This window comes from Thalassophryne amazonica, chromosome 8 (assembly GCF_902500255.1).
Source record: "Thalassophryne amazonica chromosome 8, fThaAma1.1, whole genome shotgun sequence".
Taxonomy (NCBI): Eukaryota; Metazoa; Chordata; class Actinopteri; order Batrachoidiformes; family Batrachoididae; genus Thalassophryne; species Thalassophryne amazonica.
Genome location: NC_047110.1, coordinates 77,933,514 through 78,005,602, shown reverse-complemented (window position 1 = coordinate 78,005,602; position 72,089 = coordinate 77,933,514). Strand labels below are relative to the sequence as shown.

The window sequence follows — 72,089 nt, the reverse complement described above, 5'->3', positions numbered from 1 at the left end:
CGTAAGAGCACTGATCACCCGCACCCCACCTCTTTACCTCTTTACACCCCCCCACAATCTTTAGGAAAACACAGACTGGAACTATATTTGGCCTAATATCCTCTGCCTTGTCTGTTTTGTGTGGACAGCCCTATACATGTGCAAATCTGGCTGTGTTGTCTGAGCCCATTATCAAAGACTTTATGCTTGTAGCCTGATTGTGAAGTAATAGCAACTGACAAACGTTGAGTCTTCCAAAGAGACCAGGCTTTAGACCATAACTCGCCCTGTTGCTCCTCTCCAGTGCTGTTACTAGGCGGAGCACCGTCCCACCCAGGAGAAGGATTAAACTCATAATACTTGATTCATTTCTGTCATATTATACTGTGTTTGGAAAAAACAATGAAGTAAAACAAATTTGTGGTAATTACTTGTCTTTCCCAGGTACTATTGGCTACAACCAGCGAAACCGTATAGATACTCTGATGTACCTGCTGGTGTACCCTCAGAGGCCCATGGTCAAAACAAAAACCATTGAGCTTATTGACTTTGAGAAGCTGCCAGCTGGTCAGAATGCTACTGTTGCTGTGATGAGCTACAGCGGCTACGATATTGAGGATGCGCTAGTTCTCAACAAAGCCTCACTCGACAGAGGTGAGAACTGTGTGTCTCCAAAGAGCAGGAATAGAAGCATTTTGTCCTCCTTGTAATAGCTTCTGTATTTTTGTTTTAATAGTCATTGTATTTCTCAGCAGTTCACTGTGCAGACACTTCAAAACTGGTCCAGTTACTTTACCTGTTAATTTGGTTTCCTTCCAGGATTTGGCAGGTGTCTTGTCTATAAAAATGCCAAGTGTACCCTGAGGCGTTACACCAACCAGACGTTTGATAAAGTGATGGGACCCATGCTCGATGCTGCCACCCGAAAGCCTATCTGGAGGCACAGCATCCTTGATGCTGATGGAATCTGCTCACCAGGTACTATGCACATAGAGGTCTTCATATAGATCTGATCCACAACATTTTAGTTTATTTATAGAGTGCTAAATCATAACACCAGTTATTTCAAGGTCCTCCACACGAACAAGGTCTAGACCTCACCCATCCCTTGAGCAATTAGTGCCGTGGAGCGTGCGCTGGTGCCATGCTTTGCCGCACCCACAACACTATGGAACCATCTTGGCTCCTGGATGGCAACCATGCAGGCAGATTTACTGGTCCATTCCCACATAAGAAAGCACATAGGATAGAAAACTCCCATAACAGACTTGTGGATGATCCTAACCAAAGCCAAAAAGAAACTCTCAACACATCTGAGGACCATCACAACTTCAACAAAATTCACCAAAAGACTTTTAAAGTAGACCTGCATTGAAATAAATGTGGTCAGATTTCAGAAAGAAATATTTGATATGTATTTATAAGACCCTTGTGAATGCAGTAAAGTAAATCTGTAAGCCCAAATTTGTAATTCAGCGGAGAAATCTTCGTTTAAAAATGACAAATTTGCAGCTAAAATTTAGCCCTCTGTGAAAACACTTTGTACAGCCGTATCATTTCCATGACATCAGGGACAAGACGACGCGCTCCCGCCTTCAGTCCGATCCTGCATTGAAATTGATTTTATCTGTTAGTAATGTTACTTATACACGTCCTGGTTTCAACATCAAAAAGTAAGCTGCAATGAATGTGAGATACAGATCTGTGTGCTCAGATCAGCAACGACATCGACAGCGGGCGCCGTTCTTCCTCTCCCGCTCTCTGCCTCCGCTGCGCTTATTAAGTCTGCGGGCTCATTAACGAGCTCGTTAACCGCCGACGTGGGCCACTCACACCGCCCGTGTCTGCTTTGCAGCCGGTGTTGTGCTAGATTCAGTGCACAACACCGGCATCACCTGTCTGTCTTACTGAATGGAGCTGCAGCACACTTGGCACAAGTCCTGAGATTACGCTCGCTGTTTTAATGCGAAGCGGCCGGTACACCGCAAGGACAGACTTCTTGCAGCAAAATCCACAGCACCGCACGTCTCGGCAATCGGAGCCCCAGAGCTCCATGGACACTGAGAGAGGTTTATATATTTTTAATGACTGGGATTCTTTGCGGGTCTCTCCTCCATATCCCGCGATGGTACCGGAGGCGAAAGACAGTAGATTTTCATTGCGACACCACTCAAACGGGCGTATGAAAAAGTCCCCCAAAATAATTTTCAAACACAAATAAAAGAAATGTGTACTCACCAAACGTGCCGCAAGACAATATGAAGTTTTAAAAAAAAGTAGATCCTTCCTATAAGACAAGAAAAAGGTGCAGATGCAAACTGACGTAAATCCACAAATTACAGTTGGCACAATGCATGCTGGGAGAGGGTCTTGTCCGTGACGTCTCGGCAGCGTCCATGATTAGAGGGACAATTTGCGGAGGGCTAAATGTTAGCTGTAAATTTGTCATTTTCAAATGAAGATTTCTCCGTTGAATGACAGATCTGGGCTTGCAGATTTACTTTACTACATTCAGAAGGATCTCATGTGTAAATGTAAGTCATTTTTTGTTCAAAAAATTTGACTGCATTTTTTTCAATGCAGGTCTCCTTTAAAGAAACTCAACCTGCGTTGTATCTGGTCCAGTGACACTAACTCTCTGAGAGCAGGAACAATGGCAGCAGGACAAGAATCATTTTTAAAAACATTTTATGTGCACTCCAGTTTTCACTCATCGTCTCCACTTGGTGAACACATTTTTCTACCATTTTTTCTAGTGACTGTGATGTGCCATGTGGATTGTGGTACCTTAAGCTGGATCACCTAGTAACTGAGTGACTATCTGAACTGTAGGAGTTCCAGCATGCTCTGCTGTCTGACTGTACTTGCTGTAATAAATGCCGTTGAAGGTGGCAATACATGTATAATTTAGCTACATGAAAATAGTACATAGAAACAAAATTGCCACATCACTTCCATTCAGTGTCGCTTTTGTTGTGGACCTCTGCCAAGGGCATGGAGATTTATGTTTGATGAAAACATATATGTGACAGTTGGAGTGTGTGTAGGGCAGATTGATGGGAGAGGTATTACTGTAACTATAAACCATGACTTGATTTATAGTTCCAGATCCTACAGTGAATGCTGAAATTATTATTCACTTTTTCCACTTTTTATTTTACAGCCTGGAAGAAATTGGATGAAATTTTTTTTTTTTCCCCTCAAAATTCTACTCGCAACAGCCCATAATCAATTTATTTATTTATTTTTAGATTTTTGCAATTTTATACAAATAAAAATATAAGAAATCACATGCACATAAGTGTTCATGCAGATGTCTGTAATTTTTATCGTAGGTACACTTCAACTGTGAGAGGCAATCTAAAAATTAATAAGAAAAATAAGAATTCTGGCTGTCACAGACTTGTTAGTTTTTCTTTAAGAAGTCCTCCTATTCTGCACTCTTTACCTGTATTAATTGCACCTGTTTGAATTTGTTACCTGTAAAAAAGACAACTGTTCACATGCTCAATCACTCTCCAACCTATCCACCATGGCCAAGACCCAAGAGCTGTCTAAGGACACCAGGGACAAAATTGTAGATGTGCACAAGGCTGAGATGGACTACAACAGACAAACAGCTTGGTGAGAAGACAACAACTGTCGGTATAATTATTAGAAAATGGAAGAAACACAAGATGACTGTCAATCTTCCTCAGTCTGGGGCTTCATGGCGGATCTCGCCTCGTGGGGTAAGGAATGATTGAGAAAGTCCAGAACTACACGGGAGGAGGTCAATGACCTGAAGAGAGCTGGGACCACAAGATTACTTTAGTAACACCCTACACTGCAATGGTTTCAAATTCTGCAGGGCAGCAAGGTCCCCCTGCTCAAGCCAGCACATGTCCAAGGCCATTTGAGGTTCATCAGTGACCCATCTGGATGATCCAGAGGAGGCATGGGAGAAGATCATGTCAGCAGATGAGACCAAAATGGAGCTTTTTGGTATCAGCTCCACTCACCATGTTTGGAGGATGAGAACAATCCCAAGAAAACCATCCCATCCATGAAGCATTGGAGTGGACACATCATTTTTGGGGGTGCTTTTCTGCAAAGGGGACAGGACGACTGCACCGTATTGAAGGGAGGATGGATGGGGTCATGTACTGCGAGATTTTGGCAAACAACCTCCTTCCCTCAGTAAGAGCATTGAAGATGGATCATAGCTGGGTCTTCCAGCATGACATTGACCCCAAAGACACAGCCAGGGCAACTAAGGAGGGGCTCCGTAAGAAGCATTTCAAGGTCCTGAAGTGGCCTGGCCAGTCTCCAGACATGAACTCAATAGAGAATCTTTGGAGAGAGCTGAAACTCCAAACCTGAAAGATCTGGAGAAGATCTGTATGGAGGAATGGACCAAAATCCCTGCTGCAGTGTGCAAACTTGATCAAGAACTATAGGAAACGTCTGACCTCTGAAATTGCAATAAAAGGTTTCTGTACCAAATATTATGGTCTGTTTTTCTATTGTATCAAATACTTTCATGCAATAAAATGCAAAATTATTTAAAAATTGTATGTGATTTTCTGTTTTTTTTTTTTTTTTTTTTTTTTTTTTTTTTTAAGATTCTGTCTTACAGTTGAAGTGTACCTACAATAAAAATTACAGACCTCTCCATTCTTTGTAGGTGGGAAAACCTGCAAAATCGACAGTGAATCAAATACTTATTTGTCTCACTGTATAAGGTCCCACAGTTGTCAGAGCACAAACCAACCATGAAGTCAAAGGAATTGTCTGTAGACCTCTGAGACAAGATTGTCTCGAGGCACAAATCTGGGGAAGAGTACAGAAACATTCCTGCTGCTTTGAAAGTCCCAATGAGCACAGTGGCCTCCATCATCCGTAAATGGAAGAAGCTCTGATCTACCAGGACTCTTCCTACAGCTGGCTGCACGTCTAAACTGAGCGATCGGGGGAGAAGGGCCTTAGAGAGGTGACCAAGAACTCTGTCAGAGCTCCAGCATTCCTCTGTGGAGAGAGGAGAACCTTCCAGAAGGACAACCATCTCTACAGAAATCCACCAATCAGGCCTGTATGGTACAGTGGCCAGACAGAAGCCACTCCTTAGTGGCAGTCCACCTGAAGTTTGTCAAAAGGCACCTGAAGGACTCTCAGACCATGAGAAACAAAATTCTCTGGTCTGATGAGACAAAGATTGAACTCTCTGGCGTGAATGCCAGGCATCATGTTTGGAGGAAACCAGACTTCATCCCTACAGTGAAGCATGGTGGTGGCAGCATCATGCTGTGGGGATGTTTTTCAGCTGCAGGAACTGGGAGACTAGTCAGGATTGAGGGAAAGATGAATCGAGCAATGTACAGAGACATCCTGGATGAAAACCTGCTCCAGAGTGCTCTTGACCTCAGACTGGGGCGACGGTTCATCTTTCAGTAGGACAATGACCCTAAGCACACAGCCAAGATATCAAAGGAGTGGCTTCAGGACAACTCTGTGAATGTTCTTGAGTCGCCCAGTCAGAGCCCAGACCTGAGTCTGATTGAACATCTCTGGAAAGATCTGAAAATGGCTCTGTACCAACACTCCCCATCCAACCTGATGGCACTTGATAGGTGCTGCAAAGAGGAATGGACAAAAACTGCCCAGAGATAGGTGCACCAAGCTTGTGGCATCATTCAAGAAGACTTGAGGCTGTAATTGCTGCCAAAGGTGACTCAACAAAATATTGAGCAAAGGGTGTGAATACTTATGTACGCGTGATTTCTTAGTTTTTATTTTTAATAAATTTGCAAAAACTTCAAAAACTGTTTTCATGTTGTCATTATGAGGTGTTGTGAGTAGAGGTTTGAGGGGAAAAATTAATTAAATCCATCTGGGAATAAGGCTGCAACATAACATTATGTAAAAACTGAAGTGCTGTGAAAACTTTCCAGATGCACCTCACAACACTAAATGAAAGTTCTTTTTATATAGAATCAACTACATTATGAATTATGTTTACAGCTTTCTTGTATGCCTTCATACAAACTCCCATGTTGAAGGTTGTAATCACATACTGGTACTTTTAACCTACTTCATGTGTAGCTTCTTCTGCAACTCGCAGACATTCTTTGACAGTTTTGTATTCCGTAACAGGGTTATTTTTGTAATCTAGACATCCTAAACTTTCTAATGAATGATACCAAGAAGCATTTTTTTTAATAAAATTGGTCTTTTCAGATATTCATTCAGTTTTCTTTAAACTGTTAAAATGTAACAATTATATTTGCAACTTTTAAGTAATACATATTACTTGGGCTATTTTTAAAACTTGATGTGCACTACCTGCCAGCATCATGGATCTAAAATTATTGGAACAATGTAGACAAGCGTTTGTCTGTGCAGGCCTTCAGCGTGTGATAAATTAAATGTGATGTGTTCTTTGTCTAACAGGTGAGAGAGTGGAGAACAAACAGGTGTTGGTCAACAAGTCCATGCCAACTGTGACTCAGACACCACTGGAGGGCAGTACCCAGCCAGGCCAGCCCCAGTACAGAGAGGTGCCCATCAGGTGAATGCATATTGGCTCCTGTCACTACACCCCTCTAAACTCTTTGGTTTCCTGCTACATCTGTTTACGTTACCTCGCTGTGACGAGTGGTATTTTGTGTCTCGACCTAGAGTGTGTGACACTGTTGGCTTCTAGGTTGTTTTGAGGTCTTTCTTTTGATTTTATTCTCTCATTTGCTTTTTTTTTTTACAGCTATAAAGGGTCAACAGACTCCTACATTGAGAAAGTCATGATTTCATCCAACGCTGAAGACGCTTTCCTCATCAAGATCCTCCTGCGACAAACCAGGAGGCCTGAGATTGGAGACAAGTTCAGCAGTCGACACGGACAGAAAGGTTACAACTTCCAACCTGCATTAACACAAATTTTGGAACAGTTTTGAAAGATAGTACGTGTCTCTGAAAAGTAGTTTGTGTTGACAAACATTTGTTGAGTCAAGTCTGAGTATCTGTTGCTCTGTTGCTGCCCTCCCCATCCTTGTCTTTCAAGAGCTCTTTTCAATTAATTGGCTCTTTGTCCTGCTCTGCACTATGCAAATTTATTACACCCCAGCAGTATTCTGCAGCGACAAGGAAGAGTGTTTACAACCGCTTTTGTTTTGCAGCGCCTCCCCTATAGAGGGCTTGTATGATGTTTTAATCAAAAAGCGAGCTGGCGCCATGCATAATTTACTCTCTTCATTAAGGCCGTGGCCGCCGGGCGGTCAGTTGAGGATGGGACAATGTCTTGTCTCAAATGGAGAGAAAGAGGTCGCCGGGGGTTAGCCGGACATGTGGATAGAAAAGTCCCGATGTGCGACTGAAGGACAGGCTTTGGGCTTTTTGTTGTTGTTTTTCATAGCTGTTATGCATCACCTGTGAATTTTATTTTATTTTTTTCTCCAAGGTATTCATCTTGTGTCAAAAAATGGCACATGTTCTTGATGGTGAAGTGTTTTTGGATCGATTAGCAAACTGAGGCATTAAAATCTGTAATGGAGCTGTTTTTGATTTGCTGAATTTAGGCTGCAGTAACAGATTTACGCCTGAATTCTCCTCATAATCATGGGTTAGTGGAGCAGAATAAGTTAATTATTTACCGGTTTCACTCACACACAGTTGTAGTTGCTGGGGGGGGCTTGTCAGTAGTGCGAGTCCATTGTGCGAGCCGCCAGCGTGGAGCTCTATGAGCTGTGATGGAGGACTCTGGAGCCTGCTGTTGTGTTGCCTTTCTCTTCTGATTTCATGCTTCTTTTGTCATTCACTTTCACACAAAACAAACAACATCAAAGGTATTAGCTATGAGAACTTTCTCTCTTTCTCAGATTCCTACAATTCACCATGATTATTCCTTCTCTTCCACCTGTCTACTTTTAACCCTGTGATCGACTTTTTAAAACATTCTTTTCATGTTTTTACATCACTCCAGCATTCGTTGTTTCTCTTTTCACTTTCTTTCTGCTGTTGGACGACTTTCCGCTTGTTCCCAGTCAACATCCTGTTAAGACATCCTGTCAGGCACAAACACTCTGCTGGGTTAATAGTGAATTTTGCCCACGTGCACCGATTCATTTTCTCCTCTCCGGCTGATCCCCTCCACTTCCTCTAAGTTGAAATGAAAGTGGTGGATGTGTAATCCTGGTCTCTCTGTTAAGCTAAACACCTTTCTCCACTTCCTGCACTCCCTCTCTTCACCCCGTTTGCAAATGGCCCAACAATCTGTTTGCCCTGGGCAAGAAAGAGTGCTTCGGCCCCTTGGTAAACATTTGCACTCACACTTAAACCCCTGGCTACCACAGCGCTACTCGTATGAACCAAATGAAGATTCTGGTCTTCTGAGTGTTTTATGGGCATTTTAAATGCAGCGTGAATAAAATATTCCTCAGATTTCTTACGTTAAAGAAATAATGGTTGAAATCAGATTCAATTACATTGAAAAATTATGTATTTCTATAAAAGGATGCATCTGCATGCTTTTTGTGACATATTTGTGCATTAATTTACATTTGTGCAATTTTTTTTCTTATTTTTGTGACTGTCAGGTGTTTGTGGCCTCATCGTCCCTCAGGAGGACATGCCTTTTTGTGACTCGGGCATCTGCCCAGATATCATTATGAACCCTCATGGATATCCCTCCAGAATGACAGTAAGGCTTTAGGAATTTTTTTTCATGTGGATCACATGGAATTTAGTTTTGTTGAGGTTGTTATTTTAATTTGTTAAATCTACAGGGTTTTTTGTTTTTGTTTTCAAGTGCTATGCTACACCATGAGCAGTGTTGACCTTCATTCTTTGTTTCTTGATAGTTTTTGTTTGCTCTTCTGGGACAAAACCCTCATCGTTGGTATTCTCTTCTGGGAGTTATCATCGCTTTCCAGAACACACATCCATTAAAGAGGCTAAACGGCAATCTTACTGTTAACAAACACATTTGTTGCTGCGGAGACGGCTGCCAGTGAAGCTGCTTCTATACAAAGTGTGGCTGTTTTATCAAATGTGTACAGAACATTTTCGTACACACTGAGAAATGCTGGTGAACGACTAGAAACTTGGCATGGTTTCTGCCCTTTTTTTTATCTTTTACGCTGTAAAAGCGTAGATGATCTTTACTGCTGAAGTTGTCAGTCGTGAGCTGTGGTTGTCATGACAAAGGCTCAGAAATGTTTGGCTCGGGAGTAATTTTCTGTGGCCGACGAGTGAAATGAGAGTAGGTGTTCTCTTTTATGGGATTGTTGGGCGGGGGGGGTCCCCCCAAAGAGTGATGCACGATCTTTTATCTAAAGGACAGTACTACACAGGAATTGTATGCATGACATTTGATGAGGGTGCCTAAATAAAATTCTAAATATGAAATGGCTCAACTTTTTTTTTCTAAAATATGGTTAGTTTAAAAACTAATCCATTATTAACTTAGAAACCTGATTAATTAATTTAAAATGTATTTTTCTTAGGAACACAGACAATAAATAAATAAACTGAGAACACCTCAAAGAATTAAGTATTTTTAAAGGTGGAATGTGGACACATTTGACTTATTCATGTTTGCCTCTAAATGTTAGAGGCTCAGCAGCTTTTAATGATTTGCACCCACTGCTGTTACACATTGCATCAGTGTTTTTTCGCTGCACCTACATGAGTTTGTCTGATTGTGTAGGTGGGGAAGTTGATTGAGCTTCTGGCAGGGAAGGCAGGTGTCCTGGACGGGCGGTTTCACTACGGTACAGCATTCGGCGGCAGCAAAGTCAAGGATGTCTGTGAGGATCTTATCCGTTATGGCTACAACTACCAGGGAAAGGACTACGTCACCTCAGGGATCACTGGGTAATTAACTGAACCCGATTATTCCCATGAACCTCATCGTATGCCATATTTTTAAAAGGGGCACCCAGCAACTTTGGTTCTCATCTGCAACACCACACGGCAGCAGTGCAACTGCAAGAACAAGACAAAGGGGTAATATTTAAACAGTCATGAGTAGGGATGGGTATTGATAAGATTTTATCTATTGATGCCATTATCGATCCGATTCCTTATGGATTCCCTTATCGATACCTCATGAATTTTGTACTAAAAGTAAGCTTTACAGGTTTTCTATGTATTTCATTGAGTCTTAAAGTAAATAAATATGAAATTGGTCACTGTATCCTTGATCTCTGGACATAAATAAAAATAAACAAAACGGTGTTTCGCTTTGAAGGTATTAATTCCGACTGGACTCTATCGTTCTAACTTGGCTCGGCAGAGAGTAGCGCAACATTTGGAGCTGTGTGAACTGAACGGCGGAAGATTCTCGTTTCTTTCTCGCAACAAGACAGGAGTCCCGGTTAGTAACTTTAATCCGCACAAAAGTGACTCACGATTGACATATTCAGGGATGAAAGTGGTGAGAAAAAAAAAAAAAAAGTTGAAACCCAAGATTAATCCCCAACACCACCTGCATGAAAATGTTTCAATTCTAGAAGCTCTGAAATGCAAACTGGGACTATTCCAGACAATAAACTGGGGTGAGTGCAGCATCCATTTAGGTGAGGGAAAAAAAACAGCTTTCCTTATTCAGATTCATTCCAGTAGTATTCTGCTCTTACTAGGATGCAGCAGTTTTCTAGTTTGGCAGATAGTTCTGGAGGAAATCACTGAAGAAATGAACACATTGAAAATATGGTTTGACCAAAACAAACTGTCATTAAACTTAAATAAGACAGGGATGAAATGGAGGTGTAAGAGTCACTAGGTGTTCACAGGAAACACTTATTATTATTTATGTATGTTCATTGTTAGTTGGTTTTATATTTTCTGTTGTGTTTCTATTCAGGTTCTTTTTGTCTCTTTCTCTAAAATTGTATATAATGAATATATATTGTATATAATAATCATTAGATTATTAATATATAAACAAAAATAAATTTAAAAAATATTACAAATTGAAAACAAATGCACCCGAACGTGATAACAGCTGCAACTGTTTAATGCTAACTTTTAACATTGAAAATGTCATAGACATGCTAACACGTTAGCATCGCTCCCATTTTTAAGTTATAAAATACATCTATCAACTGTTTCAGAAGACCATAACAGGTCGGTTTAACATAAAAAAGGTAAATAATGCTCACAGACGTATGCTCTTTAGGGTTTTAGCGGGGGAATATTAAGCGAAAGAAAAAATAAACGAAGCAATAGATCGAAGCACTGCTTCAATCTGCGAACCACTGCTTCGATTGGTTCAAGGTTCAAAGCAAAGCCGCGCTGCAGAAAAGTTGATTACGGACCCGCTGCAGGGTCTGTAATCAGTGTAGAGAAATTATAATTTTCCTGACAAACACCCCCCACAATAACGGCCACTCTGAAGGACCGATAACAGAATCGTTAAGCAAAAAGCTTATTGATGTCGGTGGAGCGAATCATTTCTTAACGATACCCGAAAGGAACTGGTTCTCGATACCCATCCCTAGTCATGAGGGTGTTTTGGAAGTGCCATGACATTAAGCCAATCAGAGTGTCGTCTGTCAATCATTTTTAAGATTTGTGGGTGCTTGAACTTGGCAGTGGTGGACACAGTTCTGCTAACCACTAATTATCGAAGCTAATGTTTTCATTAGCGGATTAGCTTTCCAGATAACTTTGAAAACCGTCAGCAGACCAATTAGCTTCCGGTTTAGTTCCAATAACTTTTAGGCCGCTAACAAATTTTTGCGGGCATAGTGAAAAAAGCTTAACAGTTAAAAACATTTGTAAAGTCTGAAATCAAAGATTTTAGTGCCTGTCTTACATGTTTTGTAGCAGACAGACAGCCATGAATGGAAGAGCTTTGTCCTCTGCAGGCAGAGAAGAACTGACTACTAGAGCGAAAGAAAGGAAGAGGGAGGGAAGGGGAAAAAAAGATCATTTCTTTTCACACCATATAGACCTGCTGGTCATTTCACTGGAGTCTTGCACAGGCTGACAGTTTTGACTTACGGTTATAAGTTTAAACAAACTAATTCCGGACAAGTTATTGAAATTAACATCACATCAGCTATATGTTTTAGTTTTAAAGTAATGCACTAATTGTGAAGGTTTTAGCGTTTAGACACACATGCCGCATTGCATTATAGGTACACTAGTTTTCTGACGTCAGTGGTTGGCTGGTCGGTATAACACAGTTACTGAAATGTGTGGTGGGTTTTACAAATAAATCTGTATTTGTAAATGTCATTTTTTTCATTTGTAAAAAAAAAAAGGCAATTTGAAAACTGAAAATTCTGTTTGTCCTTCATCACTTTTAGCGACTGTGTGGCAAATGATCTTCACACTGCCATGAACACTGTTAATGACGTGAAGTTAATTTCAATAACTTGTCCAGAATTAGTTTGTTTAAAATTATAACCATAAGTCTAAACTGTCTGCCCGTGCAAGGCTCCAGTGAAATGACCAGCAAGTCTGTATGGTGTGAAGAGAAATGGTCTTTTTTTTCTCCTGTCTCCTTTCTCCTTTCTTTCTCATCACCAAGTCTCTTTTGCTGAGAGAAGGTTGATCTGAGACAGAAGCGCTAACTCGTTATTGCGTCAGTAGCTGCCGTGTACTGAAGTCAATACTGAAAGTTATCGGTTTAGCTTTTATCTGTAACTTCCGCAAAATTTTTTAGGGGTTTATTGGTTTAGCTTTATAAAATTTATCTTTTCAGTTAGCGGATTAATGGTTATCAAAGCTAACTTTTTTGTTAGCTGTGCCCACCACTGGAACTTGATGTAATAACATTTAGATGGCAGATTCATGACCTGACATAAGTGAGAGGTTTTCTGGTGAGGAATCTGATTTCTGTGTCCTGATGCTCCTGGTCTATCCGGTGGCCAGCACTGTCTTGGCGCTCCATGTCTGTGTACCCAGGGAGGAAGAAAAAAAGCATACTAATGTGGTACAAGCTAGTTACTTGTAGTTTGGCTCATATTTTTCCATGAGACTTTATTTTATTTGTTATCTTTAGCTTTTTGTTTTCAATCCAGTTTCCTTTATATGTTGGTGCATGAAGAGGACAAATATGAGCACTAGTGCGCATACAAAATGTACACACAAGTATGCCCATGTATGTAAGGCATATCCAGATATTGTGCCATTTAAATAAATAAATATAATACAATGCTAAAATACCCTCAGCTGTATAAACATAAAAATAGGAAACAGAATGTGACCTTTTGACCTATTAAAATAGGTCAAGGCTAGCCATCTTTGAACTTGTCCAAGGTCTTTGTCCCCAGAATGTTCCCTGTGAATTTGAAGACCTTGGCAGTAATAAGACTGGACCTATGCTGAGCACAGACAGACGGGCGCAAGGCCTTTGTAATACCCGATGGTCATGTTTTGGCTTCGGGTAAAAATGACAAACTCTGCATTTGCCTTTAGACCAGGTTTTGTTTTGTTGTTATGGAGCAATCACATTCTGCTCCCTCATGATACCAGTGCAGCAGGAATGCATCTGACCACACATCATTTTAAGATGACACACCCACAGGTGCACAGATGAGTGCAAATAAATGTGCTATGTAAACAACATGGGAGCTGGGCATGAAAATGACAATTGCATCTATTGGAAACAAGCATTGACACGTGCGCTGCTCTACACTGGGTGTAAGATTGGGCCCTAAGTTGTTAAGTACTTTTTCTGTTCATCAGCTAATTGGTTAATTGGTTTGTTTATAATGCGATTATCAGAAATGGAAAGTTGAATAAAGGGTTTATTTGCGTGTGTGTGTCATTTCCCACAGAGAACCACTGGAAGCTTACATCTACTTTGGGCCGGTGTATTATCAGAAACTGAAGCACATGGTCTTGGACAAAATGCACGCCAGAGCCAGAGGCCCCAGGGCTGTTCTTACCAGGTAAAGCCAAGAAAACTCAGTCATCTTGTTCTTGTGTTATTCTTACTCATTTTTCTTGACTTTTCATTAACTTTTTCACTTTTACATTTGAAAATTTGCATGTGTGATTAAACGTGCAGGAGGTTTTGTCATAAAACAGAAGGGAATATTTGGAAAAATAAGTTTTCCTAGCTTTGATTGTGTGTCAACAATGATCTGCCTCCTTTATTGTTTCACAGGAAAAACAACGTGAAGGAAAATTTTTGAGATGGCAGAAATATCTTATTTTTGAAACCATTCTTTCAGACTGTCATGACAGTTTGGTTATTACAGTGAAGCACAAACTTCACAAAATGGTACTTGTTTGTGTCTTGGCTGTCTGTATTTTATCAGTGTTCCATAAATGTTTCTGTTCTGTTGTCAGACAGCCAACCGAGGGCCGATCCAGAGATGGAGGTCTGCGTCTGGGTGAGATGGAGCGTGACTGTCTGATAGGATACGGTGCAAGTATGTTACTGCTGGAGCGCCTCATGATTTCCAGTGATGCCTTTGAGGTGGATGTGTGCGGACAGTGTGGCCTGCTGGGATATTCTGGGTGGTAAGTCAGTAGCAGAGGATCAATCTTAATGTTCTGTGGCACTTTCAGGGGTCCAGTTTTGAGTTGCCTGAAAGATACTGGTTAACATTGGCTAACCAGGCTAACTGGATAACATTCAAAGTGGCAGACGTTTTTGGTAGGGGTTAAAATGCGATCAACTGGAGGTCATAATTGCTCCAGTCCTGTTAATAGCTGTACCCAATTTCCTATCCTGTCATACATAATCCAAAAATGCATATTTTGCCCATCCCCGATCTTCCCTTAAGTTACTATGACCAGAAAAGTAAATGGGTCAACACACTTTGGGTCAAAGGTCAGATTTACCGTTACTGTTTAAGATGATCTGGTTTGAAGGATTTTAGTGTCTTATATATTTTCTGACAGCATAAATGTATTTGACTTACTTTCAAAATGTTGGACTTGTCCTTGAAATTTCATGAGTGCCAAAATGAGTAGGATTTTTAAATTTCAAGGGTCAACCTGAAGTTCTGGCAGTTCCGTTTCCGACTGATTGTTTGTTGTTGTGATGCTATTCTGAACTTCACACGGTTATATACGTTTCTTTTATTTCTGTTTAGCACTCTTCTGGTTATTAATTGTATATACTCTGAACATTATTTAACTATAGTCCTGTTGTAATTCGCTAGCGTTTAGCTTTCACTATCTAGGTCGACTCCTCCCTTCCCACCCGTCGTTATTTTTATAGCTGGTTCTTTTTACCTGGTTAATACTTCTGTTAGTTTTTCAGTGGAACTGCTGTGAATTTTAAGTAATTACTCCTGTGTAAATCTTAGGAGCGGCTAGCATTTTCGCTAGCGGTTAGCTTGCATTAGCGACTTCGGACCCTCTTTTTTATTTTTTTCATTTCATTTTTTTATATACTTTTGTTAGTTAACTGTTAGTGTAACTGTTAGTGTAATTATTGTGAACTTTAGCTTAGTACTTTACTCTTGTGTTAATCTTAGGAGTGGTGTATATATATATATATAATATATATATATATATATATATATATATATATATATATACACTGTTCCTACATTTCTAATACTTCTGCTACTTTTTTAGTGTAACTGCTGTGAACTTTAATTCATTTGCATCTGTGTGAGCCTTAGGAGTGGTTAGCTTATCCATTATTGGTTAGCTTGTGCTTGCTTGGCTATACTCTTGAATTTCCTAGTGCACGAAGTACACTACTTTACCTACTTTACACCCTCAATAAATTCTACGTGATGTTGGAAGATAGGGTGGCTCTCTTAGTCCATAAGTTAGAGCAGCTTCTTAGCGCAGTGGAGTTAGATGTTACGGGCACTCCAGATGAGGTTAGTGCTGGGCTGGCTAGCGAGCCCATTAGCATCAGCTTAGAAACACCAGCTGTGGAGGACGGTTTTCGGACTGTAGGCGAGGCGGAGGAAGCCCCGTAGGGCTTGGTGCCCGGTTGTGGCACCCCGATCACACTCGCCACTGCGAACTGTGAATTGGTTGTCCCCCTTGGATTTACCTGATGTGAATTCTCCGAGCCCACAAGTGACTTCCACTCCTATCTCCAGGCCGAAATACCAGACTTTAGTGATAGGGGATTCTGTCACTCGCAAAGTCAGGTTACAGACGCCGGCTGACGTTAAATGTATTCCTGGGGCCAGAGCTCCCGACATTGCATCCCATCTTAGGGTGCTGACGCTGCAGAAGGGAAGACAGACGAAGGAACATGGCATGATATAGTCACATAGTTATTCACGTCGGCACCAATGATATCAGGATGAAGCACTCAGAGGTCACAAAAATGGACATAGAGAGGACTTGTGACCTTGCCAGAAAGATGTCGGCATCGATTAATAGTCTCTGGTCCCCTCCCCTCCCGGGGTACTGATGAGGTGTTTAGCAGGCTGACATCATTAAATAGGTGGCTGGCGCAGTTTTGTCCACAGCAAGGCTTTAGCTTTATTGATAACTGGCCTTCGTTCTGGGGCCGCCGTGGCCTGCTGATGCTGGACGGCCTCCACCCTACTGGGGAAGGCGCCGCCATCTTGATTGCGAACATAGAGCTCTACAGGGAGGGTAACATTAGGAATCTACAGCAGGCCACGGAGCAGGTGATTAGAGACCCTGCAAGGCTTATGACAAATGTGGGTGTGGAATCCATTAGCTTAGCGGGGAAATTAGTACAGAAAATCCACTATGGTGATAGTACAGTTTATCTACCAGGGAGGGAAATTCAACAAGTTGAGACTGTGGCCTGCTCCCGTAGACGTGTCCATAAAAATCATAGAGGGATATGCTTTGCAAACTTAATACCCATTACTATATTGGATCATGTTGAAATTGAGGATGGCCCAGTGGTTGTTCCAGTAATAGCAAAGATTTCGTGTCTGCTACCTACAACTCACGTGGAATGTCTCAAGCCTAAACCTACTTCTAGGCATCTTATATATGCTACTCTGGAACCACCCCTAAACCCAAACAGTTCAACTGTCAACCCCACTGAGGTCCATAGACTGGGTCTCATTAACATAAGATCACTGTCCTCAATCATTGTTGAATAATGAACTAATTATTGATCATCACTTAGATATGATTGGGGGATGTGAAACCTGGCTTAGACCTACAGTTGTCCTCCCCTTAAATAAAGCCTGCCCACCAGCATATACATTTAGTCACGTCCCTCGGGATGCGAAGCAAGGCGGGGGTGTTGCTCTTATTTATAAATCTAGGTTTATTTTATTAGCTGTTGGGGATCACAGATATAACTCGTTTGAGCATCTGATTCTCCGCTCTGCTCAGGATATTACGCATTGCCAAGGTCAGAAGAATAAAAATCAGCTGTATTACTTTGTCACTGTATATAGGCCTCCTGGCCCATATTCGGAATTCTTAGATGAATTTGGTGCGTTCATCTCTAACTTGTCAACTAGTGCAGATAACATTCTGATCATTGGTGACTTTAACGTTCATATAAATAAGCCTTCTGATCCCTTCTGCAAATCATTTATGGAAATTGTGGATGCATTAGGATTTCGGCATTGCATTCGGGATTTGACGCACATTAGTGGAAATAACCTGGATCTGGTTCTCGCACGTGGTATTGCTGTCACGAATATTGACATCATGCCTCTTACATCAGTGGTCGCTTATCACTCACTTATTAAGTTTACAGTTTCGCTGCCGTGTTTAATGGAACAACAACCTTATTTATCACTACAGCGATGCATCAACTCAACTAAGACTGAACTAGAAGCTAGACTGCCTGATGCCTTAGCCTCACTTTTGACAAATACCCAGTCAGTAGACAGACTTGTGGATAGTTTAAACTCAGTGCTCAAAACGACACTCGACATGATTGCACCACCTGTGTTGAAACGCACTCCCCCAAATCGCAGTCACCTTGGTTCAGTGATTACCTGCGTGACCTCAAGCATAAAACAAGAGGTCTAGAATGGAAATGGCGTCATTCAAAATTAGAAGTATTCCACCTTGTGTGGTGTGATGCTATCTTAGACTATAAGCATGCATTATTGGCTACAAAGCGGACCTATTACTCTGATTTGATCAACAAAAACAAGCATAACTCAAAGTTCTTGTTCGACACAGTGGCAACACTTATTCATGGACAACCACCTGTAGCTCGCTCTCCTTTTACAGCACAAGATTTCCTAGATTACTTTTAGAAGAAAATAGATGACATTAGGTTGAACATATCCCAGCATGCCTTAACCCAGCCACTACACCCTGCTATTGATGTGGGCGCCACTACTGAGGTATTACCTAGATTTACAGAATTTGATAGTATCTCTCTAGACATGCTGAGGAAACTCGCAACGTCAACACAAAGCACAACCTGTTTATTTGATCCTATACCAACAAAACTGTTTAAGGACCTGTGGCCCACTCTTGGGCCGATTGTGCTGGAAATTATTAATCTTTCTTTAACTTCTGGATCTGTTCCTAAATGTTTCAAATCTGCAGTGATTAAACCATTACTTAAGAAACCTAATCTTGACCCTAGTGTATTGAAAACTATCGGCTGATATCAAATCTATAATTTTCCTCTAAAATTCTGGAAAAAGTGGTGTCACGACAGCTCGTAGACTATCTTACTGAGAATAATCTCTTTGAGCCACTGCAGTCTGCTTTTAGAAAATATCATTCCACAGAGATGGCTCTCACTAAAGTGGTGAATGATCTTCTGCTTACAATGGACTCGGACACCACTACGGTTCTGCTGCTTTTAGAGCTCAGTGCTGCATTTGATACAGTGGATTATTATATTCTACTTGATAGGCTGGAAAATCATTTTGGGATTACTGGGAGTGCCCTTGCATGGCTGACGTCATACTTGACCAGTCATTCTCACTGTGTTTTGTACAGTAACACTACCTCTAACCTTAGTGACATGAAATTTGGGGTTCCTCAGTGGTCTGTTTTAGGCCCCCTTCTTTTCTCCTTTTATATAGCACCCCTTGGGCACATTTTGCGGCAGTTTGGGATTACCTTTCACTGCTATGCAGATGATACTCAGTTATATATGCTGATAACTGCTGATAATCTCGTTCACATAAAATCCTTAGAAGATTGCCTTGCAGCAGTGACAAGTTGGATGTCTAGAAACTTCCTACTTTTAAACTCTGAAAAGATGGAAATGATGGTTCTTGGTCCAGTGAGACATCGGCATCAATTTGACCAGTTAACGCTCAGCCTCGGCTCGTGTGTCATACATCACACTGACAAAGTGGGGATAATTTTTGATCCTTCGTTGTCCTTTGGCCTCCATATTAGAAATATTACTAGGACTGCTTTCTTCCACCTGCGAAATATAGCGAAGATTCGTCCCATCCTGTCTATGGCCGATGCCGAGACCCTGATCCATGCGTTCATCTCTTCTAGATTGGACTACTGCAATGTTCTATTTTCTGGTTTACCGCAGTCTAACATTAGGGCTCTCCAATTGGTTCAAAATGCTGCAGCCAGACTTTTGACACGAAGCAGAACGTTTGACCACATTACACCCATTTTGGCGTCTCTTCACTGGCTTCCTGTCCCAGTGAGATCAGATTTTAAGGTTCTGCTATTAACCTATAAAATTATTCATGGACTGGCACCTCCCTACCTAGCTGACCTAATTAAACCTTACGTACCGGCCCGGGCTTTACGTTCTCAGGGTGCAGGACTACTTTGTGTCCCTAGGGTGAATAAGAAGTCTGCGGGTCACAGAGCTTTCTCTTATCGTGCCCCTGTTCTGTTGAATGGTCTCCCTGCATCAATAAAACAATCAGATTCTGTGGAGACTTTCAAGTCCAGACTTAAGACGCACTTATTTTCCCCTTCATGTGGCTAGCATACTGGTACAGTTTTGTTTTACGCTTTTTACTCTTTTAATTCATGTTATTAGTTATTGGAGCGGGCCGCGGCCTCAACTTCACCTAAATTCTGGGTCTTTTAGTGAAGCTAGCGGCCAGCGATCACCTTAGTATTTCTTCTGTTTTTCTTGTTGATTAATGCTGGCAAATTATACAGTATTTTTTTTGTCTTCCTGATTCTGTTTTTTCTCTAAGGTGCAGCTCCATCCAGAGATGGGAGTTGTGTTTGTGTTGGCGACCCTCCTGTCCTGTGCACCAACAGCAATTCTTGTATATTCGTCCGTGAAGTGTTCTGTGAATTATTTCTGTAATTTATGTTTGTAGCATGGCCCAAGCAGAGGATCACCCCTTTGAGTCTGGTCTGCTTGAGGTTTCTTCCTCAGAGGGAGTTTTTCCTTACCACTTTTGCTCTGGGGGTTGGTAAAGTTAGACCTTACCTGTGTGAAGTGCCTTGAGGCAACTCTGTTGTGATTTGGCGCATTATAAAGGAAAATAAATTGAAAAAATTGAAATTGAAGTTTTGGTTTTTGAAACTTGTTTTGTCATAAAATATATGATTAAGCACCTAAATCTTTCAAATGATGTACTCTTAGGAGGATTGGTTTAACTGATTATTGTAAAATGTTATAAATATGAGAGTAGAATGTAAATTCTGTTTTAAGTTTGTGTAGTAATCATCTCTCTCTGCGTTTCAGGTGTCACTACTGTAAGTCGTCGTGCCATGTTTCCTCGCTGCGAATCCCCTATGCCTGCAAACTGCTGTTCCAAGAGCTGCAGTCCATGAACATTGTGCCCCGACTCAAGCTGTCCCGCTACAACGAGTGAGCAGAAAGTGAAACTTTTACAGTCAATGATTTATTTCATATATATGGATCAAATTTAGTTTTCGGAGTTTTCGAAGATTGGCTGAATGGTAGGCGGCTAAAACATTTTTTCTAAATTCATTTTGATATGTTTGTTTTGTGATTCACAATCCAGAATGATGTTAAATGTAAAACTATGTTTACATGTCCATAGTTTCCTGTGACGATTGCACTTTGGTATGTACATAATAAATCAGTCATCTAGATCGCAACCAGCTGCTGTGTGTTTTACTATTTAATGGTCAGCATTATTAATTTAATCTTAGTTCAGTAAAATTCCTGAAGTGCAAAGGTGGAGCAAGCAATTCTGGGGACCGGTTTTATTTAATTTTTTGGGGGCGGGGGGTCGTCAAAATGTCATATTTTGTAAACCTTGCTTATATAAACTCTACAATATAAAGTGCTGCTTATAATATACAATATTATATAATTCTACAAACTAGTAATGTTTCATTTTCTTCATGTAGTTTTTGGGCTCTGTTAATTCTTCTTTGCAGTGAAGGTTAATTAGATGAGTTGCCACTGCCGTATTTTCCAGACTATATTTCACATAGGAGCATTAATAGCATCTGTCCTAAATGTATCATGAAGCTGAGAAAACATATATAAGCTGCATTGGTCTGTAAGTCAGATTTACAGTGGGGCAAAAAAGTATTTAGTCACCTCAGTAATTTTTCTTGGATTTTTTTTTTCTTATTTTGTCTCACAGTTGAAGTGTACCTATGTTGAAAATTACAGACCTTTCATCTTTCTAAGTAGGAGAACTTGCTCAATCAGGGACTGACTACTTTTTAACCCCCTGTATTTTTGAAATGTGCTACTGCTTCATGCAGCAAGAATCAAAATGAATTTAATCTGGACAGGTACCAAAATAACCGACCCGTACCATACCACTTTTTTGGCACTCTTTGTCTGGGGTACCAAAATAATGGAATGTAACAGAAAGGTGGAACTAACCCACTGCTGTCTGTTGTTTGGCTCAGCAACTAAGCAAAGCTACAGTCCTCACGTAACCATTTACACGGTTCTGACTTAGACTGTTTCACAAAATAAAACCATTCTTACACTCAGTAAATATTATAGTCTTAAGCTTACTTGGCACTTTGTTTCAACCAGATTCATCATCACAGCCTGATGAAAACGTATCCACATAAGATGCCCTTATTTTGGAAAACATCTGGAAAATACTTTAATTCTTCATCGTAGAAATTACTGAATGAACACAGCGTTTTTAAAGTTAAAGTTTAAAGTTTCTCAGTGTTCGTCTGCTCCAGGTGTGTTTCTCAGCCTGAACCACAGGACTCCAGCACTTTGTCCCACCACTAACAATAAAAATAATTTATTTTAAAATGGAAAGTTCTTCACAGTGCTCCATTTATTCATGCCAGCATTCAGCCATCCGTCATCTCTTCAGCATTCTGCTCGCAATGAAAATAAATCCCACTAATGATCCACAAAGACTGATGGAGAGGCGAGACCACACGACAGCGTATGCACTCCTGATGATGTGCAGACTTAACTGTTCCATACTGTGCCGTACCAACCCGGACTGCTCTGTGGAAATGAGGCTTAAATGTAAAAAATAATCATTTTCAAACCACAGATTTTACAGTTATCCTTACCTTAAAGTAGCCATCGTCCTCCATTGCAGTTGGGGCTGTTGCGCAAACTGCATTCATACTGCTTCCTCTTCTTCCTACAGCAATTAGTATCCAGCTAAATAGTGTATTGCCACCACTTCTTGCTCTGGAGTGTGTCCCCGACATACTCAGATCAGTGTACAGCACAGCAGCAGCTTTTGGTTGCTGTGGCTGTCGACTGTTCCATCTTGTGGCCGTTGATGATAATGCGGTATTTTTTTTTCTTTTCTTTTACAAGACCTGCCAAACAAGTTAAAAAAAAAAAAAAAAACAAAGCAAAAAAAGTGTGACTTATAGTCCAGAAAATACAATAATTCATAACAGTATTTTTATTTAATTATATCAGAAATTCCTTAATGTGGTAATGTCATGCAGCTGAAAGTACAGACTCACAGAAAAATGTACACATGACTTAAGATGCGTTTAAGTGTTGGATAGAATTTGGGAAACCTAGTGTTTGATATTTGGCAGTTAAATACAATAATAATAATAAATAATTCCACTCAAAGGAACCAAACATTTTGGAAAAGATTGTTTGTCTTGGCTTGTGGCTTTTAAAGTGCTTTTGTTCAGAAGCAAAGTGTTGTTTGCATACGAGGTCTGTCCGTAAAGTATAGGTCCTTTTTATTTTTTTCAAAAACTATATGGATTTCATTCATATGTTTTTACGTCAGACATGCTTGAACCCTCGTGTGCATGCGTGACTTTTTCCATGCCTGTCGGTGACGTCATTCGCCTGTGAGCACTCCTTGTGGGAGGAGTCGTCCAGCCCCTCATCGGAATTCCTTTGTCTGAGAAGTTGCTGAGAGACTGGCGCTTTGTTTGATCAAAATTTTTTCTAAACCTGTGAGACACATCGAAGTGGACATGGTTCGAAAAATTAAGCTGGTTTTCAGTGAAAATTTTAACAGCTGATGAGAGATTTTGAGGTGATTCTGTCGCTTTAAGGACTTTTCACGGTGCGAGACGTCGTGCAGCGCTCTCAGGCAGCGTCATCAGCCTGTTTCAAGCTTAAAAACTCCACATTTCAGGCTCTGTTGATCCAGGACGTCGTGAGAGAACAGAGAAGTTTCAGAAGAAGTCGGTTTCAGCATTTTATCTGGATATTCCACTGTTAAAGGAGATTTTTTTAATGAAAGACGTGCGGGCGGATTGCAGCGTCGGCTCGCAGCCGCCGCGACGCTCCGTCACAGGAAAAACACCTCTGCTGGAAGCCTTAAGGACAAGTTGGAACATCTCCAGCTGATAAACAATTTCTCATATACTCACTCCACTGAAAGCCATCAAAAGCCAACTGGATTTTAACAAATGGTTATCAACACGGAGGTGTTTTTCCTGTGCCGCCGCACGTCTTTCATTAAAAAAATCTCCTTTAACAGTGGAATATCCGGATAAAATGCTGAAACTGACTTCTTCTGAAACGTCTCTGTTCTCTCACGACGTCCTGGATCAATAGAGCCTGAAATGTGGAGGTTTTAAGCTTGAAACAGGCTGATGACGCTGCCTGAGAGCGCTGCACGACGTCTCGCACCGTGAAAAGTCCTTAAAGCGACAGAATCACCTCAAAATCTCTCATCAGCTGTTAAAATTTTCACTGAAAACCAGCTTAATTTTTCGAACCATGTCCACTTCGATGTGTCTCACAGGTTTAGAAAAAATTTTGATCAAACAAAGCGCCAGTCTCTCAGCAACTTCTCAGACAAAGGAATTCCGACGAGGCGCTGGATGACTCCTCCCACAAGGAGTGCTCACAGGCGAATGACGTCACCGACAGGCGTGGAAAAACTCACGCATGCGCACGAGGGTTCAAGCATGTCTGACGTAAAAACATATGAATGAAATCCATATAGTTTTTGAAAAAAAAAAAGGACCTATACTTTACGGACAGCCCTCGTACTACACTAGTGTGATTGGAGAATAATAATGCATCAATAAAAAATTAAATGACAGCTATAGAATCCACGACACAGTTTTATGACAAATGCAGATGGAAATATAAAGTAACCAGTCCAAGCATTGCATGCTTAAAAAAATCAAAAATAAGAATGAAGGGAACATTAGTTTTCCATTGATTGATTGATTGATTTTTTATTTTTTTTTTAATAACTTCTGATTCTTTGTTTCCACAAATGCTGTTGCTCAGTTTTGTGTTTTCATTGAGTTCAACACTGATGCTGGATGAACGCCAGTCAGTTTATATTTGGATTGTGGTGTGCAAGTGTCCAGCTCACATTTGATGACATTTTATATCTTTGTTCAGTGCAAAGCTATCCTGAATGTCTCCACAGTGTGTGCCGCTTGAATAGCTCACTGCTATTAGTTGTTTTGAAGCAGGTTATATCCAATACACAAAAACATGCTTTTCCTTCATCCTGCACAATCACTTCACTGCACACAGACTCTAAACCTGTGAGTTTTCTGAACAAGGAAAAAGCAGGTTTTCTCAGTTTTCTTTTTCTTTCTCTCTTTCCCTCTCCTCTACTTGGTGTGTCCACCAATTTTTTTGTTTTTTGCAGTGGAATGGAAATGACACAGAACAGATTGCATATTGGCATCAACCCCTGTAGAAATAAGGTGTGAAGTCACCTTACAGGAGGTGCATAGTGCACCTGAATTACACCGTAATCATGTAGAAGGAAACATAGTAGAGAAGCTTGAATCTTCGACTGGACTGGGTTGCTTGACGTGAGGATGTTTCGCTTCAAATCACAGAAGCTTCCTCAGCTAAAATTCTTGCTCTGGTAGTCTGACTTCTGTCTTGACTCTTGCAGAGAAGAATAAACCAGAAGCCAACAAAAGCTGGAGTTTTTAACCTAACAAGACCCCTCCTACCGAGAGGCCGACTGCTATAGGCTAGTGACTAAACAATAGCTCTAATTAGCACCTATTGTGCTCTAGTTAGCACTCTCCTAATGATGGGATGGAAGCCTCCCCTGATGGCTCCCTTGACGACTCTCCTGATGACGTGAATGACTCATTACCATGAACAAAAGACTGAAACTGCTTTGACCTGAGTACCCCATTGTAAACAGGGGACAAAGCGTGTCTGAGACCCGCCCCCCGGTTAAGGCTGGGTTTCAACTGTTTTACAAAGAATGCTTCCTTGACACCTCTCTCAAACCATTTCTTCTCTCTGGCTAAGATTTTAACTTCCTTGTCCTCAAACGTGTGTTTAGTGTCCCTCAGGTGGAGATGAACTGCAGAGTGAGGTCCACTGGCGACCTCTCTGCAGTGCTGGTATAGCCTCTTGTTTAAAGGTTGCTTAGTCTCACCTATGTAGTGTTCATTACAGTTTTCCTGACATCTGATATAATACAATTGCTCTGTTTGTAAATAGGGATCCTGTCCTTAGGGTGAACTAATTTCTATCTCAAGGTGTTAACCGGTTTAAAGTAAACTGGAATTTTGTGCTCTCTGAAGATCCTCTGTAGTTTTTCCCCTACTCCTGCTAAACAAGGGAGAGACACTCCTCTTCTTCTTGTCTCCGTCTCCTGTCTATCTGGTCTCTTTGTTTTCTGGGACTTCTGCACTTTGTCCAGGGACCATCGTGGGTACCCACATACTGTGAGGGCTTTCCGTACAAGTTGTTGTTCTTTAGCCCTTCCCTCTGCAGTTGTGGGCACCTGTAGGGCTCTGTGTTGAGCCCAGAGCTTGTGTTCAAGGGGGTGGTTTGAGCCAAAGAGCAGATATTGGTCAGTGTGAGTGGGTTTTCTGTAAACCCCTGTCTGGAGCTACCTGTTCTCTCCAATCATAACATCACAGTCCAAGAAGGCTAAATGGTTGTTTCTGGCATCCTCACGTGTGAACTTGATATCGGAATCCACCGAATTGATGTGTTCTGTAAAGTCCTCGACCTCCTGTTGCTTGATTTTAACCCATGTGTCATCGACATATCTGAACCAGTGACTGGTTCAGATATAGAAGGAAACATGTTTTGCTGTTATTAAAACAAAAGTTTGCAAGAATCATGTCAAATATGCTGCTCATTTTAGGTTCCTACGTGGTTCCTTACTGATGTTTTGGAGTTCATAGACTGTCTAATCATAGATTTATGTGTGTGTGTGTATGCAAACCTGTGGTATTTGGAGCTTAAATGGTCAGTAAACTCACCAAGTGAAGAACTGGACGCTCGACAGCATGTTGTTTATATTTACTTCTCGTTTCCTTGACACTCGCTCGTGTCACAGAACAGCAGCGATGTGCTTTGACTCGTACAGGTTTCCTCTTTGAATCCTAAATGCCGCGTTGCACCCCTCTGCCCCACACATGCACAGCTCAAATGAAGCCTTTTTACATGACAAAAATGGTACGCATCCATTTGTGCATGCAGCGTGTGTGTGAGGATAAGAAGGGTGGAAGCGGTTCTTTTGGCGGCTGCACCTGTTCTATTTTATGGGACTCTAATGGGCAGATAGCAGTAGGATGGAAAGGGCATCCATGGGTGGGGGTGGGGGGGGTACAGACTCTACCTTCTCCTTATTTGGCTGAAATTAATTAGATCCTCTGTGGTCACACAGTTGCGTTAAGCACTATTTGGGGTCCTCATTGTGATCGTATTTTTTCTTATTGCTTTAAATGAAAGCAACTTTCAATTGTTTCCTTGACTTGACGTCGTCAACTCGAGTTTGATTTATATTTGCAGTCTTCTTTTTCCCATAAATGTCCAAACGTGTGCACCCTAACATTTATTTTAAGTCTGACCTCGTGTAGTTTCCTGTGCGGTGCTGCCTCGACCCCACACACGCTCTCAGGTGGCGTGCACGCTGAGGCGACAGTGCCCATGTTTGCGCACTGGAAGAGAAAGTCCTCCTTTGCTATCGATGGTGCGGTGAGTAATTCAGCCATAATCCGCCTTTCTCCTCTCCCCTCTTCTTTCCCTCTTCTTTCCCCCACTCCTGTGGTTCCATTCATATTCTAATCACAGCTTTCCCTTCTTCAGCTCTCAGGCACTCCATCAGAACCCTCCCAGCCTCAGGCTTTGCACTTTTACTCTCCCACTTTTTGTGACCATTCCCCATTCTCAGATACACATTAAAATAAAGCAAAAAAAAGTGAGCTAAAGGAGGTGAAAAACACTCACACACTCACGGGGACAAGTGAGGTGTTGACTTTGTCAAAAGTTATGATGAAGATCCACTGATGATGGAATGTCAGGGAGGAGAATAAACAGAGCAAATGTGGCAACAAGTGTCTTTGGGATCTGAAATGGGAGTTAAAATCAGAATTGATGGAGGCTGTATTTATTTGAAGCTTGGGGGTGTATAAAACTTATTAAATGCCATAATGGAAGACGGGGAGGCCACAGTGTTAGGACTGCGTAGATCTAAGCCCCCTTTTTTCCCTTCTTTTTTTTCTTTTTTCGTTGGGAGGGAGCTTTTCTTATTCAAAACAGCCCCACAAAAGACTTCCAGTGAGCCTTGCCACATCCCCATCTGACTTGGGGCCATTCATCAGCCTTCCAAGCCTATCAATGACATGTCCCCATCAGGGCTCCTATAAAATCAGCCCCTTTCCCATGAAACATCAGCAAACATTTTGACGGCTCTGGCTTTCCCCCCGCTGGATTTCTGGAGTCTCTACCCCCCCTTTCCTCCCTTGTTCCCACCTCCCCCTCTCCTACGCCAATGCCACCCCTCTTTGGGCGAACCTCCGATCCTGAACATCTCCTGTGACGGGTAGTGGTCGCGAAAACGTAGAGGCGAGGGTAGAGCGGCTGAGGAGGGGGAGACGTGCACCAAGCCATTTTCTTGGAGGAGCCAGTGTCGTTGATGGGAAGAGGATGCACTGTGGGCTGCTGGAGGAGCCGGACATGGATTCCACAGGTTAGTTCTGCTAACTCTGCTGCTTCTGCCCCGTCTGGATGAGCGACTGTTCAGGAGCTTCTGTCGTTGGACTTCTGCAAGCCCCAAACTTTCTCCGTAATAATTTAGCTGAACATGTCCTTGTGCTCGAGTTTTGTTTTTTCGTTTTTTTGTTTTTGTTTTTGTTTTTTTTAATTTCTCTCATAATTTCCGATGCGTTGCATGTCGCAGGCATTAATGGGGCGTGCTGATGTATTATTGTCCACACTTATCAACAAGTTTAAAACAAAAAATTACAAATTGGAATATTTCCCTAAAGTTAGATTTTTTTTTTTCCTTTTTTTTTTCTCCATAATGAGGGTTGAATTTTGAAACAGCCTTTTTATAAGATGCACCTGCTCTTCACCCTAATTTGTTAGCGGACTGTCAGAATTTGTAATAATTCATCAGTGAGATATTTTATATCTGAAATGCTAAAAAAAAAAATTAAATTGTCTAATATGAAATTGAGTTAAAATTCATGTCCAGTTTTTAGTTTCATATGTAGAAGTGGATCTGTGTATTTAAATATTAGTGACTAATAAAAATTTAAAAAAGAATCTGAATTTTCATCAAGCTTGAGTTTAAAGAAATTTTTGTGTGTGTGTTCTGATGTGGTTTCATCCTGAGACTGTTAAGAAATGAGCTAGCATCCGTTTCACTTGTTGATCAGATTTAATCCAATTATTTAGATCTCTAGTTCATCAGTTCCCTTGACAAATGAAGCTTGAGCTCTGGGCTTGTGTGGAGAATTAATTTCACTTCACTGGATTCAATTTTTCAATTCCAGGATTTATATTTTTAGTCAGATGAAAATACTGTTTGTCTCCACCAGTGAGTCCAAATATGAGAATTATGGATGTGATTTTAATTCCACACGTGAATCCGTTGTTGGCGTAGTGACGTGAAATGCAAGGAATCAGTGATTATCACTCATAAGTATAACTTAAAATATTGATGAATAAGCTGACATAAGACATTGTTTGTAATCAGAGGGCCACAAGTCTTTGATCTTTTCTGTCAGCTTGAGCCAAATGTCAAATTATTGACTCTTCAGCAGGTGCAAACCTCTCAGGCCTTGGAGGTTTTCGGTATTTGTGACTTCCTTTGGCTCTGCACATGGAACTTTACATGCAACAAAAAAGTATTTTGCTTGAACAAAATTAAAGATTATTTAGTTTGCATTTAAGTTTGTATCTTGGATTTTTTTTTTTTTTTGGTGGGGAAAATATACTTTTTTGTTGCATTTTGTTTACAAATTGCATGCAATTACTACCAACTAGTTGTTGATATTGAAAAATCTGCTATTGCACTTAAACAGAATATTTATTTAAGTACTTTGTTTTTTGTTTTTTTTTGGCTGCTCCCATTTGTTTGGGGTTGCCCCAGTGTGGGTCACCTGTCTCTCTTCTGGAACGGAATTCCAATTTTCATGTTTTACTCAGAATGCACTTCCTGGTGCAATTCCGGATCTAACCTTACAGGAAAACAACCTGATCAACAAGTTGTGATTAATGGGAAAAAAACAGCGCAAAGTAAAGGAACTGGACTTTGGGGGACTTGAACCCTGGACCTTGTTGCTGTGAGGAGAGAGTGCAAACCACTGCTCCACCATGCTGCCATTTAAGCACATTTAAATGCAAACAAAACTAAAAGAATTTTCAATAAAGTTCTGCTCCAGCAGCCTATTTTCAACATGAAAGCTGCTGCTGGCGGCAGTTGAGCCATTTGTAAGCAGAAATTAAAAGAGGACAATGAGCTCTATTCCATGAGACTGCTTTTAAGTAATGTGCGCTGGCTCTTTGAGGTGTCTGTGTACGCTGCTAGTCTCCTGGGAACAATGCTGGATTCCTGCCGACTTGCTGAAAACATCTCAAATAAAGCTGTGGCCGTACCACGGCCCATACAATCGATTGTCAACTTTCCCTGTCACATCAGTGACAATTAACGTGTCTTGAGTGGGCAGTGATTTGCACTGTTGATGTAAATACAGCTTTGTTTCTATTCTGCTGCTAGACAAAGTCAGTTCTTCACAAAATTAGTTTATTAAAGGAACCCAGTTTCAGTGGAAATCCAGAATGGCTACAAACTTATTTGCACTCAGAATGAACAAATTCTATCCGACACAGGCGTACAGTTCCAGTAAAATACGTTTTAGAGATTTTATTGGTGTTTTATTATTTTTCTGGTGTCACATTAAACTGGTTTGAGCTTTTTGAAATAATTATCATCTTCAGAGAGCTGGATTGAAAGATGCCTCAACGAGAGCGAGAACAAGCGATATTCCAGCCATGCATCTCTGGGAAACATGTCCAACGATGAACGTAGGTTTGACAGTCTAAACATTCTGCTGAAAATAGTGACAGTTGCAGACTGGCCTTCCGGCTGTTTAATATCACTTCTATGCTGTAGTAGTCATTTAACTGTTTGTGTGCCACTGAAACACTAAATACTGAGGGTTACTGTGTTTGAGTAGATTTGCATCACACGTGATGTGGCATATTCTGTCGTAAAATCCCCAAATTATGATGTTTTTCAGATGAAGAAAAAGAAAACAACAGAGCTTCTAAACCACATTCGACACCGGCTACTCTGGAATGGTAAGTTTTTAATGTTTGCATTAGCTTTTATTCTTTGAGTGTACAGTTGTGCCAAAAATCTGTAAATGTGCAAAAAGCGTACCGTGTTTCTAACGTCTGCGTTCTTTAAAAAAGCTTGTTTTTAAAAAAAGTTTATGCACACTTTACATTTTTACATGTTGAAGATATAAAATCACAGAATAAGTCCATTTTATTTTGCAAATTCATTTCTTGCCAACAGTAGAAATATTTTACTATAAATAATTCTATAAACATGTCATACAGTGCATCTGGAAAGTGTTCAGTGCTTCACTTTTTCCACATTTTTTAATATTACAGCCTTATTCCAAAATGGATGAAATTAATTTTTTTCTCAAAATTCTACACACAATACCCAATAATGACAATATGGAAAAAGCTTTTTTATTTTTGCAAATGAATTATTTTTTATTTTATTTTCATTTTTTTAAAACCTAAGAAATTTATTTACATAAGTGTTCACAATCTTTGCCATGAAGTTCAAAATTGAGCTTGGGTGCATCCCGTTTCCACTGATCATCTTTGAGATGTTTCTACAGCTTAATTGGAGTCCACCTGGTGTAAATTATGTTGATTGGACATGATTTGGAAAGACACACACCTGTCTTCATATGAGGTCCCACAGTTGACAGTGCATGTCAGAGCACATACCAAACATGAAGTCAAAGGAATTGTCTGTAGACCTCTGAGACAGGATTGTCTCGAGGCACAAATCTGGGGAAGGGTACAGAAACATTTCTGCTGCTTTAAAGGTCCCAATGAGCACAGTGGGCTCCATCATCTGTAAATGGAAGAAGTGTGGATCCACCAGGACTCTTCCTAGAGCTGGCTACCCGTCTAAACTGAACAATTGGGGGAGACGGACCTTAGTCGGAGAGGTGACCAAGAACCCGATGGTCACTCTGTCAGAGCTCCAGCATTTCTCTATGGAATGAGGAGAACCTTCCAAAGGAAAACCATCTCTGCAGCAATCCACCATTCAGGTCTGTATGGTAGAGCGGCCAGATGGAAGCCGTTCCTTAATAAAAGGCACATGGCAGCCTGCCTGAAGTTTGCCAAAAGGCACCTGAAGGACTCTCAGACCATGAGAAACAAAATTCTCTGGTCTGATGAGACAAAGATTTAACTCTTTGCCGTGAATGTGAGACGTCATGTTTGGAAGAAACCATGTACCTTCCCTACAGTGAAGCATGGTGGTGGCAGCATCATGCTGTGGGGATGTTTTTCAGCAGCAGGAGAGAGTAGTCAGGCTTGAGGGAAAGACAAATGCAGCGATGTACAGACATCCTGGATGAAAACCTGCTCCAGAGCGCTCTTGACCTCAGACTGGGGCGATGGTTCATCTTTCAGCAGGACAATGACACTAAGAACACAGCCAAAATGTCAAAGTAATGGCTTCAGGACTACTCTGTGAATGTTCTTGAGTGGCCCAGTCAGAGTCCAGACCTGAATCAGATTGAACATCTCTGGAAAGATCTGAAAATGGCTGTGCACCGACACTCCCCATCCAACCTGATGGAGCTTGAGAGGTGCTGCAAAGAGGAATGGACAAAACTGCCCAAAGATAGGTGCACCAAGCTTGTGGCATCATATTCAAGAAGACTTGAGGCTGTAATTGCTGCCAAAGATGAATCAACAAAATATTGAGCAAAGGGTGTGAATACTTATGTAAATGTGATTTCTTAGTTTTTATTATGTTTAATAAATATGATTTGCAAAAATAAAAAAAACTAACTTTTTCATGTTGTCATTATGGGGTGTTGTGAGTAGAATTTTGAGGGGAAAAAATTAATTTACTCCATTTTGGAATAAGGTTGTAACATAAAATGTGGAAAAGTGAAGCACTGTCAGTACTTTGTGGATGCACTGTATTATGTCACTTTTTTTTTCTTTTTGTTTTTAGCTCTGACAGCTACAGTATGAATTTTTTTTCACGTTACATGGCTGAAAATCTGCTCACTTTTGATGTTTTTTTTTTTTTACACATATTTGAAGATTGTATTAAATCACACCAGGAAAGGAAGTTGGGGAAAAAGCTTGCTTGTTTTTAGTCAAACTTTAATCTTTCTGTTTTCATCAATTTTGTTAGTCCTCCTGATGGTCTTATTAATGTAATTTAATTCATGTTGGTCATTTCCCAACAGAAACACAAAAATAACAGCAGTGTGCGCATGTATGCAATAATGCGTTATATCCAAATTTCTCCTCGGACATCCAGATTACGTATGTTTGGCTGTTGCACACTTCGTGCCAATGATGACTTAATACACACACACACACACACACATATATATATAAATTAATAATTTCCTAGATTTAGTGAATCCTTTGCCACAGCCTTAAAAACCCAAAACACAAGCGTTACACAAATTCTAAAGTATACCTTTGCTTTTGGAATTGCTTTCTATCATATTTATATTTTATTAGTTGTGCATTTGACTGTTATGACTGATGTAATTAGAAATGTAACTCAGTATTGACAAAGCGTTCTGAAAATATCTTAATTTCAGGTTTTAAAATTGAGATTTCAGACAGGGAGCACGGTGGCTTAGTGGTTAGCACTGTTGCCTCACAGCGAGAAGGTCATGGGTTCAATTCCCACCTGTGGCCCTTTGTGTGGAGTTTGCATGTTCTCCCCGTGTATGCGTGGGTTTCCTCCGGGTGCTCCGGTTTCCTCCCACATCCAAAGACATGTGGGTTAGGTGGATTGGAATCTTTAAATTGTCCATGGGTGTGCGAGTGGGTGTGAATGTGTTTGTTTGTCTGTTTGTGGCCCTGCGACAGACTGGTGTCCTGTCCTGGGTGTACCCCGCCTTGCGCTTTATGACTGCTGGGATAGGCTCCAGCCCCCCGTGACCTTTGATTGGACAAAGCAGTTGAAGATGAGTGAGTGTGTGTGAGATTCCAGACAAATTTTTGTTTATTTATTTTAAAATGTCTTTTTACATTTTAGAGAAAATTTGCTCTAAAGAATGCAACATGATATTATTTTATTAAATTGCATAAGATAAAATTGGTGGGGGGATAAATGGTGGTGTGAATAAATGTTTTGAGCTTATTGTCAGACCACATTTTGATTCTGATTTTCAGCTTGTCAGAAGTCTTAACAATGCAAATTATCTTAATTAAATTCCAGTAACAGGTATAAGCTGTGCTGGTTGATTTTTTTTTTTGTGTGTGTGTGATCAACCCTAAGAACAAAGAAGTGCTTATGAAAAATAGTCTCACTGTCAAAACAAAAATATTGTTAATCAGTGTTATTAGAGAAATATAGGTCACTTTTTAACGTGAACAGGCAGAACATAAAAACTATTGACGTACATGGAATATAAATGGAAACTTTAAGTCTAACAGTGTTTCGTCTGTTTCTGTGAAAACCCCTCAGTGGCAAGTTTCCAGGGGCGGACGAGAGTCACCCTGAGATACTCAAGTCTTTGAGGGTTCTTGGACTCATGCTAACATCCCTTTACAATGTTGTATTGATGTTGATACCTCTAGACTTTTAATAAAAGGATCTTTTAATAAAAGGAGATGGTAGAATGTGTCCTAACTATGGAAGAATCAGACTTCTCAGCCTCTCTAGGAAAGCATATACCGAGGTACAGTAAAACTTGCACATAATGGATTCATGTGGACCAGCGAATTTTGCCCGTTATATAAATCCGCTATATATATATATATATATATATATATATACTAAAAGATGGATAAAATCCTTTATATGTATGTTGCGGATTTGTTACAGTCAGGAGGCACCGAACGATCTACAGGGAATCCCCAGCACCAATTAGACTTGCGTATTTCCTTGATTAAATGTCTGACATTGAATAGGGGCCTGCCCTGAAAAACTAAACACCTGCCTTAAATAAGTGCCGGGAATTATCTGCATTAAAAAGGATTATATTTGGTCAAGCCACTCTTTTTTCCTAAGTCTGCTATGGAGTGGTACCTTAAAACCCTAAAGCCTGATTTATGCTTCCGCAGTTCTGTTACTCTATGGCCATGCAATAACGTTGACGTGCGCATGACCATTTTAAAGTTCTCCATTGCATTGGCGAGCGTCTTATTGCAATTTCCCACAGGAACAGTGGCCTTTTCTGGATTAATTTGTCCTTCAATGAGCTCCACTTCTTTATACAATCATCAACCTCCAAACTAACACTACGGTATGTGCAGTTTCCTTCTATGAATTACAGGTCATTTGTGTGCCTTTGTAGTTTTTAGACTCTGTTTTGCAAAGTTGGTCAATTTGCGGACTTTTCTGCCAAACGTATTTGATCCATGATCAAAATGTAATCTGCGGGCCCACTGCAAAAACTATTAAAATATGACGGGAGAGGAAGGAGTAAAACTGGAAAAGTGACCAATCACAGCCCTTGCAGTCTTTGTCATTTAGCACCGTGCGCGTCAGGCTATGGGGAGGGTTCGCAGCCATGCAGAGGGCTCTGATCTAAAGTGGCTGTCTTTGGTTCACCACACCAAGGGGATATCTGTGTGAAACTTAACACCATATTACAGTTTAAGCAGCAAGCAGCATTTGTTAATAATCGACGGCCTTGAGAGAAAGTCTGTTGTACAAAATCTGGCATATATAGTGTTTATTACATGGGAAAACCTTACAAAAGCAAAAGCATTGGGGCTTTTGTCTGGTGAGTGTGAGTGTTTAGTTTGTGATGACGGTTTAGGCGAGTTTTACTGTACTAGAGAGGAGACTTAGACCGTCAGTCATACCTCAGATTCATGAGGAGCAAGGTGGGTTCTGCCCTGGTCATGGAAAAGTGTACCAGCTTTTTACCCTCACAAGGATATTAGAAGGGTCTTGGGAATATGAAAACCTGGCTCCCTCGTGGTGTCCTGTGTGTAGTGCTCTGGCAATGTGGGGTACTGGAACCGCTGCAACACGCAGTCCGCTCTTCATACGGCCATAGTAGGAGCTGTGTATGCATTCTCTGCATCACATCAGACCTACTTCTGGTGGGTGTTTGACTCCGACAGGACTACCTCTTGTCCCCAGTCCTGTTACTGATGTTCATGGACAGAATTTCAAGGTGCTGTCAGGGACTGGAGTGTGTCTAGGTTGATGACCTCAGAACTGCATCTCTGCTTTTTGCAGAAGATGTGGTTCTGTTGACGTCATCAGATTGCGACCTCTGATGCGCAGTGGCCAGTTTTGAGGCAGTGTGTGAACCGACTGGAATGACAATCTGCACCTCCAAATTTGAGACAGTGGTACTCTGTCGGAAAATAGTTGATTGTTTCCTGGGTCAGGAGAGAGTTATTGCCCCATGTGGTGGGGTTTAAGTGTCTCTGGGTCTTGTTCACGAGTGAGGCTAAGTTGGAGTAGAGCTCATTAGACAGATTAGGGTTGCATCTGATGTCTTATGGATGCTGTACGGGACAGTTGTGGTGAAGAAAGAGCTGAGCTAGAGGGCAAGACTCTCGATTTACCAGTCGATTTACACTCCTATACTCACCTGTGGCCATGAATGTTGGATAATGACTGAAAGAACAATGTCATGGATACAAGCGGTGGAAGTGAGGTTCCTCCCTCTGTAATTTCGGTTTAGACTCCGGGATAGGATGAGAAGCTTGAATATCTGGGAGGGACTCAGAGAGGAACTGCTGCTTCTTTGCACTGAAAGGAGCCAGCTGAGGTGGTTCCGGCATCTGATGAAGATAACACTCTTATTGTCTCCTTTGGAAGATCTTTCAGACACGTCCAACTGTGAGGAGGCCCTTGAAAAGACCCAAGACATTGTAGAGGGAGTATATTTCCCAGATGGCTTGGGAACGCCTCTGGATCCCCCAGGAAGAGTTAGAGGACTTGGTTGAGGATAGGGAAGTGTGTCCTGAGCTGCTTGGCCTACTGCCATTGTCACTTGGACCCAGATAAGTGGCAGAAAATGAATACTTGAATCAAAGTAATTACAAGAAATACTGCTAGGGTGTTTTTTTTCCCCATTTTTTTTATACGATCCCAACTTTTTTCTGAGGTGGGATGTAATTACAAAAAACCCTCCTAAAACACTTAATATTTAAGGCTGGATGACTAATGAAAATCACTGATGACTGGTGGTACCAGATTAGTCGATGAATAATTTTCATTTGTTGACAATTCTGGTACCATGAGTCATCAACAAATAATCTTGACGATAAATTAATGTCATATCTGACCAGTGAATGTACAAACTGACCTTTAATTTAAAACACACACAAACTATAGAAGTACAAATTGAAAACATGACACTAATGTAGTAAACTATGTGGAAACAAAGTCTGTGGTACTGCAGTGTGCAACCCCTGTACAAGATATTTATTAAAAACCCTTAAGTGAACAGAGTGGTGGCTGCTGGTGGATGCTTCAACTAAGTTATTTTCATAATTGATTATATTCTGAATGAACTGATTAAGTCCATAAAATGATGAAAAATGCTGATCAGCATTTCCCAAAGCCCAAGATGATGTCCTCAGTCTTGTTCTGTCCATAACTAACAGATATTCAGTTTATCACAGAGGATTTTAGAAAATAGCAACACAGAAAATATTGAAGTTGAAATTTCAAAATTTCAGTATTTAACAAAAATAAATTTTACATAGATTCAAACCAATTCATTGTCAAAATAGTTGATTAATAATAAGTGCATACATCAATTATTGCAGCTCTAGTTGACCAGAAGAAAATTTACTGCCTTGTTGTGAACTATTACTGCTAGCTGCCACATTCACTACAAAACTATTTAGCACACTTTCTGCAATAAATAGTTTACAGAGTCACTACTGTCAGATCTGAGTCATAACACTCATGTTCAAGTTATAGTTTGCACTTGGAAAATACCATTTTGCAAAAATCAGTTTTTATTTTTTAACATCCATTCCTGATCTGCTGTGGCAACCCAAGTGAAAAGGGGAAAACCAAAAGAACTTGCTTACATTAAGCTTTCAATGTCCTAAAGCTTGAATACCTTGTTACCTCAGTAAAATTGCACTGTAAAGATTGCTTGTGTGCTTAATACAAAGTCAGATGTGACTGGTGTACCACAAGGGTCCATTCTGGGTCATTTCAAACTATTTTGTCATCTTCAACATCATGTCACATGTACACTGAAGATGTAATGGTAATGTGTCATGGACTCTGTTTCTCACTGTCAAACGTGTGTGTGTGTGTGTGTGTGTGTGTGTGTGTGTGTGTGTGTGTGTGTGTGTGTGTGTGTGTGTGTGTGACTTGTCTGATGTATTATGAAGCCATAAGGTGATGCATATTCAGATGTTTTGACCTGTTGACCATAAAATTTTGTTAGAGATTAGAGCATGCCATAGGTATTAAAGGCACTGCGCTGCGGTGGTTTGAATCATATTTATCTAATAGATTACAATTTGTTCATGTAAATGGGGAATCTTCTTCACAGACTAAGATTAATTATGGAGTTCCACAAGGTTATGTGCTAGGACCAATTTTATTCACTTTATACATGCTTCCCTTAGGCAGTATTATTAGACGGCATTGCTTAAATTTTCATTGTTACGCAGATGATACCCAGCTTTATCTATCCATGAAGCCAGAGGACACACACCAATTAGCTAAACTGCAGGATTGTCTTACAGACATAAAGACATGAATGACCTCTAATTTCCTGCTTTTAAACTCAGATAAAACTGAAGTTATTGTACTTGGCCCCACAAATCTTAGAAACATGGTGTCTAACCAGATCCTTACTCTGGATGGCATTACCCTGACCTCTAGTAATACTGTGAGAAATCTTGGAGTCATTTTTGATCAGGATATGTCATTCAAAGCGCATATTAAACAAATATGTAGGACTGCTTTTTTGCATTTACGCAATATCTCTAAAATTATAAAGGTCTTGTCTCAGAGTGATGCTAAAAAACTAATTTATGCATTTATTTCCTCTAGGCTGGACTATTGTAATTCATTATTTTCAGGTTGTCCTAAAAGTTCCCTGAAAAGCCTTCAGTTAATTCAAAATGCTGCAGCTAGAGTACTAACGGGGACTAGAAGGAGAGAGCATATCTCACCCATATTGGCCTCTCTTCATTGGCTTCCTGTTAATTCTAGAATAGAATTTAAAATTCTTCTTCTTACTTATAAGGTTTTGAATAATCAGGTCCCATCTTATCTTAGGGACCTCATAGTACCATATCACCCCAATAGAGCGCTTCGCTCTCAGACTGCAGGCTTACTTGTAGTTCCTAGGGTTTGTAAGAGTAGAATGGGAGGCAGAGCCTTCAGCTTTCAGGCTCCTCTCCTGTGGAACCAGCTCCCAATTCAGATCAGGGAGACAGACACCCTCTCTACTTTTAAGATTAGGCTTAAAACTTTCCTTTTTGCTAAAGCTTATAGTTAGGGCTGGATCAGGTGACCCTGAACCATCCCTTAGTTATGCTGCTATAGACTTAGACTGCTGGGGGGTTCCCATGATGCATTTGTGTTTCTATCTCTTTTTGCTCTGTATGCACCACTCTGCATTTAATCATTAGTGATTGATCTCTGCTCCCCTCCACAGCATGTCTTTTTTTCTGGTTCTCTCCCTCAGCCCCAACCAGTCCCAGCAGAAGACTGCCCCTCCCTGAGCCTGGTTCTGCTGGAGGCTTCTTCCTGTTAAAAGGGAGTTTTTCCTTCCCACTGTCGCCAAGTGCTTGCTCACAGGGTGTCGTTTTGACCGTTGGGGTTTTTCTGTAATTATTGTATGGCCTTGCCTTACAATATAAAGCGCCTTGGGGCAACTGTTTGTTGTGATTTGGTGCTATATAAATAAAATTGATTGATTGATTGATTGATTGATGTTTTAATGCCAGAGAAGTGCTTAAATCTGCATTATCAGACTGTGTAGTATAAGGAGTACACACTCTGCTGACATATGATGTGCATATCTGAGATTTAGGCCTAAAGCATTAACAGAATTAACATAGAGTTGACTGACACAGCAGCATCACATTAAAGGATGATGACAACTGGATTATGTTGTATTTTATGTACATGTGCATCTGCAGTGATGTCACATTTACTTCTTATTAATGACAAATGCAGCTTGATGCTCCCTATTTTCTGGGGACTTCACGATGCTTTAATGTGCCTGCAGCTGTTTGGTTATTGCTATACCTCCTGCAAACAATTTTTGGGTGTGAAAATCACCTTATCCATCCCTCCACCCGTGACTTTTGTAAGCGCCACTCCTCTTAAATCGTTTGTATATCAGTGAAACATGACATAGTGGCAGAACACCATATGAAGTTGGACATTAAGGAATATAATTCTTGTCCAGTATTATCATTTTGTGAGCTCGTTCATAGAACTCCTCCAGTTTAAATTTCAGTTGCTTTCTGCTCTACCTGTGTTAATACCCATTTTAAGTTGTTGAAGACCCATTAATTTATCAGTGGTCTGCAGGTGGCAGTATGATGGGTCTGTAGACACACTGAAATTTAGCATAGCCCTCGTAACTATTATTGGGTAGCGTAGTCTTGTTTGAGGGTAGATGCAAAAGGGGTAAAATGAAAGGGCATAATTCTACTTTTGGGGACAGCTCTCGTGGTGCTTTCTCATGTAATTTTGGTACTTTTGCATGTACTTTTTGGGCAAATTGCATGCAAACAAAGTAAAAAGGCAAAGAAGTGAAGATGCGGTGGACAGTGGACATGTGTTGCGGTTTGTTTACGACCCGGAGTGCAAACATGTCGAGGTGGTTGTGCAGGCGAGAAAATGCAGCTACTCTGTCAAGGTGTGTCGGCTAAAACTTACCGACACGACCTCTCTCATTTGCCTCATCTTCACTTTTCCACTGGGAACCGAAAAACTGCACTTTTTTTGCGACTGCGTCGGTGACTGCAGTCGAAAACAAAGGAGTACACCATTTTTCCATTAGAAGTGATGCTGTTTGTGCTGGCTGTCCCCGGAAGTGGACAAATCCCACGATATCACACAGGGGTGCAAACGAGACTGCGGTTTCCTATTACTGACTATGATGGTGTGTCTTCTTTGACCAAAGCATCTTTTAAAAACTGCCACTTCCAATTTTTTTCTCACCATTTTTAAAGGTACTGATGAATGTGTGTCGTTTACAGGTTAGAAGAGAACTATGAGATAGCTGAAGGTGTATGCATCCCCCGAAGTGCACTCTACATGCACTACCTAGACTTTAGTGAAAAGCACGACACGCAGCCTGTCAACGCAGCCAGTTTTGGGAAGGTACGATTCCATTCTCGTTTACCATTATTATTGAACTTTCTGGCACTTGTGCATTCTCATTGGGGTCCATCATAACCAAATCGACTTCCAAATCCTTGTAAACATCTGAAACTCATCAATTTGATGTCTTGGTATTTTGGTATTTATACAGCAGATGTGTTTTAAAGTTAAGAGGAAGAGAAGCTCGCACTGAACACACGATCTAGAGCCAAAGGAGATGCACTTCCCTTCGTTCCCACAACCCCAAGAGGTTCCTCAGCCTTCGTACCCCCAGCCATCCCCTGTACCCCGGACTCTGGCAGCAACCCCCAACCTAGCCCACCCCCACCCCTCTGCAGCTTCTGTCGGAAGATATTGAAAAAGAGAAGCAGCCTGGATTAATGTGTAATTAAAGGAAATTTGGAAGGGTGAGATGTTGCGGAATGTTAGATCAGTGGCTGGAGCAGTGTGGGGTGTCCTTTAGGAAGGCTTCATTGATTCTGGACAAAAAACGAGAGAGGGCCCGGACTGCCTCCCTGTCTGCTCATTTATCAAGCGGGGCCTGACAGAAACTTCACAGCTTGGCCTCTTTTTTCATCCCACACAATGGAGAGCTACACTGTTTGCTAAAGTTTCTGCACCAGGAGTTAGACCAAGGAGCCAATCTCTTGGACAAAAAGAGGAAGGAAGGAGGGAGTGGAAGAGAGAGACCGGAGGAGTTAGGATGGGTGGAGTGGAGGAGGGGCAGAGTGTTAACATGTTGATATAAAAGGGAAAAAAGCAATTCTCCTGGATTTTAAAAAATGGACGCTTATCAGTTCCTTTAAACCCTCCAGGTCTCCCCCACCACCACCATAAAAGTTTAATGTTCTCCTAACAGACTGAATTATTCACATTCTCAAAGAGCACAGTACAGTCTGTTCTCTTCACTTGAATGCAAAATCTGTCGAATACAGTTCGATCCATAAGTATATAGACGGTGACAATTTTTGCAATTTTTCTGTGTACAGCACTGCAGTGGGAGATGAAATGAAACATAAAGATGTTTGTGTAGTGTTAACTTTGAGCTATAATTCAAGGGGTTTAATAAATATTATGTTAATCCTTCAGTAATTAGAGAAACTAAATATAATTCATTTCCATTTGTCCGTAAGAAATAGTCATTAAGGTACTGTATGGTAAATCTGTCTGGAGCAGGTTGTTCTCAAAAGCTCTAACTGTGCAAGAAAGGCACTGGTGAGGGAAGTCGGCAAGATTTTTGTCTGTTGCTTTACCAGTTGTGCAGCTTCATGATGGAGTGGCAGAGAGAATTTTCATCCAAAGATGATGGGAAATTTTATCAACCCATTTGCCATAGAAGACCTTAGATTTGATCTGGGTTTTTGTTGTTTTGATTTGTTTTTTTAAAGAAAGTCCTGCTCTGTGCTGTTACACCATGTAGAGCAGGGGTGGGCAGCTTGTTCCAGAAAGGGCCAAAAGGGTGCATGTTTTCTTTGCAGCCACTAACTCCACCAGGTGATTTCACTGATTAACTGATTCCATCTGCTCAAAGTGATATTAATCAGTGAAATCACCTGGTGGAGTCAGTGGCTGCAAAGAAAACCTGCACCCTCTTGGCCCTTTCTGGAACAAGTTGCCCACCCCTGATGTAGAGCTTCTGCAGTCACACAGCCACAGAAGCCTGCAACTCTTTCATGTCTTGGTGGCTTCACTTGTTTCCTTCTTGCACAATCATTCAGTTTGTGAGAACTTTATCAGGGGGAGGTGATGGTCTAGTGGTTAAGGTGTTGGGCTTGAGACCAGAAGATCCTCGGTTCAAATCCCCGCCTGACTGGAAAATCACTAAGGGCCCATGGGCAAGGTCTTTAATCCCCTATTGCGCCCGGTGTGTAGTGAGTGCCTTGTATGGCAGCACCCTGACATCGGGGTGAATGTGAAGCATAATTGTAAAGCACTTTGAGTGACTGATACAGATGGAAAAGCGCTATATAAATGCAGTCCATTTACCAAACAGTATCACACTGTTGGTGTTTCTTAATGATTTATGCAAATGAAGTCCAAGACAGAGACATAGAAGTCCAAGAATTAGAAATACTTGTTTATCCAGCCCCTGACTTGTCGAAAGAACACTGGCTTAAAACTTTTTTTTTTTTGTACCGTATTTAAAAAAAATATATAATGTTGAGTTTGTCCAATTGCTTGTGTGCTCTGAAAATGGGTGGATTATGTATATTAAAAAAAAAAAAAAAAATCTATAATTCCTAAATGGTTTATGTAATATTTTTGTTGGACCCCTTGAATTAAAGCTGAAAGTCTACACTCGACACACATCTTGATTATCTCATTGCAACTTTGTTGCAATGGCGTACAAAGGCACAATTACAGAAACGGTTGTTGCTGTCCAAATACTTTTGAACCTGACTATAAACCCTACATATTTTCTCCTGCTTTTATTTTTCCTGTAGGTCATTAAATATGCAGAAGTGTATATTTTCTTTACAAGCATCTATTGTCTTTTTTATGTTTTTTCCATTACAGTCATAGGCTGATGTGAATTTTTGGCCATTTCAAATATATTTTCTGTGTGTTTGTGGTTTAGACTACAATTGCAACTTTTTTTGTTTTTCTTTTTTTGCAATGACAGATCATCAGGCAGCAGTTTCCAGCACTAACTACCAGAAGATTAGGGACAAGAGGCCAATCTAAGTGAGTAGCTGCATGCAAAGGGACTACACACGACTCTTTGGTTTTAAATAAATCTCACAACCAAGTTATGTGGCATGTGTACCTCCTCCACCTTCTAATAGGCACAATATTCATCCATTCCTTCATTTATTCATTTTCTATGCCCACTTACTCCGAGCAAGGGTCACACGGGGCTGGAGCCTATCCCAACAGTCCCATAATATTCATGAAGGTTTATTTATTTATTTATTCATCACTCTCTGTGTACTCTGTAGTACTAATAGTTGGACTGGGTGTCATAAAACTACCTTCTGCTCCTCTAAACCCTCTGTTGACCGTAGGTACCACTACTATGGCATAGCGGTGAAGGAGACCTCTCAGTATTATGACGTGATGTACTCCAAAAAAGGAGCGGCGTGGGTGAACGAGACGGGGAAGAAAGAGGTCACGAAGCAGACAGTGGCGTATTCACCGCGCTCCAAACTGGGGACGCTCCTGCCAGAGTTTCCAAATGTCAAAGACCTAAATTTGCCTGCCAGCCTGCCAGAAGAGAGGGTAAACAGGAGTTATAAAAGTCCTTCCTAACATTCCTCCCCCCACCTCTCCCTGCCATCTCTCCATCCCTGTGCCTCCCCTCCCCAAAGGCTCTGAGCTTTTATCCACCCCAGGACCCAGGACCTTCACTGGGTTTGCGTGTAGCGAAGGACCATGAGGATTTATATGCTGGCTCCTCACTAACTCTTAATCTTTTGGGGGAGATAATAAGATCCTAGCAGTGGACAAAGGACAGGCACTAGCTGTCCGGCTTTTAAAGAGGGGCCATGATTTTAAATGGTTTGTGTTTTGGTGATCTCTAAAGCTTGTTTTATATTACTTTGCTCTGGCTTAAACCTGTAACATGTATTTATTGGTTCACGGGCTTTGTTTGAGATTTATTTTGTTGTTTTTCTGCTACATTCTTGTCTTGCTAAGGAAAAAAGCTGCTGTTTGTTCTTTGGTTAGATCAATACTATGTTCTTGTCCACAGGTGTCAACCTTCATCATGATGTACAGAACGCACTGTCAGAGGATACTGGACACGGTCATTCGTGCCAATTTTGATGAGGCAAGTTTGGACATGTTTTTAGAAAGTATAAGTTAACCCTTTTATTTGTGTATTTTTTTAAGCTAATGGCATTGACCGTTAAAAAAAAAAAAAAAAAACTTGTTTCTCCTATATTGTATGTCATTGTGTACATTTGTGAAGGTCCAAAGCTTCCTGCTGCACTTTTGGCAGGGCATGCCACCCCACATGCTCCCTGTCCTCGGCTCCACCACTGTGGTCAATATAGTCGGCGTTTGCGACTCTATCCTGTACAAGGCCATCTCCGGGGTGCTGATGCCCACCGTCCTGCAAGCACTGCCTGATAGGTAAGAGTGGGTTAGCTTAAAATGCAGCCATGGCAACAGGAGCTGACTTCAGTTGTGCACCTTCAGTGCAAATTGAACTTTTGCATTAACAGTTTAAATGTGAAATAAGCTCTGCAACATACATGACACTTTGCAGTCTTGGTCAAAATAATTTAAGTGTACTATTTACAATATCTGAAGATATAAAAATGACAGAACCTTTTTTTTCTAATCAGAATATTGAATAAAATGTCCCAGGTTAGTGAATAACAACAAACTCACAATCCCACATTTATAAAATGTAGTGTATATGGGTATTGTCACATATACAAATCCAAGATAGACAGGCACCCGAAAACACCCACATTTACATTTTTGTAATTGGCACCATTGGATTCCTTGTCCCTGAAAATGTGCATTTAGCCACTGGAATGAAGATTCTAGATCATCTACAAGCTGAAATATTTGCGAAACCAAGATGGCCACCATGCTGGATTCCAGGTAAATGGACCTGCACAAAAATGTAGCAAAATTACATAACAAGCTTGACTATCTGAGAAGCCTACTCAAGTAAAAGTAAATTACAGTCTTTACTCAAACTATATGTTACCTTCTTCAAATGTTGATCTCTGTTGTCATCTCATGGTTGGCTGATGAAAATTATGAATCCAAGTGATGATATCACAGGTTCCCCCAGCCCCCCTGCTTCTCTGTGTGTGTGCTATGTAAGTTTTTGGACTATTGTTATGCCAGCAAAGTAACAGATAAAACATTTGTGTGCACCTCATTGCAATGCACGGGCATGTGCACACTTTCTGTGCGGCATATTTCCCTTTTCAGTTCTTTTTTGGGCTCAGTGGGATAAATTGTGCTCTGTGTGCGCCAACTCCACAATTAATATTAAAATGAAAATGGTAGTGGAGATTATTTTAGGGGATCATACTTAACTGACAGCCATGATACTCTGTAAATACATTATTTGCATTGTTTCTTAGCTTTTTTTTAAAATGGAGCGTCAGTTTGCTTTCACCAGAGAACAGAAAGTTACTTGTGCATTTTATAACATATGTTACCTGGAGCCAGAACAGTGGGTTTGAGGTAAAGGTCTTGTCTTTCAGCAGGACATGAACCAAAACACACGTCCAACAGCAAAGAATTGTTGAGGATTTTAATCCTGCTCATGTTACCTGTCTGTGTCCTTGGACAAGACACTTAAGGCCCTTTAATCTGCATTGTCTCTGTCCACCCACCTGTGAATGGGTACCATCCTTGGCTGGGGAAGTAACCTGTGACTGACTAGCGTCCCTTCCAGGGGAGTCATAGACTCTCATCTGCTTTAGCCTGCATAGAACGTCTTACTTAATAGGTGTCTGGATGTCTACAAAAACATTTGGAGCCTATCATTGTTGTGAAAGGTTGTCCCACCAAACATTAGTGAAGGCTGCCAATAATTGTGTCTGGGGTGTAATTTGTGTTTGTGTTGTTTCACAAGTACCTAAGCAACTGTTGCATTTTTATTAAATATTCTGTTTATGTAAAAATGGGTTAATTAGCGTATATTTCTGGAGATATTGGGAATTTTACTGTTGAAAATCAGGAGTGTCGGTATGTTTGGCCCAGGATGTGACGTCAGCATTACAGCTATAACCAGGTCAAACTGTAAAAAGCCAAACTGTGAACTTTGTGATGAGTTAGGAAAATATATTGAAAGTAAGAGGTGTGTGTGTGTGTGTGTGTGTGTATATATAATTGTTTTCTTATATTGTCAGTTTGACTCAGGTTATTCGAAAATTTGCCAAACAGCTTGATGAGTGGCTCAAAATAGCACTTCACGACCTTCCTGAAAACCTGAGGAATATCAAATTTGAACGTAAGTGGTTACCTTTTTTTGATAAGAAGAGAGAGCAGGAAAAAAATGACCTTCATGATGTTTTGTATTTTAAAAATATGGGTGTAAAAAATTGTTTTTATTTAAATAACACTTGTGATATCTTTTACTTTTGATTTGCAGTGTCCAGGAGATTTTCTCAGATTCTAAAGCGGCAAACCTCATTAAACCATCTATGTCAGGTGCCTGTCATACTGTGAATTTATTTATTAATAAAATCCATATGATCAAACATGGCTGATAAGGGATACGTCTGTGTGAGTAATATCGCTGCTGCTGATTTATCTGTCCCCAGGCGTCTCGCACAGTGATAAACAGCGCTGACATCACCTTTCAGATGCTGGAGGACTGGAGGAACGTGGACCTGAACAGCATCACCAAGCAGACACTTTACACTATGGAGGACTCACAAGAGGAGCACAGGCAGCTTATTATCCACTGTAGGTTGAAATGGTCCGTGCGTGATCGCAAGCCTATATTGTCTATTTAATATGATTCCACTCAAACACCCTCACTTGTCTAAAGGCCTGTATTTCAAAACAAAAGGCAGAATTACACTTCAGCTGTACTTAAACCAGCTGCAGGCAGATAATCATTCCCACGACCAGGAAAGTCGAGCATTAATGACAGACCAAAAGGTTAAACAAGTTCACTCTGTTCTGAAACTCCCCACGGAGCATCTCCAATTCAGTCCAGTGTTGCTCCTCAGAATTGGACCTGATGGGGTCAGAGGTCACAGACACGTAGAAGCTGTTATATAACGATGAAGTTTGCCCGACCTCGAAATAGATGTAACCTGACTTTCTCCTTTCTGTCGCAGTATATCAGGAGTTTGACCGTCTGTTAGAGGAACAGTCTCCAATCGAAGCTTATATTGAGTGGCTGGACTCGATGGTGGACCGCTGTGTCATCAAGGTCAGGCACTAAGCACTTCTTTCACTGATTTCTTAGAGTTTTTCTGATAATTTTTCAACTTGTTTTGTTGTATTTCTAATACCATGACACATGCAGTGTAGTTCTTCCTAGTTGATGATGTCTTCAAGCTTCCCATTAGCTTCCATCTTGAGCCAGATATAGGCTTGTAAAATTTGGTTGTCCGGGCAACGTCTTGGACTCCACAGACAATAGTTCAATAGGAAGGCGTGTCTGCAGGGGCAAATTAAATAGTTGACTTGTTGACATGTTTTTCGTTCCTGAGGGTTAAGCCCAATACCGTCCTCGGGGTTAATTCTACCCCGGCATCACAACCCTTCCCCCTCCTTTCTCATGGAAATGTCCTCTTTAGGTGGCAGGGAAGAGGCCCGGGTGCCTGAAGAAGGTGGCCCAACAGTTCCTGCTGATGTGGTCTTGTTTTGGTACCAGAGTCATCCGGGATATGACCTTGCACAGCGCACCCAGCTTTGGTGAGTTGCTGTTTCTCTGCTGTGCCGCAGCCATGATTTATTCATGTAACAAATTATGTACATACACAATATCGTTCGGTACTGTACAATGACTGAACCATTGCTTTAATACCTCACAGTGTAATACCAAAGTTCTAGCATAAATCAAAGAGAATAAAATGCGTACTTCACGGACTTCTGCCCTTTGCTAATGCCTGTGAATACTGACGACACAGCTGCTCGCTGTGTTTTGGTAAAGCAGGTCTCTGTGCACAAACAGCTAATTAACAAAAGCCACCCCTCCCCTGTCCCAATGTGTTTGCCCATCTTTTCCATTTTATGACTCGTCCGCAATACACCCCACTCTCTGAATAGCCACAAGTGTTTATTATGCGTATAGCAGCAGCCCTGAAAAGCACAATGACACAATTGTGACATTCCTTCCCGTTCCGCACTCTCATCTTCTGTTCAGCTCAGGGGGGGTCAGTCGACATATTTTTGGCAGTGGAAACAACCGCGCTTCCTTCCGTTTAAAAGCAGCTGGCCTCCTGTTATTTTGGAGGATATGACATCAGCGCTCAGATGCTTTCAGAAATGCTTCAATCTTGTTGGTCAAAATTATTTAACACGTAGCCAAAATCATAGATTGTGATTTTGTTCCCCACACAAGCAAGAGCTTCACTGTTACCCTGCTAGAGCTGCTTCTTTAACGATGTAATCTTTTACCATAGCTCTGCTCCACTTTCTGTCGTGCAAAACTCGTCCTTTGTCTGTGTGCAGGTTCCTTCCATCTAATTCATCTCATGTTTGACGATTATGTGCTTTACCTGCTGGAGTCTCTGCACTGCCAGGAGCGGGCCAATGACCTGATGAGAGCCATGAAGGGGGAGGGCAGCACAGGTGAGACCAGTGCACATAGGTCCTATTACTAACCAGTAACAACACTGCAGCTGAATCTTATGTTGTGATCTCCATCTGGAGAGCACTTTGTTTTTATTTTAGTCACAAAATCACAGAGTAAGCACTGTACTGAGGGCGGACAACAAAATTAGTTGAACAGAGGGTGCAGATCCATTTGGGACATGTCTGACAGGTCAAGTCTCTCATCTGGGAGCATGTAATGGTGCCGCATCTACCACACTATGGAACAGACTTGGGTCCTGAATGGCAGCCATCCAAGCAGGCAAACACCTCTGACAACACATTCCTGTTTAAGTGGAGGGAAATACCAGTGAAAAGCTGGGTGCTGGATACAAGGAAGTTTTATTTACTATGTTCATCAGGCGTGGGCATGTCAGTGTCCTGCCCTTTAAACCAAAGTGCAACAGGTGCGCGGTGCTGCGGTAAAAGATGCTGAAGTATTTCTGGTAAGTTAATACAGTTATGCTTCAGGCAGGCTATTCAAAATGGATTAATTGCATATTGTGATCAAAATCTTATTTCGCTGACTGTCCACATTTTCTGTACACACACACACACACACACACACACACACACACATATATGTATGTGGCGATTCAATGTGTGTCCGGGTGGCAGTCCCCATTTTCCTTCTTATTCATATTTGTTATTATATTCATGTCATAGTCTCCAGCAGGGTATGTGATTGGGACTAAGCATGGAGCAGGATATTTTCACATACCGGAGCAGTACCAGACCCACTCACACCATGCTATTTAGCCTGAAACTCCCTGCAAGCATCATGTCAAACAGGCACCTGCACACACATGCTGCCACTCAGTCCTTCCACATCATTATGCATATGCCTGATGTGACTTATTTTTGGATGTCATTTTACAAGTTTGTGTGCATGCAAGTGAGCAAACCTACTTATGTAAGGAGTATCTGAGTGTTGTGCTCCTTATGTAAATGAAGACACAGTGCTGGACTTCAGATCAGGTTTTTGGTCATCTGAGGCACAAATGCTTTCTGGTAATGGACATTATTATCACTGAGGCGTTGTTGGGGCGGTAGCATAGATTTACATTTACGCTACCTGTCCCTACCTGCGGACAGGTAGGGAGAGGAGGGCGACCGATATTCGCCCTCGTCTAACTCGGGCGAATATCAGTCATTTTGGGCGACTGGGTATGGACGTCGGCCCTCTGAAAAGGCATACCGCCCTCCAAAAGCATGTTATTGTATTAATATCAGTGCACCAACTTTGCACTTGACCACATCTCATATTTAAAACGACACACCAACACAAACACAAAGGGAATTGTGAACTATTGGACGCAGCTGCAGGGTGTAAATCTGACATCTGTGTCAGGTGGAAACTAGTGATGATAGTTGTGTTGCTCTGTGTGACACTTTGCTGCAGGTTTAAGATTGGGAGCAGTGTCATTGGGTTTGACAGTGTACCAGGGTAAACTATGTACTGAGACCAAAGACAGGATAGATGGATCTGTTTCCTGAAGATCAGGACCTGCCTCAGAGTGCAGCCCCTGCAAAGACTCTGTGTCCTTCTGGATAAAAAAAGAGATTAATACAAAGATGATGACAAATGGAGGTATTAAAATATTTATAGCACCTGTAAGTCAGGTGAGAGATCAGTGTGATCAACTTATATGCCATTTTATTCTGAAATATGAATATGCATGAAGCACATGTTACCCCCCCAATCACATGTTGACCCATCCTGGTTAAGCTTGGAGTGGTGGTGCATGTGCTGCAGAAAATTCTGTTCATATTTTTGCAGATCCAGGACCCACCCCACCCCCACATTTACATCAGTGTTGCTAAATAGAACATTTTTGTCTATCTAATGATGTAATGAACATTTTAAGACCTCATGTGTGGTTGTACACGTGGGGTTAATGCTCTTCACCCTTTGGGGACAGTTGATTTTTGGCAGAAGTATGCCTTCTGAGTGACACTCGAGTTTTGCCGCCACCATCCCTAGTCAATCTGAAATTGGCTTACTGGCAAATGTAAATTGATTGTATTTTTATAGCACTTTTCCATTTGATGCACTTACATCTCATATTGTCACGGTGCTGCAATGCAAGGTGCCCACCTGCACTCTGGGACCAATGTAAAGACAAAGGCCTTTGCTCAAAGGCACCTTGTTTCTGTTTGATCTGTGCATTGAACCAGGTATCCTCTGGTCACAAGCCTTCTGATTTTGTGCTGATTTTTGTTGGGCTGCCTGCATCGTGCCAAACATGCATAATTCCACCAATTTGTTGTGTGGTCATTAATAAATGAATCTTGAATCTTAATATTCTTTTCTTAGTATTTATTTGTAATGAAAAATAGATGCTATTAGCCAAGGAAGTGCATTACTTACACACTCACGCCTTCCTGCTGGGTTTTGATATTGACCTGGCACCGATCTGCAGACTGTTGTTTTGGGAATCCAAGTTGCGCACTTCAAATTGAGCTGCTTGCTGAATCAATGGGGCAGTGGGACACTCTCAAGACTGCATATTGACTTTTTAATTTAATATTAGTATTTTGCCATTTCCATATCAGTTTCCGGTACCTGGTGCTGTCCTGTAAGGAAAAGAGCAACATGCAGTAAATACTTGGAGATTTCAACAATAGTGTTTCTGTGCAGGTCTGATATGGGGAATGTGCTTTGACATGCAGATGGAAGTGTAATGGACAGTCTGGTGCAGCTATGCCTGACATTCTGCTCCCTCTTTGATACCCGCAGCAGACAGAGACGAGGAATTTACATTGACAGAACCCACACCCACATCGCCATCTCCAGGATCGTTCTCCCCCGCACGGTCAGTCCAGTCAGTGGGCGTGTCTTCAGTCAGTTCCCCCACAGCAGCTGTGTCGCCGGAGTACAGTGGCGTCACCGCCACCACAGGTGAGACGGGCGTCACTATCGGACACAACCAGTGCACTTGTGAGTGTGACAGGTTTCCGGGCACATAGCTTTCCCTGCGCTATTACATTTGTTTGTGTCTACCAGGCGCTGTTCAGTCATATACCTGGTCCCTTACATACACAGTGACAACAGCGGGCGGTGCCGCTCCAGACGCTGGACAGCAGCTGTCCTGTATGCGAAGCAGCGCTCCGGTCCCTCCTCCATCCTCTGCCTATCGGATGCCGGTCTACACCCACCGAGAGGAGCATGGGTAAGTCACATCTTAAAGACAATATACTCAGCTTAATGTGAATTCTGAGTTATTTTTTACCTCCTGACTACATTCTAGGTATACTGGTAGCTACAACTATGGCAGCTACGCCAACCAGCATCCTCATTCTATCCAGAGCCAATATCCAAGTCTGGCTCATGAGACGACTATCCCGGCACCTCTCCACTACTCCTCCTACCACCGCTCATCTGCACAGGTCAGTCACCGACAGCTAGGCAGCAAATGGATTTTCATCTAATTTCAGTTGTATCTTTGAGAAATTCTGTGTAGTTTTATCTTTTATAATTTAAGCAGCAAAATATGTTCTTCTTGCACATCCTTCAGTTGCAGATGATCACAGCTACTGAAATGTGTCTTAAAAAACAGACAAAAACCCTGCAAAACTCCTGCATTCGCTAAGGTACAACAGTCACCTACTGCATATCTTATAAGTAAAAGCAGGAAATAAGATTTGTTAAATTTAACTTTGCAAATGCATGTGTTTCAGTAAGTTTCATGTGATAACTTAGTCACACACCTGGTTGTGAAACATCACAGTAGCCAGTTGTCCAATTCCATTTGTTCACATAAAAATTCCAACCTGGACGGTGCTGTATTTGACCCACACTACATGGTTAACTTGATTTAACTTGTCCTCAAATTAGCGGTATCAGTCTGCATTGTGACATCATAGTCATTACTGTATTTCCTTTCAACTCAAATGCACTGTGATGCTCTGGTGTTGCCACATTCACTGCACCACAAGACCTGCTTTGGGTCCCAGATGGCAACCACCCAGGCTGATATCTGGTCCACCCCCACCTCTACAACATAACTATCCATTTGCTGCAGCCAGGTGAAATGTAGGCATCTCTTTGGTCTTTTTCTGCCATGTGACAGAATATCATCTCTGATGCTCCCTGACATGCATGGGATGCTCCTCATCTGAGTCTCTTGAATTAACTGCTTGTTTGACACAGTCATTCCAGCAGTACCCAAGGATCCTCTGAAGAGACCTGGCACCAAAGACATCCAGCTGTCGCCTTAGGTCACAGATTAGCATCAAAGTCTTCCAACCATACTTTAAGACAGGAAGCTCTGTGATAGTAATTTAAAAAAGAAAAGCTTTTATTTGAATTAAAGAGTTGTGTGTACAGATATAGGAACAGTCTTACTGAGGCATAACTGGTGTGGCAGGTTTACAGTATAATGCAGCTGTCCTGTTGTACCTAAGGTGATAACTGTTTGTCTGTGGTACCAGGTCTCTGGGGAATGCTTGGGTGCTTAGGCTTTCCTCAGCATTATGCAGCGTGCAGCAGCCTCAGCATTGAGGAGTCTAGCAACTGGAAAAGGCCTCTGGAGGTGGGAGTGGATGTCTGACATGGGGGGGCTGATGTGAGCTCCAGATGATTGCAATCATGTTCCAGGGCATTTCTGTATTGTGCCAATGTGATGACCAAAGACCTGTTTGTCAAACTGCTCCACTGACTAAAAGCTGAGTTTCATGTTGCACAACATTTTATTTACTCACCATTATTAACCCCGCTGGCTTGAATGACATGACTTTAGCCTTCTTATGAACAGGGTTACATTCACAGAAAGTGTGCTTCATATCCGTGTTAAAGAGCTACTGCTAACTCAGAAGGAATACCTTTGGTTGACACTATTAATGCCTTCTCAAGTCAAACTCATTTATATGCCAGAGGCCATCTTCACCTTCATAAATCAATTTGCCTTAAACATGGAGGTGCACTGAGGTCCTGCATGAGAAGCTTCAATAATCGCACATTGCTGAACACGTCACAGGCAGCCACTGTCCCTCTGACTTTTTTGGGCATGTAATAACTCCCTTGCTGCACCTTTTGTTTTTAACACATCTGTTTTAATTTTGGACAGAGCACCTGAGAACTGTTCAGCACAGACCAGTAGAGGTCACCCCAACAGCAGCAGGAATTTAATCTGTGTCAAAGTTAAAGCTGCTTCCCACAAAGGCAGCAGTCATCTGAAGTGTCACAGGAGTGAAACTTTTAATTACCTTTTATCATCATCAGATCACAATCTACTAAATCATGTTAAGTGATTTCATTTTGGAACAGAATATAGATATAATGTCTCTAAGAGATGCCACTGAAACCAAATATCCATGCCACTTTGTTTTCCTCTCTTGTGAAAGTCTTTGGACACCTTGTGGTTTTGGGCTTTATAAAGGAAATAATAGAATTGAATATGGCATTTATTAGCACTTGAACACTGTCAGTCAACAACATTTGTGGAGAATGATAATAATCTAGATTTGCTGCAGTGAAAAGTAGTATGTGCATTTCTGGAAGTATCATATGGGTGAATTCTGGAGAATGTTCCTTCAGTGACTGATCTGGCATTGAGCACCAGCTTGCCAACTGTATTCACTTCACTGAGACTGCTCTTCACCATTTGGATGTCTGAGCCATTACTCATTGCAACTACTGGACTCTCAGTATGCTTGATTAGCTGCAGCATTTCTGTCTTTGGATGTGTGACAGTTCAATGTCCTTGTTCAGGGGGTGGGTAAGGTTATATGTAGTGCCTGGGTGCGGCTTATGTTCTGAATTGGTGCTGTATGTGAATTGGATGATATTAATGATGTTGTAGTGTTATAACAAAGAGGGCTATATGCATGCAGTAATTGTAAACAGTGTTCAGTTACCAGATTGTTTTTATCATCATTATTTTTGGCCTTGTAGTTGAGGAATTAGGACCACCTGCTTTATTACCCCCCAACCAAAAAGAAAATTTATTTTGCTCAAGCCAGATATTCAAAAATAATGTCTACAATGGCCACCATAATGCTTTTTTTTATGCATAGACAATTGCATTGACAGGTTTTAAATTCAAAATGGCATCCAAAATGATCTAAAACTCTACTTCTGTGAACTGTTTTTGAAAATTACATCCTTTATTTGGCATTTTAATGTTTGGTAGTAGGAGGGAAAACATCCACTTCTTTGCTAACAGGTATAGCAAACCCTGCATTAAAAATAACTTGATAGTAAACTGCTTCTTTTCACCACTAAACAGACAAAAATAGCAAGAATGAGCTAAATGTGTGCACATTTATCTCACTAAAGGGGGGAGGTGATGGTCTAGTGGTTAAGGTGTTGGGCTTGAGACCAGAAGATCCTCGGTTCAAAACCCCGCCTGACTGGAAAATCACTAAGGGCCCTTGGGCAAGGTCTTTAATCCCTTATTGCTCCCGGTGTGTAGTGAGTGCCTTGTATGGCAGCACCCTGACATCGGGGTGAATGTGAGGCATAATTGTAAAGTGCTTTGAGCGTCTGATGCAGATGGAAAAGCGCTATATAAATGCAGTCCATTTACCATTTACTAAATGTAATTAATTTTTGAAAACTGATTATACATTTTAAAACATTATATTTAGCCTCACCTTAGCCTAGCCATCCTCCTCGTGGCTGTTCTGGCTGTTCCACAAAATGAAAACTAGTGGAATGTTGAGTAGTGTGAAGGTTATTCCCTCATAGTCTGTTTGAGAGCATGATTTATTAATTTCACTCCTAAGACCTAACCCGTCGTCCTCATTCACACATTCTTCTTGTTTTATGGCTGTTGGCTCCAGCTTACTCGTGCACTATTTATTTATTTTTTATTTTATTTATTCAATGTTTTACCAGGTAAGTCAATTGAGAACACTTTCTCATTTACAATGATGACCTACCACCACCACCTCCTCCGGAGTGTGGATCTGGGAGTACATTTTTAATGCCTTATTCACGAATTACAGAATGGCTTTCAGACATCACCCATGTAGACAGTGCCATCTTGTGGCCGTAATTGATAATGCGGTATTTTTATTTATTTATTTTTTACATAAATCACTTTAAAATAAAAGCTGTAAGACCAGCCAAACAAGTTGAAGAAAAATTAGATTTAAAAAAACTGCACCATTCCTGACCATGGTGTAGAATCTCATGGGTAAATGAGACAGCAGTCAGCTATACATACACATTTGCACTAACAGTTGGAGTCTGCAAACCAATGACAGGCAGAATTTTATAAAGAAAAGTTTGGGCAATGAATTACTACACCAGTTAAGATCCAAACCAACTGGTCTTTACACGTGTTGTTCCAAACTAACAGGTGGATAATTCACTTTCCTCCAGGTGGACAATTGTTTGTACTTGTTGATGAGGAAGAAGTGTCAGCTTCCAATATAATATTCATATTGGACCCTTTGAGTTAAAACAATTGAGTTTTGACCCTTCAAGGTCACCTAAAGTCAGAAGTCAAGTGACCAGTTGCAAACTGATATTTGACTTCATAGTAAATAAGTAGTTTCTTTTGGATTCTCCCTTCTTGCTGAGAGTTGCCATAGGACATGTGATATGGATCTGCGTGTTGAATTGGCACGTTTTATGTCTGATGCCTTTCCTGATGCAGTTTCAAATGTACATTGAGAATGGGGCATGGATGGTCTTGAACTGGAAAGTTCTGATTTGGAAGATCAGTGTATCTTTAACCACTTCCTTGAGATGGCCATATACATAGCAGTTGAGCCAACACTTTGACTTCCACCTGTGTCCTTGACTTTTAAGTGATTTTTCTCAAAATCAAGCCACTTTGTCTCTGGATGACCCTTAATGAATCCACCACATTCAGTCAAATCAGATTCAAACTTAGTTGTTTTTTTTTGTTTTTTTTGCTCCTCACATGGACAGTCACGCATGGCCCAAATCATTAGTCTTGCATGTACCATCACTGTATGCAAGTGTAGAAATGGAAACCTCTCCCTTTAGATTTTTTTTTTTCCTCTCAACAAGCAGAAGTCATGCTGTGTACAAGTCAAATCTAGATGCTGTAGCCAAAAAAAAATTGAAATTCACACACACGCACACAAAAAGTTTGAAGAAAGAAGAGTGACATCATCAGTTGAGGAGATGCTGATGTTGAAGCAAGCGGTGCAAGTTTACTCTTGTGATGGTAATTTCCTGTCAAGGGCTCTCTGGCCTACCCTGCTTCTTGGGGGAGGAGATCAGCTCGGCCTCAGCACCACAGTGTTTCCAATTCCCCGAATCTCCCTCTCCACACAGCGGAAGCGGCAAGTGAAAAGTGGCTCGACCGCGGCCAAGAGGGGCCCTGCTCTCTTTCTCTGCCCTCCAGCTCTCAATAGTCTCTTCATCTGTCTGAGCCAGTCACTACAGCGTGGGGAAAGGGAGCGTTTATTAAAATATTATTCAATGGCCTCTTTTCTGCTTGTGAACAAGAGGCAGCTGAGTCGCCTGTTCTGCTCTCTGACCCTGCACTGACTGTCTTTTTCCGTGCCGTGATCCCTCATGAAGGAATCAACTGTTGTGTGTTTATATTTAGTGTGAAAAAGATCCTGATTCCACTTCCACTTATTTCCCAGTCTGAACTTAAATCTGGCACAAAGCTTCTGCTTTGTCTGGCTGAGTGTCTCAGACGAATAGAAAACTTGTTGGATCTGCATTTGTCCTTTTTTTATCATCGGGCAGATTTGGTCTGTGCTATTTAATTTTGTGGTCTTTTACTGCTGGCGACAAAAATAACCACCAAAAATTAGTCACACCCTTAATCAGCTGATGACCAGAAATGCCAACTCGTCATCAGTTTCTTAAATTTCTGTTTTAACCACAGTGGTGAAGTGATTACACCCAAACTGATTTTGCCAACAGAAGAGTTGGGTCAAATTCAGTGCTACATGGCTGACAGGTGATGTGCAGAAACAGTGTTTCCCAAAGTGGGGGCTGTGGAGCTGTATCAAGTCAAATTAATTTGATTTGTTGCTATAGAATTTTTTGATGCTTTGCTAGCTTTTATGATACACAAAGCAACTGTGGCAATTAAAGTATTTGTTTATATTATATCTGAAAAGCGTTTGAGCTGGAAAACATCATCTGTATCTGGCAACACTTATGATCATGCTGAAACACTGATTGCTGAACATGGACAAGTTTGAGAGAAATCCATCCATTTTCTAGGGGGGACCGTTCGTTTTGCGACACCAGCTTACACCAATTAAGGGTCACAGGGGGGCTGGAGCCTATCCCAGCAGTCATAGGGCTAGAGGAGGGGTACACCGTGGGCAAGATGCCAGTCTGTTGCAGGGCCAAGTTTCAGAGAAATTATTTATTTTCTTATCAATACAGTTAAACTTATTTCATTTATATAGCACCAAATTGCATGAAGGTTTGTTGGGGAGGACGACTGAACAGTCGTCCTCCCCAACATGTCTTGGTCAACCAAGGAAAAAACATTCTGCCTGGTATTTTGCCAATGAATCATAACCATTTGGAGCATAATTTTGAAAGAACATGACTTATATGCAAAATGACCAAGATAACTGAAACTTTGGGGAATGATCATACACAGATTTAAGTTTAAGTCCAGCAAATTGCTGGACCTTTGTGGGATTTATCACAATATTTGTTTTTTTGTTTTTTTTTATAAAGCTACATGATGCGAGACATGTATTCTTACCAGTAATAACACATTGCTGTGTGGTGGTGGACGTTGATGCAGATGTTGAAGCTGGTGGCTGAATCCTCCACGCTTGTGGAAGTGGATTCTTCAACAAAAACACACGATTTTATTACAAGCATAACATGAAATGGCAACATGTAAAAACCAAAAAAATACTAATCACAGTAATGACACTAAATTAGTCGGATGTACGTATTCATTGTTTGAAATGCTGACTTGAGGTGTGTTTTTTTGTGTGTCAGAAGTTAATACTTTCAAGCGGAGCATGGCGTTAGCTAGCTCGCTGGTTAGCAATCAGCTAGCTCACTTTGCCTGCACACATAAGACAACGATGTTACTTTAACACAAGTTTACACTCAAAATATCCTTGTTTGTTAAAGTATGCTCCCCACCAATGGGATAAGTAACGTTAAATGGTACTTTCAAGCAGACTATGGACTATAAAACACTTTCCATCCTCTGTCATCGCCTCCAACAAAGCCATGGCTGAGTAGCGGTCATCCTGCCTCCCGTTGCTCACCGGTCAGTGTCCGTGAATGGTGTTCCTGTGGTCGAACCATTTCCAGCCCTTCTGGTCCGACCCACTCCAGCGGTTGTGGTCCTGTAATCACTTAATAAGCTTTTCTCTGCGTTGCTGGAATGTCCGGTGATACCCATGAGTGGCCAAAACTGGGAGATCTTTCTCATTAGACAGTTTCATGGATACCTCCGTTTTGGATTTGGCGCGGTGGGGACACCCCGCATTGTCCACCTATTAGAACATGTTGTAGAAGTTATTTTCGGGCGTGATCTGGTAATGAAGTGATAAAACCCTGCTGAATCTAATCCTCCATTTGTCATGCCAGTGTGTGCCTGAGCCTGACAATATAATGGCTGGGACTGATTATTATTTTATTTTAATTTTTTTTAATTGAAGCAGCAAGTCCAAAATTTATTCATCAACCTCTGTCAAAGCCATTTAAAGATGTCAATCGTAACTCACCTGTCTGCTGATTAAAGACCAGGACCCGCGTCTGCCGTTTCACAGTGTGCAGTTATTATTAGTTCCTTGTTAATGTGCTGTTTTCCGTGGGGCAGCGCACGATCGTCTGGAGTGACTGGACCGTTAATATCTCCCGGTTCACGAAGTGAAGTTACATCCATGTAAGAGAAGAAAAATAAAATGATAATCCTCCGTTGTTGTGAGATTTGACTGATTATAAGTATTGTTCTTCTCTAAGTGCTGCTGTTGTTACCACCTGGCAAGCTTACAGTCTGTGTAAAGGGGGGGGTGTAATAATAAAAATAAAATAATGATAATAACAATAATCAGCACCACCCATAATGCTCTCAGGCTCAGACAAATGAATACAATGATTTTATACAGCTGTAGCTTCAGCTGGCCAACCAATAACTTAGAGAAGTCAAGTCCCACAACAGCGGAGGATTATATTATTATTTTTTTTCTTTTACATGGACATAACTTCACGAACCGGGAGATATTAACAGTCCAGTCCATGCCAGAGGATCATGAGCTGCCCCACAGTAAAAGGCACTTTAAAGAGGAATTATTAAAGAGTCAGAGTATTCGCTCCTTTGCCACAAAACACAGAAATGTCCGCAGCTCATCCACGGACCATAGTGTGGTTTTGTGTGAGTAAAAAAAATTTGCATGAAACGAAAGAAAAGCATGGTTACTGTAACGCTGTTGTGACAATTTAAAAACGGCGGCTTTGATTCTTGTCAGACGGCGTGCTCGCGACTCCTCCAGTGACGACACTCTCTGACCAATCAGTGGCCGGCTGCCTGTTGATGCCACATTTTAGTGTTTGCTCGGCTTGCTTGGAACCTCTCCTGAGCAGATACCAAAAAAAGCACCAGGTACAGGTACTATCCCTAATGGAAAAGCAAAAAAACTGAGCAGAGTCGAACCGAGTAGTACTAGATATGCGTCTTGGACAGGGCAAGGGCCTTAATCCCAGAGTTGCTCCCGGTGTGTAGTGGGCACCTTGCATGGCACCACCTTGATGTGTGTGTGTGTGTGTGTGTGTGTGTGTGTGTGTGTGTGTGTGTGTGTGTGTGTGTGTGTGTGTGTGTGTGTGTGTGTGTGTGTGTGAGAGAAATTTTAAAAAGCTTCTCTGTCCAAATACTTATGGACTTGTCTGGATTTAGTCATCGTGTGTCCTAAGCATTGCCATGAATGTGCTTAGTTATTTAGCATATTAACTTCATTTTAGAAAAGCCCTGTAATTAGTGCCTTTCTACCTGGTTTAATCTGCAAAAGCTGTTGTTGCTACAAACTGTTCTTTCTTTGACACTAATGATTTTTGCAAAGAATATATTTTCTGCTCCTTACATGTATTATCATTAAACCTTTTTTTTCTTGTTCTCTCTTCTACAGTACCAAATCAACAGCCAGATGTCTCGGATGGAGCCTTGTTTGATGGGCAGTACCCCTCGGTTGCACCCTTCACCTGTCGCCCCCCGATGGCCAGATGTGTCGCCAGCAAACAGCTGTTACACCAGCCCACCTATGCACTCTTCCCGCTATTCCACCTCTGGCGACATGTACTCTCCTCTGGACCCACGCAGGAACTCTGAGTACGAGCATTCACAGCATTTCCCGGGCTTTGCTTACATCAATGGAGAAGCCACCACAGGCTGGGCTAAATAGCCCTAGAGGAGCCACTTTGGACAGGCAGTGAGTGCCGCCCGCCAATTTGGTGGAAGCAAACTTTCTCCACGATTCCATTCAAGTAAATCCGAAGAGGAGGAATAAGACGGCATTTGTGAACGAATCGTTCTCCTGATATTTCTTCAGGAGCTTGTGTTTTGCTTGATGTTTGAAGAAAACTTTTTCATTCAAATCATAGAAACTGTCAAAACCTGCAGCAAAACCAATGGAACGAGTGCAATGCTCCTGCCAAACTGTGCCTTTGCTTTCAGGAATGCACGCCACTGCCAGCGTTTTCCTCATCTGATTCGTAACTTGGCAAACAAATCATTCCACCTGCAGTCTGTCAGTAACGTGACTGGTTGGTCCGTGTGCAATCAGTAACACTGGCACAGTCCCTCAGTGATGCCGCTATGGCCGAGAGCGCATTCAGCACTGTGCAGCGTCGCGCTACAGAATGTGAACATCCCTGTACTGCCTTAAATGTTCTCACAGAACACCATTTGCAAACTTTGACACCAAGTCAAACTATGATTATTACATGCAACATGTGAAAGTGTTGGAAAGACCTTAAAGCTACAGTGTGTAGGATTTAAGGGTGTTCATTTGCAGAAATGACATATTGTATTATTAACAATATGTTCATTAGTGTATCATTTACCTGCGACAAAGAATTGGTGTGTTTTCATAAGGTTAGAATGACCCTTTTAATATGTACGTGGGAGTGGGCCACCCTCATGGAGGCCGCCGCGTTGATGCACAGTTAACCTAAAAGTTAGCTTCAACCGCAAATCAACCAGCTGAAAAGTTAACTGATGACTCTAAACAATTGAATCATCTGATGACCACCATTATATCAATTTAGCGTTTGCCTCTTCTGCTCCCTCCATGCTCGTGCATCGGCCCACCCCCTGGGGCTCTGATGGGAGAACGGAATATAGTAAACCATCATGGTATAAACTGAATATTTGCACTCACCGGACAAAAGCAAAAGTCCCAATGGTTTTTGAAATAATAAACACAGTATATACCAGATTTTGTATAACTGATTTTCGCTCACATCAGGCAAAACGTCCTGCCCCACTGCAGTGTATTTCCATTAAAAACTCCTCGTATATACCGGACAGAGCAGTCTGGACGTGCCCAGTAACAGAGGTATGAAACGAAGTTCAGCAGTACCGTATTTCTGTGATTAAAATTCCGGCCATTTATTTATTTATTTTTTTAAACCGTGCTTAGACACGGGACGTAACGAGGCGGTGTTCAGTGGTGGTGATAATTACCAAAATGCTGCTTGTTGTCTTCACTGTAATATGGTGTTAAGTTTCACACACATCCCTGGGTATGACGAACCACACTGCTTTAGATCAGAGCCCTCTGCTTGGCTGCGAACCCTTCCTGTGACAGGCACTTGCTAAATGACAGAGACTGCAAAAGGCTGTGATGTCACTTTTACGTTTTCACTCCTGTCATATTTTAATTTGCAGTGCACCCACCGATTACATTTCAATCATGGATCAAATACGTTTGACAGAAAAGTCCACAAATGTGACCAACTTCACAAGACAGACTGGGAAACGTCATTGCATGGCCATGGAGTTACAGAGGTGGAGAAGCATAAATCAGGCTTTAGGATTTTAAGGTGCCACTCCGCAGCTGATTTAGAAAAAGAGTGACTCCACCAAATGTAATCTTTTTAATGTACATAATGTCCGGCACTTATTTAAGGCAGGCATTTATTTTTTCCAGACAAAGTTTGACTCTGTCATTGGGGGAGGTGATGGTCTAGTCGGTTCAAATCCCCGCCTGACTGGAAAATCACTAAGGGCCCTTGGGCAAGGTCTTTAATCCCCTATTGCTCGCGGTTGTAATTGTAAAGCACTTTGAGCGTCTGATGCAGATGGAAAGCGCTATATAAATGCAGTCCATTTACCATTAAATGAGGCTGGTCCCGATTCCAGGTCAGGTGTTTAATCAAGGAAATATGCAAGCCTAATTGGTCCTGGGGATTCCTCGTAGATTGGTGGGTGCCTCCTGACTAACTAATCCGTTACATACATATCACGGATTTTGTCCACTTTATGCATAAAACTGGTTTTAATAACAGAGAAATTTCACTGTTCCATATGATTCTATTATGTGTGAGTTTTACTGTATAAATGGAGCTTTCCAAAAAGGTTTAGCATGCCTTTATCGGGTGATCAGCAAGATTTATATAGATAATTAAATGAACAAATCAAATTAACCAATTTATATTCAGCATAGTATATTCACAGGATACATAGTATTAAATGAGGAACAAATATTAAGAAGTAAATACACACACAGAAAATAATTTTCAATCTATTGTATTTACTCTGCCTTAACCTCCTGCTCCATCTCTTTGAGGTGATGCTTGTTGCTTTTAAGCAATGAATTTGTTTTGGATTAGCAGCAGAAACAGGAAGAAACATTTGATTTTAGGGTTTATAAACATTTTTTTTTTACCATTAAAATTTATTTAAATGCTGACTTTGTTAGCCAAACTAAGATTAGTTAAGCTAATTGGTGTGTTAATGGTTTTCAAATTTAAACGAAAACCACATTCCCAGACAAAAAATGTTGGTTTCGCTAATTAGCTGTTTGCTGATTAGCTGAACTGTACCCACAAAGGGACATAATTACTCCACCTTTCACACTTTGTAGACTATCCAGAAGACTGATAAAAGAGGAGTAATCAGTGGTGGCTCCCCTGTATATGGTCTACTGGCTGTAGTACAAGCTCAACAGTTGGAAAGTACAATTTTTTTGTGAAATGGAGGATCATACATATTGCTTATCACTGGTGAAAGCAGTGCAGCAGATAAGTGAAACAATCATGCAAATGGTGATAAAAGCATCAAATTTGGCAGAAATACTCCTTAAACACTCCTTTTGAAAAAAAAAAAAAAACGATTGGCCACTTGACTTTTCAATCAGTGGTCAGGTAGGGGTCAATTGAGGAATTACACAGAGGTCAAAATTAAAAGATGCTCCAATCATATTGAAAAATTTTCAATTTCAATTTTTCATTTATATAGCGCCAAATCACAGTTGCCTCAAAGCGCTTCACACAGGTAAAGTCTAACCTTACCAACCCCCAGAGCAACAGTGGTAAGGAAAAACTCCCTCTGAGGAAGAAACCTCAAGCAGACCAGACTCAAAGGGGTGACCCTCTGCTTGGGCCATTCTACAAACATAAATTACAGAACAATTCACAGACGAATATACAAGAAATGCTATTGGCGCACAGGACAGGAGGATCGCCAACACGAATACAACTCCCATCTCTGGATGGAGCTGCACCTTAAACAGAGAGAAAAAACTGAATCAGGCATCAGAAAGACAAAAAATACTTTATAATTTGCCAGCATTAAACAACAAGAAAAACACAGAAATACTAAGGTGATCGCCGGTCACTAGCCCTAAACTTCACTAAAAGACCCCAGAATTTAGGGAAAGTTGAGGCCGCAGCCTGCTCCAATTACTAATAAATGAATTAAAAGAGTAAAAAGTGTAAAACAAAACTACCAGTATGCTAGCCATATGAAAGGGAAAATAAGTGCGTCTTAAGTCTGGACTTGAAAATCTCCACAGAATCTGACTGTTTTATTGAATCAGGGAGATCATTCCACAGAACAGGGGCACGATAAGAGAAAGCTCTGTGACCCACAGACTTCTTATTCACCTTAGGGACACAAAGTAGTCCTGCACCCTGAGAACGTAAAGCCCGGGCCGGTACGTAAGGTTTAATTAGGTCAGCTAGGTAGGGAGGTGCCAGTCCATGAATAATTTTATAGGTTAGTGGCAGAACGTTAAAATCTGATCTCACTGGGACAGGAAGCCAGTGAAGGGATGCCAAAATGGGTGTAATGTGGTCGAACTTTCTGCTTCGTGTCAAAAGTCTGGCTGCAGCATTTTGAACCAGTTGGAGACCCCTAATGCTAGACTGCGGTAAACCAGAAAATAGAACATTGCAGTAGTCCAATCTAGAAGAGATAAATGCATGGATCAGGGTCTCAGCATCAGCTATAGACAGGATGGGACAAATCTTCACTATATTTCGCAGGTGGAAGAAAGCAGTCCTAGTAATATTTCTAATGTGGAGGCCAAAGGACAACGAAGGATCAAAAATTACCCCAAGGTTCCTCACTTTGTTAGTGTGATGTATGACACACGAGCCAAGGCTGTGCGTTAACTGGTCAAATTGATGCCGATGTCTCACTGGACCAAGAACCATCATTTCAGTCTTATCAGTGTTTAAAAGTAGGAAGTTTCTAGACATTCAACTTCTCACTGCTGCAAGGCAATCTTCTAAGGATTTTATGTGAACGAGATTACCAGCAGTTATCGGCATGTCTGAGTATCATCTGCATAGCAGTGAAAGGTAATCCCAAAACGCCGCAATATGTGCCCAAGGGGTGCTATATAAAGGGATAAAAGCAGGGGGCCTAAGACAGACCCCTGTGGAACCCCAAATTTCATGTCACTAAGGTTAGAGGTAGTGTTACTGTACAAAACACAGAACGACTGGTCAAGTATGACGTCAGCCATGCAAGGGCACTCCCAGTAAACCCAAAATGATTTTCCAGCCTATCAAGTAGAATATGATGATCCACTGTATCAAATGCAGCACCGAGATCTAACAGCAACAGAACCGTAGTGGTGTCTGAATCCATTGTAAGCAGAAGATCATTCACCACTTTAATGAGAGACGTCTCTGTGGAATGATATTTTCTATAAAAGCAGACTGCAGCGGCTCAAAGAGATTATTCTCAGTAAGATAGTCTACGAGCTGTCGTGACACCACTTTTTCCAGAATTTTAGAGAAAAATGATAGATTTGATATCGGCCGATAGTTTTTCAATACACTAGGGTCAAGATTAGGTTTCTTAAGTAATGGTTTAATCACTGCAGATTTGAAACATTTAGGAACAGATCCAGAAGTTGAAGAAAGATTAATAATTTCCAGCACACTTGGCCCAAGAGTGGACCACAGGTCTTTAAACAGTTTTGTTGGTATAGGATCAAATAAACAGGTTGTGCTTTTTGTTGACATGAGTTTCGTCAGCACGCCTAGAGAGATACTCTCAAATTCTGTAAATTTAGGTAATACCTCAGCAATGGCGCTCACCTCAATAGCAGGGTGTAGTGGCTGGGTTAAGGCATGCCGGGATATGTTTAACCTGATGTCTTCTATTTTCTTCCCAAAGTAATCCAGGAAATCTTGTGCTGTAAAAGGAGAGCGAACTACAGGTGGTTGTCCATGCATAAGTGTTGCCACCGTGTCGAACAAGAACTTTGAGTTATGCTTGTTTTTGTTGATCAAATCAGAGTAGTAAGTCCGCTTTGTAGCCAGTAATGCATGCTTATAGTCTAAGATAGCATCGCGCCACGCAAGGTGAAATACTTCTAATTTTGAACGATGCTGTTTCCGTTCTAGACCTCTTGCTTTATGCTTGAGGTCACGCAGATAATCATTGGTCCAAGGTGACTGTGATTTGGGGGAGCGTGATTTTAATACAGGTGGTGCAATCATGTTGAGTGTAGGTTTGAGCACTGAGTTTAAACTATCCACAAGAATTACAGAGGTCAAAATTAAAAGATGCTCCAATTATATTGAAAAAAATATTCCACATTATTTGCCTGATCATAAAGATTCCAAAAAGGTATAGTTTGGACTATCTGTAAAAAGGTCTACGTCTATTGGATTCTATGACATGTGACATATGTTACCCTGTAACATAAGTAAGGATGATACTTATTTATTGTTTATTTGATGAGGACAATGCAGATTAATGAACACTTTGTACATTTTCATGCCTTAGTGTAAATATGCCAGATTTAGCTAAAAGCTACTTTCCATCTGTGGTCCAAACTACCGTATTCCTTTTTAGAACCATGTTAACTCAACTAGTAATTTGCATCACATTTTACCGAAATTGGACCAACTTTAACTTTTGACCCCTGTACAAAATCCAACTGACCTTTGTCACCATTCTTGCTGTTTTTATTCCGTAACTCCATGGAATTCAGTCACAGATAGTCCAAACTATACCTTTTTGGAATCTTTATGATCAGGTAAATAATGTGGAATATTTTTCAATATAATTGGAGCATCTTTTAATTTTGTAATTCTTCAATTGACCCCTACCTGACCACCGATTGAAAATTCAAGTGGCCAATCGGTTTTTTTCAAAAGAGGATTGTCTGAGGAGTATTTCTGCCAAATTTGATGCTTTTATCACCATTTGCAGGATTCCCTTCTAAATATTCTCGTATCTGCTGCACTAAAGGAAGCAAAACCATGAAAGGATTCAAAGTCTTGATTAGATGACAGCATAGTGCAATCTGCAACCTCACCACTGAGTGGCACTAGGTCCTGCACAGTGTAGCTTTAATCTGTGTGTTAAGATTGAATGTCAAAAAAAGTGCGATTGTATTCTGATGTGAGCTCTTTTCTTGTTCTGTGTGACTATATCTATATATACAGTATGTATTTTCTGTAACTTTGTAACATGATGTACCCATTATTTGTATGTTTAAAAATTGTATTTTTTTTTCCGTTTGGAATTATTAGGGAAGGACGCATTAACCTAGGGTTGTGTGTGTGCGTTTTTATGCACTCAAAGCTCTTGAGGACCTATTACCCTATGGGTATTTATATAAAAAAGAAGGTAAGATATCAAAGTGTACAGTAACATGAAGTCTAGCCACTTTTCTGTAAATAAAAGCACTGGAAACTGTCTGCAGTGATTTTAATATATCACAGTATAAACTGATGGGAGGAAATAGTGCTGCATAAATTTAACAGTAAACAGCAAATCATCTGTCAAATGTCTTTTTTTCTTCAATCTTTTCTGTTTTCAATTGTTTCTGTTTCATGCTCTTTTCTCTTCCGCATTCACTCACACATCAAGTTTACAGCTCTACTTGACGATGGAAATAAAACAGACCTGTTTTTTTTTTTTTTTAGTTCTCTCTCGTGATGATCCTAATGATCGAAGTGACACCCCAGTGGGGGTTTGGGTAAGTAGCGTAAAGGCCACACTGCAAAAAGAATTACATTTCTATAGCCAGAACGTCCTGCTGGGCTGGGGTCATTACACATCAGTCTTGTAACCTTTGACCTCTGACACCATGCTGTGGTTTGTATTTATTGGACTACAGGCTCTTGTTTTATGTGCACCCTCTATCCAAAAGTCTAAATGCAGAAATCCTGTTTAAACATGGCTGCCTTTTATTTTAATTTGCAGATTTGATATCCAGGGTGTGAGTCAGCTAAGAGTGTCGACATCTTGTACAGGTCTGTGACAAAAACATTTTATTGCCTCCTTTGAGCTCATAACACATTGGCTATTGTACAGACTACTCTTAAAGATAATTTAAGATGTACTCTCTGTGCATAGAGCTGAGTTTACAGGTGCATCTCAACAAAAATTAGGATGGTGGAAAAAGTTCTGTTTTTGCCAAATATTTCAGAAGTGAAAATATATCATCTAGGCTCATTACTGTTTCAGAAGCATTTCTTAATTTTGATAAGTACAGCCTGCAGCTTCAAAATACAAAAATCATGGAATATTTCATTTGAGGTTTGAGAAAATCACTTTCTATGCAGTATAAATACCATGAATCTCTCGGTCTGGTTCAGTCCACACAGATGTCATCGACTGATGGCCTGACAGTTGTACATCAGTCACTGACACCCTCCACAAGAAGGGTAACCCACAGATGTTCTTTGCTGAAAGGTGTTGGGTGTTCAGAGTGCTGCATCCAAAAATATGGAAGTTTTACTTAAAGGGAAAACATGGGGGGGAACTTCAGAAGTGGTAGACTGAAGCTGAGGCCGGTGTCAGTGTATGAAGAGCCGCCACAGACATGTCCAGGAAATGGGCTGCAAGTGTTTCATTCCTGGCGTCAAGCCACTCCCGAACAAGAGACTACATCAGAAACATGTTTCATGGGCTAAAGACAAAAATGACTGGAACGTTATTCAGTGGTCCAAAGTCCTGTTTTCAGATTAAAGTAAATTTTTGCATTACATTTTGAAATCGAGGTGTCCGTAGCCAATAAGGAGAATGATGATGGATAGGACAAACTTTCAGCATGGAGGAGAGGTAGAATCCAATCCACAGTATCGCTTGATGTCCAGTGTGAAGTTTCCATGTGTCAGTGATGATTCTGCTGCTGTGGTACTGTTTTGTCAAATCCAAAGTCAACGCAGCTGTTTACCAGGAGATTTTAGAGCACTACATGCTGATGATTTGCCCCATAGACAATACCCCGTGGATTCTCTTAGGGGTATTGTCAAGAGTAAGATTAGAGACACCAAACCCAGCAATACAAGTGAGCTGAAGGTCGCTATTAAAACAATCTAGGTTTCCACAACACCACAGCTATGTCACAGGCCAACTGCCACCATGCCACACCATGTATTGGTGTATAAATTGACATACTTTTTCAGAATTTTTACATTTCTGTATTATAAATCTTTTTTAAAATAATAACTTCATGAAATATTCTAATATTCTGAGATATGCATTTCTTATTTTGAGGGCTGTAGGCTGTAATTATAAAATTAAACATGCTTGAAACATCACTTTATGAAATTAATGTAGAATATATACATTTTTAACTTTCTGAAATACCTGACAAAAAAATTCTTGGATTTTTTTTTCCCTTTATATTTGAATTTATTGTGATGCACCTGTATATGCATATGCAAGCTGTTCGTGTATAACCCACAGAACCACCTGATCTGTGAGATTGTTGAACTACTAACATACTGATTCCAGGCATGTGCTCCAGGCTACTTGTGTCCTTGGTCCAGTCCATAGCTGTAAATAGGTACTGGCCTTGGTTGGAGAAATACCCAGTAATGGCCCGATGTCCAGGAGGAGTCATAGATTCTCACCTGCTTCATGTTACAGTGTCTAGGATTGAAGACCAGCCTGTAGGTCTCAAGAACTTTGAAACATAAGAAACAGAGGTTTCATTAAGACAGGCTAAAAGAGAACGGCAGTAGTCTATAAACTAGGTTTATGCAAAAGATATTGCTTTTGCGATGTTCCTCAGACAAAAGAAACAAATGCATCCAAAGTCAGAAATGACAATTTCATGATTTGTCCAAAAGACACCACCTGTACATAATGTTGGGTTGACTGAAGAAAAAAGTAAGGACACAATACAGCCTGTCATCCTGGGAACTGATGCTGCAGATGCTTGTATCCAAAATGTTTTTTTGGGGGGGGCTTCGTCTCTACATCTAACTAGTAATGATTAAACTCCATCATATATCAAGGGTTTCCACCTAGAATCATTGCTACGTTACCCTTTTGATTAAATCTATCATCTTTCACGCAGAACAGCCAAACGGTTTCTCTATATATCAGGCATCACCTATGTAAACCTACTGTAATATCAGCTGCAAAATACAGAGCAAAGTGAAAAGAAAAATCTCTTCAGGTGTCAGCACTAACGTCAGCATTATTGTTAGGGCAGAAATATACTTGCTTTTGACTTCACATTTGTGTGCGCATGATAGCTGCCTGTGTATTCTGCATCCATTTTGTGTCAGTTGTGCTCCAAGGACACTCAGATGAATGACTGGACCCACATCTGGCTCAAAAGCTAACCAATGATTGCTATCCATCTATCACATTACGCATAAGATGACAGTAATGGAAAAGTGATTTTTTTTTTTTTTTATGAAAATGTTTCCCACAGGCCTTTGGTGCTTTCCTAAGCATTTGGCTACCAGCTCTTTGCTGAAATTGAAGGTTTGCAGCCTTTTTCTTTTTTTAAAGTCTCTCCTTTTGCTCTTCTTTGATGGGTTTTATTTACTTAAAAATCTAATCAAGTCCTCATTCTTGTCCATCCTACTTTGAGATATCTTGCAGCCAAGAACCCAGCAACAACAAAACAAAAAAAAGAGTTTTAAAATATACTGTAGTAATTTAGATTTTGACTTAGTTAATTTGGGAGAGGGGAGGGTAATAGGCCTATAATAAAAGCTACATCAACATGGGGGGGACTGCATACATTAGTGTTTCCCAAAATGTTTTTTGAGTTCTATACCACCAAAGCAAATAAAGTCCAATATAAATAAAGCCCAAATAAATAAAGTTAAGTACCCTACACCATGCAAGCAAAGGGAAACAAACAAATAAAAGCACTTTCAGCACCTGCATCAAATAGAGAAGCATTATCAGTCCATTTACTAAAACTATTCTCAAGTGGGGAGCCAGTTTTTATAGATCTATCTCACAAGCTAATGATAATTATAAAATTGAGATAACACGAAAAAGTAAATGTTTGCATGAAAGTGGATTTTAGAGGTGGGCGTATCGATCTGGTATTGATCCGATACCAAGTAAATACAGGCCCAGTATCACCGATATCGATAATTACGATACTTTTTCATATTTAAGCTTCATAAATCCAAAGGATCCAAAAGACCTAGGATAGAATTTCGCCAAACATTGTACGTGACAACAAAATACTTTATTATCACAATCAACATTTTTGTTTAAAAAATATCATTCAACACAACTT

General features: G+C 40.9%; 2 protein-coding genes and 1 long non-coding RNA gene across 5 annotated transcripts in view; 2 read left to right on the top strand and 1 right to left on the bottom strand.

The window, feature by feature from the left end:
- Positions 1–20,862, top strand: part of polr3b (polymerase (RNA) III (DNA directed) polypeptide B) — a 48,287-nt gene extending 27,425 nt beyond the window's left edge. For both annotated transcript variants that reach the window (XM_034176772.1, XM_034176773.1), the window contains exons 20-28: positions 424–633; positions 799–957; positions 6,409–6,526; positions 6,719–6,861; positions 8,547–8,650; positions 9,659–9,825; positions 13,743–13,856; positions 14,260–14,433; positions 20,483–20,862. In XM_034176772.1, the coding sequence (XP_034032663.1) occupies positions 424–633; positions 799–957; positions 6,409–6,526; positions 6,719–6,861; positions 8,547–8,650; positions 9,659–9,825; positions 13,743–13,856; positions 14,260–14,433; positions 20,483–20,612 (1,319 nt within the window). In that variant the 3' untranslated portion in view covers positions 20,613–20,862. The remainder of the gene's footprint in view (positions 1–423; positions 634–798; positions 958–6,408; positions 6,527–6,718; positions 6,862–8,546; positions 8,651–9,658; positions 9,826–13,742; positions 13,857–14,259; positions 14,434–20,482) is intronic.
- A 6,492-nt stretch (positions 20,863–27,354) lies between these two features.
- rfx4 (regulatory factor X, 4) lies at positions 27,355–61,605 on the top strand. Of its 2 annotated transcripts, none has more exons than XM_034176776.1 (18): positions 27,355–28,112; positions 30,368–30,454; positions 30,670–30,730; positions 40,829–40,952; positions 43,576–43,637; positions 43,958–44,171; positions 44,644–44,721; positions 44,863–45,026; positions 46,775–46,875; positions 47,017–47,075; positions 47,189–47,333; positions 47,714–47,808; positions 48,179–48,296; positions 49,056–49,175; positions 51,937–52,098; positions 52,243–52,369; positions 52,448–52,586; positions 61,245–61,605. In XM_034176776.1, exons 1-18 carry the CDS (start codon positions 28,070–28,072, stop codon positions 61,515–61,517), a joined length of 2,172 nt encoding a protein of 723 aa, XP_034032667.1. In that variant the 5' UTR covers positions 27,355–28,069; the 3' UTR covers positions 61,518–61,605. The 2 variants fall into 2 exon arrangements, with proteins under 2 accessions (XP_034032667.1, XP_034032666.1); XM_034176775.1 differs by having other exon boundaries at positions 52,204–52,369.
- Positions 32,418–45,465, bottom strand: LOC117515955. The gene is made up of 3 exons (XR_004562267.1): positions 45,371–45,465; positions 43,922–43,927; positions 32,418–32,429 (listed from the first exon to the last, which is right to left on the bottom strand). It is a non-coding gene; the product is annotated as an uncharacterized LOC117515955 (long non-coding RNA).
- Positions 61,606–72,089: the final 10,484 nt, after the last annotated feature.

Coding starts and splice junctions, on each gene's coding strand:
- rfx4 (XM_034176775.1), top strand. CDS start 28,070: ATGCACTGTGGGCTGCTGGAGGAGCCGGACATGGATTCCACAG. Junction 40,953..43,575: donor ACGCAGCCAGTTTTGGGAAG/GTACGATTCCAT, acceptor TTGCAATGACAG/ATCATCAGGCAGCAGTTTCC. Junction 45,027..46,774: donor CTGCAAGCACTGCCTGATAG/GTAAGAGTGGGT, acceptor TTATATTGTCAG/TTTGACTCAGGTTATTCGAA.